The sequence below is a fragment of the Tenrec ecaudatus genome, chromosome 8, assembly GCF_050624435.1.
Source record: "Tenrec ecaudatus isolate mTenEca1 chromosome 8, mTenEca1.hap1, whole genome shotgun sequence".
NCBI lineage: Eukaryota > Metazoa > Chordata > Mammalia > Afrosoricida > Tenrecidae > Tenrec > Tenrec ecaudatus.
Genome location: NC_134537.1, coordinates 143824975 through 143885922, shown reverse-complemented (window position 1 = coordinate 143885922; position 60948 = coordinate 143824975). Strand labels below are relative to the sequence as shown.

Genomic DNA, 60948 nt, shown 5'->3' with positions numbered 1-60948 from the left:
GCTGTACTTTGAACACCCCATGTGCTCCCATTTTCTCCCCACCTCCCCTAGTTTGAAGAAGGGACGCACATGGCTGAGCACAAGGACACCTAGGACCTCCTGGAGTGGCTTTGAGGTGCTCTGCCTCCACTGTCCTTGAGTGCAAGCCTGCATTTACACAGGCAAGCGACCCACTGCTGGTGACGGCTGTTGGAAGGTCTGGGCTCACAGATGAAGTGACTGAAGCACAATTGGCTGGAACTGAGAGCCTCATAGCTGAGTTCATTGGAATCACCCAGGGGAGGGAGGATGCGGGGCGGTGGTGAGAGGTGGTAGTGGGGGTGCTTGTTCAAAATTCAAATTCTTGATAAATCTGACTCCCCCTGGTTTTTAAGCCATAGGGGTTTATTTATTCCACCTTCTGTGGACAGATCCTCACCTGTCCCTCCTGGCTCTCCTCTCTCTCCACACTGTCCACCTTCACCTCTGTGCTGGCTCTCATCACCTCAAGGTGGCAAAACTACGACTGCTTTTTGAACCAGGGCTTCAAACAACTTCACTGGGCATCTTGTTAAAATGTGGATTCTGATTCAGTATTATGGGGGGGGGGGGCACAAATTCTCTGTTCAAATCAGAAATGAACCAGTTCAAAGCTTTGCCTTGGAGAATTCTGGCACACTCCACCTCCCCGCAGCTGGGCTTTCTCCTCACCCTCGACCCCTCCGCTTCCAGATAGCTGCCTTCTCCACTCCCTGACCTGCTTCAGGGATTCACTCAAACACCGCCCTCTCGCTGGGAACTTTGCAGCCCTCCGCCCCAACACCAAGTCCCTGGAATGCGGGTCTCCTTGCTCTGCTGCTTTTCCTCATCAGCAAGGATCAGCACCTGAGAAGTGCTGTGCTTTTCTTGTTGAGTGCGAGCACCATGAGGTCAGGGGCTCCTGCTGTCCTGTTAAAAGCTATACTCCTGGTAGTGAGACTGGTGCCAGGAATGTTCAAATAACTGGCAGCGGCGCTCGATTTGTTGGAAGTGCATTGGAGTTCCCGACAAGGAGAAGAAAACGAAAGATGAGAAATCACTCCCCCCTCACACCCCCCAAATAAAACCAAACCCCACTCAGGGCCATCGAGTGGAATTTGAACCCATATGGACCCTCTAGGATAGGGTCCATAGACCTGCCCTGGAGGACAGCGGAGGCTGTGAATCTTCACAGAAGCAGTCTCACATTGCTTTTCCACAGATAGGCTGCTGGGCTTGAACCACTGGCCTTTAGGTGAGCAGCTGAGTGCTTCACCGCTGTGCCACCAGAGCTCCTAGTGTCTGTGTCAAGAAGAACCCCCTCACAGACTTACAGCTCCTTAGCCATATTGTGTCACATGGTCACCCATTGCTGCAAGGGAGTCTGGGTATAGGAATGCTTTTTTTTTTTTTTTTTAGTAAGCTGGACACACTGTCCTCTCTGAATAAAGATCACTGTGTAAGAAAGAAGGGGAGAATGGATACTGAAAAGGCAACCTGTCGGGGAGGGAGGGGAAAAAAAAAGAGGACCTGATGCAAAGGGCTTAAGTGGAGAGCAAATGATTCTAGAATGATTGGGGCAGGGAATGTGCGGATGTGCTTTATACAATTGATGTATGTATATGTATGGATTGTGATGAGTTGTATGAGCCCCTAATAAAATGTTTAAAAAAAAAAAAAAAAGGCAACCTGTCGCGTCCACCACACGGACCTGTCTTGGACTTCAGAAGCCCAATCGTTGAGGGTGGTAATTCTGACACAGGTGACCCCTGAACTACATTTTAAGAAAAATGAGACCCATAGACGGAGCCCAGATGCTTATTTCCACAGGCCATCGTGAGGGCGCTATGCTGCTCACAGCCATCCGTGGTGTTGGATCCCCAGAGCACATGCCACCTCCACTCCAACCTCATCATTTTTTTCTGAGATATTCCTGTATTTCTGCTCTTCCCATCTCCCCACCTCTAATACACATGGTGACAGCAGTGAGACTCTTGGCCCCACATCATGGCCCCACCCACCTGCCTCAGATGGCTGACTCAGAGCCTCATTCTCAGGACTTTGACATTGGGGCTGAAACACACTAAAAAACAAACACGCCAGGTTTTCTTCCTTCTGACGGAGAGCAGCTGAGGAGGGAGCACAAACCCCACAGAGGACGTGGGGTGGAATCAATCGTCTTGTGGGGCAGTCTCTGGTCCTTCCCCGGGAGCTCACAGCATGCTTCTGAGCCCTTTGTTATCCAGGCCAGCTTAAGTGAATCTCAGGCTGAAGCCAAGAGCTCTAACTTATATCCTGGCAGGAGAAGAAAAGGCAACTCTGTTGAGATAAGGTGCCCAGTCTCAGAGGAAGTGAAACATGGCAGTTTTTTTAACCAACAAACTGGCCTGACGGAGGTCCCCAGGGAAAGTTCCTATGCGCTGGCTGCTGTCACCAACAAACCAAACCAAACTCACTCCGTGGAGTCCATGCCAACTCAGAACACCCCTGCAGGACAAGCTAGACCTGCCCTTGTGAGCCTCTGAGGCTGTAGCGCTTTACATGACAAGCTCTCTTACATACCCCACTGAATCCCACTGGAAGAATGAGTGTCTGTATAATAGAATCTCTAGGCTAAGGGTCTGGAGAGCTGGTTTTGTTCCCAAACACGTACATCAAAGTAAATCACTCTGCCTCTCCAGCTCTCGCTCCCAAACACAAAACTCACTGCCACTGAGTCGTGCTGACTCATAGTGACCCCTTGTGGGGGTTTCCGACACTGTACCTGTTTCTAGGAGTAGAAAGCCCAGTCTTTCTCTGGAGGAGCTGCTGGTGGTTTCGAACAGCCAACCATGCAGATTGCAGCCCACATCCATGTGGGCCACGTTAGACCTCAGTGCTAGGAGTTGGAATAGGCTAGGCGGCTGTGAGTTTGTGAGTCTCTTATTTTCATACCACCCTCAGATGCCAGGTGCCCCTGTCAATTTGCTTGAACGCAGCTGCTTTCCGTTAAGATCCACAGCAACCCACGTGCGTCTGAGCAGATGGGCTCTGAGGGTCTTCAGCGGCTGGGTTTTCACTTCCTTTTCTGGGAGGAGGGGCACGGGTAGGTGAAGGGGGAATGGTTCCCCAGACCTTTCTTTTGAGGCTCCTCTGTGGGCTGGAACTTCCGACCTCTTGATTCCAAGCCAAGTCCTTTAATGGTTTGACCGGCCAGGGACTCCTTCTCTATGTGACCTGCATGTTACTTCCTGCTCGAACCACTTCTGTGTCGATAAATGCAGGGGCCGAGGCGGGTCTGGTATTGGCGGCAAATCTGGATACCATCAAGGCTGTTCTGAGATCTGTTGGCAAAAAACCCTAAACCGCGTGGCCTGATGTTGATCCCATGTCATGTAAGGGGGAGTGTGTGTGTCCCCTGTGTGTGTCCCAAGGTTTTTCGATGGCTAATTTTTCAGAAGTAGATCACCAGGCACCTCGGGAAGGATTCAAACCACCAATCAACCAACTGCCAAACTCGCTAGGCTACCCAGAGACTCCTGAAGTCTGCCAGGATCTCCATATGAAGTGGATGGGCTCACTCGCTTAGGGCCCACACAGCTGCTGCCGCGGCGCTGGCACCGGCTTCAGAAGAGAGCCTGGGACCTGCCCGTCAAGCAGCTGGGTCTTTTCCGAGGCGTGACAACTACCGTGGTAACTCCGAAAACTCTTGAATCCTTTGGGGGAAACTAAGGAAGGGGAAAAAGCGAGATGATGACAAAGGTAAGCAAAACAAACAAAAACCAAATCAGAGAGCAGGCGGGCCACCAAGTCCATAACGATACTCATTCCTTTATTGTCAACTGTGTTAGTCTGAGCATGGCTGAGGCCTGCAGGCTGCCGGCAGCACCGGGTTTCCGGTGTGTTTCCATTCAACAGAGAGGTCTCCATCCTAAGCCAGGGGGACAGAGGGTAATGGGTTTTTTAAATATATATTTATATATTACATATGTCCGGTATAGTCATATGCGTCGAGTGACAAGAAAGGACCACAGCATTGTTAACCATTGTCCTAAAGAGAGACCATAGCAACAGACACGGAAGTTTGGTCCTGGTCAAGGCCCTAATTTGTCCATCAAATGGCTGGAACGTCAAAAGGAAAAGGAGGGGGAGAGACGGAGAGTGAGCCTCAGCCACCCTGGTGGTCCTGTTCCCAGCATAGCTTACACTGAGTGTGGGGTAGTCCCCTGTGGAGGTAAACACACACACACACACAAACACCCACACACGCACACACATACACACGGACACAAAACTGCAGGCAGGAGCTCCTCCTCCTTAGACCACCCCTCGGGCCCAGCCCTCCGACTGGGGACAGAGAAGTTGGGTATCTTGTGCTATAAGACTGGGAGGGACAGTGACCCGACAATTCACAGTCAACGTGTCCGAGGGACGAATGGGTGACACATGCTGCTGCATCACAAACAAGACAGAGGTCAGCGGGAGAGGCTGCACGGCAGGTCACCTGGGGTGTGACACACAACTCCGCGGCCACCATAGCCAAACCTCTCCTCTGACTCCGGGTCTCAAAGAATCCCTTGGGCTTTGATGGAGAAAGTGATGTCCCAGGTTTCCACACCATCCAGGAACGGCAGTCAGAACGTCAGCAGTGTCCGGCAGAACCAAACCAGCGCTGGATGCGCAGAGCAGAAGGGGAGCTGGGTAAGAAGAGCTCATTTCCAGCTGGGAAGAGAATAGCCAGATTACCAGCCCCCACCTACACCTCCCAAACATGGCCTTCCAGATGTATCTGTTGGAGGCATGCCTTTACCCCAAAGGCGGAGTCCCTCAGATCCGGAGGAGAAGAGACTCCTGTTATTTAGGCTTTTGGAAATGCTAAATCACTTGTTTGCTTCCAGGACACTCCCCTCTGGGATAAGATATGCCCTTATCAGATGATGAAAAGGAATCCTTTTCTTCTTCTTTTAACAAGAATTTTACTTCTCACTTGAGATAACTCGGAGACACCTTGGGGTGTGATGATGTGAGGTGAGGAGGCCACCCTAGGGGAACGAATGAATTGCACAACCTGAAAAAAAAGGATTGGCGTTTCAACAAAATAGTGCCCCTGGCAAAAAGTGATGCAGATGCAAAGCTGGAAAAGATGGTGCCTGTGGGGGGTCTCCTGATCGGTGGGTGCCTCGGAGAAGGGAGAGGAGGGCACGCAAACAACCCTGTAGGACCCCTAGTTGAGCCAGGGGTAGACCAACACTGGCCCCGCCCACTGGGCCCTGGATCCAGGCAGCAAAGATCAAAGCCCAAGGATCATCTCCTCAAACCCAGGGGGAGTTGGCTGTCATCTCAGTGGATCAAAGTGACTCTTCAGGGGGGAGAGAAACAGGACTCCCCAAGGAGGGCTTTGTAGGCGGCCATCCAACTGGCTCCCATTCCTGTATCCAATCCCCCTGGCTCCAGTGTAGGCAGCAACCTGTTCAAGGGCTGGGGAGGTGGGAAGGAAGCAGGGTCTGGGAAGCCAGGATGGGAGTTCTTGGCAAAGCTGGAAGCGGGAGCTTTGCCAGGGAGGTCAGTCAAGTCTTTGAGGAAGGGCTGAGGCTGGCGGAGGTTCTGCGGGTCATGGAACATCGAGAGCAGGCCTTTCTTCACCCGGAGCCCCGGCCCCAGGCTGTCAGGGTGCCTTTGGTCCTCCGTGGATACCCAGCATTTTCTAGTCCCAAACAAGGCTTAGGCCCTGCCCGTCACCAGTGTCGGAGGAGATGGGACAGGTAGAAAAGGTACTCCCTTCTCTAGCAAGGGCCCCCTTCCCCTGGGGAAGCAGCTGACGTGGGGGCAGCTTGAGGTCTGACGGAGGGTCCAAAGTTCGAAGAGAAGGCGGCGGTGCAGTGGCCGCTGCAGGCGCAGACGCACGGCCCAGGGCATCTCCCCGCACGCCCCCACCGAGCCCCAGGAATAAATAACGTGGGTTAAATAAAGGAGGGTGAGAAGGCAGGCGGAGGTCCGTCTGCCTGGATCTCGCCCCTTCACGCACACGCACACGCACATGCACACTCACGCACGCACACCAAGCGGCGGAGGAGATGGTCCCAGGGCTCACTGCCCTGTTCCCAGAGTCTGTCCGACGGGCAGCCTGACCACGACGGCTGTCACTCGTGGTCTAGCACTGTCGCAGGGCGCAGAGAAGCGGGGGCCAGCGAGGCATGTGTGGTGGAGGGCGGAGGCCGCTGAGGGCTCTGACACCTGCAGGGGGGTGGGGGGAGGCATGGGAAGGGGAAGTTAGGGAAGCACAGGAAACAGAGCTGGGAGGGCTTTCCTTCCCCTTGCCCCCCCTCCCCGCTGCTGGAACTCCTTCCCCCAAACCCTCTCCAATGCATGGGGTTCCCCGACAGGGATGCTCACCAGGATCTGGACTTCCGGACTTTGGAGGTGGAAGGTCTTTCGAGCAAGCTGTCCAACCGCATGAGCCGCTCCATATGCAGTGCCCGGGGATCTTGCTCTTGGTCCTGGGAGGATTCCATCTCAAAGACAGCTGGAGGGGAGACGTCCAGCTCCAAAAACATGATGTTTTCTGCCTGCGGTGGGCACATGGCATGAGACATGAGCAGAGGCCCAAGGCTGAACCTTCCGGGCACTCAGTAAAGATTGGGATGGGGAGCCCTTGTGGAGTAGTAGTTATGTGTTGGGCTGCCAACTGCAGAGTCGGGAGTTTGAAACCACCAGCCACTCCATGGGGGAAATGGAGGCTTTCTACTCCCATAGAGGACTACAGTCTCAGAAATGCACCAGGACAGTTCGACCTTGCCCTATAATGGTCTCTGTGAGTTGGCATTGGCTTGATTTTAAAGGGATGAAGTCGTTGGAGGAAGCAGAAGTTGGGATCATCCCCTTCCTTGAGCTTGCCCCTCCCACTGTTTCCCAGTTTCTTACCCTGTATCTGGGGTGGGACCCCATTGCCATGGCAACCCGTGCATATTGGCTGATAGGCCTCTTGTAGCCCACTGCAGAAGTTGGCCGTTTCTTCATTTGGCTGTTATTGCTGCAGGAGAGAGACTGCATTAGAAGGGATTTCCTTGGAAAATAGAGACAAATAAGTATAATTCAGAAGGCCAGGAGGCCCTGCAGACCACAGATCCTGCGACGTTCTTCTTGCTCTCCTACAACTTGACAAGGAAAACTGCACTGAGAAGGAGGCACAGGTTTCTGCATGCCTGTTTCTCCCCCCCTTCCCCCGCCCACCAGCACAGAGGGCAGCGGAGGTGCACACAGGAGAGCCATCTCTTTTTGGCTTGCAGATTTGCATATTGACTTCACATACCACACAAAACTGTTGCTGATTGGTGGCTCTGTTCCTTGTTTTACTTCCAGGGAGGCAGCACAAGAACACGGTTAAAAACTCAGGCTTCAAAGGGTCTGAGAACAGGCAAAATAAGCTTGAAAAGGAACACAATTGGAGAACTCACACTTCCCGATTGCAAAATCGACTACAAAGCTAAAGAAATCGCGAGACTGTGGTCCAGGCAGGAACTAAAAAAACAGCAGCAAAACCGAACTCCCTGCCATCGAGTGGATTCCGACTGACAGTGACTGTAAGACAGACTAAGAAATCGATGGATTAGAATCAAGAGAACAGAGTTAAACCATGATTCTATATAAGGTCAAAGTGATTTTTGAGAAGGGCACCAAGCCAATTCCACTGGGAAATAACAGCTTTAATCATCAAATGGTCCTGAGACAACTGGATAAAAAAAACTGAAATCCAAATCCCAAAACTGAATCCACTGCAGTCAAGTTCATCGCCCTTCAGAGCGGCCCTACAGAGGTGCCTGCCCGGTTTCTAAGGCTGTGACTTTACAGAAGCCAGATGGCCCCACCTTTCTCCCATGGTTGATGGGGTCGTAGCACCTAGCATTGTGCAGTCACGAGGGCTCTGGACAATGGGATCCAGAAATCACACCCCTGCCACTGCAGCCACTCCAACTCCCTGCAGGCAGAGGAGAACTACTCTCCAGGGTTTCTGGGGCTATAATCTGTATGGGAGTAAAAGTCTCATTTTTCTTCCACAGAGGGCCTGGTGCATCTGAACCGCTGACCTGGAGGTAACTCATGACCCCACCAGGGCTCCTTGGCAACTGGATAGTCATGTGCATGACAATGACGTTGTATCATCTGTAGACAGGACGCAGAAAGGATCATAAACCTAAATGCAAAAGCTAAATGCAGAAGAAAACATTGGAGCAAAGCCTCCTGACCTTGGACTAGGCCTTGGTTGCTCAGCTCTGAACACAAAGCACAAGCAGAAGGAAACAGTAGGCCGGCTGAGCTCCATCAAAACAGAAGACTTGAAAAAAGGGATCCAGAAATATCCTCTAGGTCAGTGGTTCTCAACCTTCCTCATGCTGCAACCCTTTCATACAGTTCCTCATGTGGTGGTGCCCCCCAAACATCACATTATTTTCATTGCTACTTCATCACTGTCATTTTGCTACTCTTATGAATTGGGTGACCCCAGTGAAAGGGTCCTTCGATCCTCAAAGGGGTCGTGACCCACACGTTGAGAACCACTGCTCTAGAGAATTAGAAAGTACAGTCTCTTAAGAACTTGAAAGAGAATGGTCACCATGGCTCTGTTATACAACTACACTTCTATAACTTGTAAAATAAATTAGTATCTAAGTTAAAAAAAAGAGTTGGTACACCCAAGAACATAACCCAAAGAGAGCAAATCGAATATTTTAATAAGGGACTTCATATGCATAACACATAAAGAACCCTTGCACGTGAACAATAAAAAGGCAAGTAACCCTATTTGAAACTGGACAGAGGCTCTGGAAAAGTCATTTCATCACAGAAGACATAAACATCAATAAATACATGAAAAGGATGCTCCGCCTTATTAGTCACAAAACCAAACTCACTGCCATCGAGTCGATGTGACTCATGGCGACCCCACAGGACAGGGTAGAACTGCCCCTGTGGGTTTCTGAGACTGTAACTATTTGTGGGAGTAGAAAGCCCCACCTTTCTCCCGAGGAGCTAGCTGCTGGTGCTTTCGAACTGCTGACCTTGCATTTAGCAGCCCCATAGGTAACCAACCACGCCACCACCAGAGCGCTCTGACGTAGGTCTAGTCTCTAGGATATCTAAAGAACACCCAGGAGTCCATAAAGAAAAACGCATGGGCAAGTTTCACCAAAGATCCACAGATCGCCCCCAACAAAGCCCACGAACAGCTGCCAAATGGCACTCGCCCCTGGCAATCTCCGCTTCTTACCACATGCAGCACGGCTGCGGCCATTCTGTACAGGTACCCTCGTGTGGGGGCAACCCTTTCCCAGGAGGCTACAGCTCGGAGCAGAACAGTGGGGTTGCAGGGTGTGTGTATTTTCAACCTCGAGAGATCTTGCAAGATTGCTTTCCAAGTGCCGAGAGGGCTTGGCGGGCGTCTGTTACTGGTTGTCCGACCCCACCCATGAGACACCAGATTTCTGTCTTTCTGTCCATTTGATGAGTGTGGCGTATCACTTTCATGATCTCAAACTAACCAAGAAAGAAAGGAAAGAAACCAACCAAGAATGCTGTTTCCATGTTTCAAAACACAGAAGAACACCAGTTCTGGGTTTGAATGCTGGCTCTGCCCCCGACGGCCTGGTTACCTTGGGGAGCGGCTCTTAATGTCTCTGCACCTCAGGCTCGTGGTGAGAGATAGCAAGTTAGCGCTTGGCGCAGCACCCTGTAAAAGGGTCAGCCCGGTGCAGTTGCGATTAGTCCTTTGTGTCGGTTCCAGTGGCTACTTTGAAGTAGGGCTATAAATGAAGATGTGAAGTGCCAAAAGGCAGAGAAGAAGAATTCACGGAGAGGACGCTCTGTCCTTTCGCAGAACAAGCTGGGTAGCAGCCACAGCACAACGCCTGCCTTCTGCAGCGGGAACCAGGAGACCCGGCCTTCTCATGGCCCATCTCACCAGGCCTGGGGCAGGCTGCTCATCTCTCTACCAAGGAGCAGCAGCTGGTGGTTCTGAACTGCTGCCCTTGAGGTTGGCAGGCCACCTCGTAACCATCCCCCACCAGGGCTCCTGTGAAGGACAATAAAGGATACGGCTGGAGAAGCCCAGCTCTCTCCAGTCCAGGCAGCTGGAGAGGTGTCAGGCAGGTTACCACACCATGGGAGGAAAGGCAGGGTCCACCCCAGCCCCATGCCCAGGACCTTCAATGGGGAGTCAAAAATCAGGAAAGAGCTCTCTGGCTTGGAGCTCATTTGCAAGGAGATGGCCAAAGGCATCCACAAGGTCGCCATCATGGGAAACGATGGGGCCTATTACGGTGCCTCCCTCCCGCAGGAAAAGGGTGCAGAAAATCTAAACTGACTCAACCTGCCAAGGTACACTCGCTCCTTCTGCGGCAAAACCAAAATGAAGAGCCAAGCTGTGGGGGGCCTGGCACTGCGCTTCCTGCCTGAGAAGAATAGGAGCTGATGGGGCCTGGCCCTACACCCCCCCACCCCCACCCCACCCCTGCCCCTGAGGTCTCAGTGAAGTCTGCCCACCAGCAGAAGGCCAACGGAACTGAAAGACCAGGAGAAGCCCAGCCATTTGAACCATCCCTGGCCTGCGATAAATGGGCGAATTTATACGTTCAAAAAATGTTTAGACATTAACAGCCTACCTTGTAAAGTACAAGGAACTACTTCTCCATCTCACGTGACCTGTACAACCATCTCCAGGGTGGCTGGAGCAGACAGGGAGGCAGGCCGAGACTGGGAAATGGGCCTTTTGTGCTCAGTTTGGAGGATTTTCTGGATGGGAGCCTTCCCAAGCACTCTTCCAGAATGGTGCACGCTGTCTCTGCCTCTTACCAAGGGACCTGGGCAGCTCAAGCAGTTTGCTGTCGACCTAGCCGCCGGTGGCGGCGGCACCAGGGAAGCAAAGCCTGGTGATGTGCTCTCACTAAGGTTCCAGCCAAAAAACCCTCCGGGGCTCGTCCGACTGTGTTGTTACACAGGGTCACCATGAGTCGGGTTCCACCTGAAGGCAACGGATTCCTGTTTCTTAGGGACCCACAAAGAACCGTCTTGGCCAATGGGCGCCCTGAAGGCTGCAGGGCCCTGGGAACCAGGACAGGGGGACGGGGCTGGGTGAGAAGGCAGCCATCAGCGTGAGTTGGCAGCCTGACTCAGTAAAGCTGCCAGGGCTATTCTGGGTGGCATGTGGGGAAGAAAAGGGAGCTGGGGGAGGGGTCTGTAATTGGGACAGCAAAGCTTCCCATCTACTCCCTCTTTTGCCCCAGGCCTACTTTCCACGACTGCTCCCTACTCTGTAGTGAACAGGTTGTGGCTGAGTGCCCAGAGCTGAGGCCTGTCTGTGCCTTTACCCACCCTTCCCTTAGAGACCAGGACAACAGTTCTCATGTGCTTGGCAGATCCCAAGAGCTCTCCTAGGGCCCTTCCTCCATAGCCCTTGGCTGCCACCACGGTATCGTTCCCCCGCACTATGAGAACATCAGCTCTCAGCTCCCTCGGACGGACCTGCTGCCGTTCTCCTGACCAGCTCTCTCTCTCTCATCCCTGCCCCCCGGCCCCCACGTTCCTGTCCTGTTCTGAAAACAGGTATTCCACACTGCAGGGCATGACGCCTTCTTTCCGGCTCCTATGTGGGCACCCACCCCTGGGCTCTTCTCTGCGCTTCCCCAGCTCCCCAAGGGCTGGCAGCCACCTCGATCCAGTCAGCCTTCCTGCTGCTGCGGCTCCTTCCTGCGGAGCCTGTCAACTCTCACAGGCCCGGGGAGAAATCGAGGGGCTCAACCCAGAACGGAGAGTCTTTGGACGGAAGTCACCTTTGCCACGATCACAGAACTAGCCCCACTGCCTTTCCTGGTTCTAATCACGCTTCCTCTTTACACCTGGGGAGGAAGGCTCTCTGTCAGTCAGCCACCCAAACCACGCAGCCAACTGGTCTGCCAGGGTATTCCCAGTGAGCGGCACCACCCCGTCTCTCTACTCCCTCCCTGCCATCGTGTTGATTCCCACCCCACCCTGCCCCAGGGACAGGGTAGAACTGCCCCCTGGGAGCTTCCAAGACCTTAGCTGTTTATGGGAGTAGAAAGCCTCATCTTTCTCCCTCTGGGGGAGGGATGTTTAGAACTGCTGACTGGAGGTTAGCAGCCCAAGGCATAACGACACCATCAGGGCCCCTCAGAGTGGTTTCTCCATAAGAATAACTGGCTTGTTGGTATGGTTCCAACCACGAATTGATCATTTGCTCTGTGACCTGACCCACGCTCTCTGCTTTCCACCTCAGGAACCCGGCCAGGTCACACTCCTCTTCCCCCCTTCGGAGGGAAGACGCTTGGGTTCCAAGAGGTGAACTGTGAACTAACTTCCTTGGGATCATGAGTGAGTGGCAGGACACACAGTTAGAAGTCATACGGTCCTCATTCGAAAGCTGAGTCTCTCTACTGAACCACGATGCCTTCACAAGGAACCAAGCAAGGGTGCCGTGACTGAAGAGGCCAAAGGACTAAAGAGACAAATAGAATTCTGTGACCTAGAGACCACAGACTGGAGACATCGCCAAATATATGAGACTTAGAAAACAATTCTGCATTACCACATTTAAAAGTTCCTTCATTCTCTTGATCCTCGCCCATGCCTCTGTTATAAGTCTCTTATTTTTATTATTAAAAAAATCATTTTGGGGAGGGAGGGGAAAAAAAAAAGAGGACCTGATGCAAGGGGCTTAAGTGGAGAGCAAATGCCTTGAGAATGATTGGGGCAGGGAATGTATGGATGTGCTTTATACAATTGATGTATGTATATGTATGGATGGTGATAAGAGTTGTATGAGTCCCTAATAAAATGTAAAAAAAGAAAAGAGGAGAAGAAAAAAAGAAAATGATTAGGGCAAAGAATGTACAGATGTGCTTTATACCATTGATGTATGTATATGTATGGACTGTGATAAGAGTTGTATGAGCCCCTAATAAATTGTTAAAATTAAAAAAAAATCATTTTACTGCAGGCTCTTATCACAATCCATCATCCACCCATCGTGTCAAGCACATTTGTACATATGCTGCCATCATCATTTCAAAACATTTTATTTCTACTTGAGCCCTTGGTATCAGCTCATTTCCCCTCTCTCTCACCCTCCCTCCTTCATGAACCTTTGATAATTTATCCTTTTATTCCCATGTCTTACACCAGCCGCTATCTTCCTTCACCCACTTTTCTGTTGTCTGTACCCCTGGCAGGGGGTTATAGATAGATCATTGCCATTGGTTCCTCCTCTCTCCCCCATCTTCCCCTTAACCTCCTGCTATCACTACTCTCATTATTGGTCCTCAGGGGTTTATCTGTCCTGAATTCCCTGTGTTTCAAGCTCTTATCTGTACCCATGTACATGCTCTGGTTTAGTTGGATTTGTAAGATAGAATTGGGGTCATGATAGTGGGGAGAAGAAAGCATTAAAGAACTAGAGGAAAGCTGTATGTTTCATCAGTGCTATACTGCACCCTGACTAGCTCTTCTCTTCCTTGTGACCCTTCTGTGAGGACATGTCCAATTGTCTACAGATGAGCTTTGGGTCTCCACTCTACCCTCATTCACATCGATATGAATTTTTTGTTCTGGGTCTTAGATGCCTGATACCTCATCCCTTCGACACCTCAGAATCACCCAGGCTGATGTGCTTCTTACATATGGGCTTGGTTGCTTCTCAGCTAGATGGCTGCTTGTTTATCTTCAAGCCTTTAAGACCCCAGATGCTATATCTTTTGATAGTCAGGCACCATCAGCTTTCTTCACCACACTTGCTTCTGCACCCATTTTGTCTTCAGAGATCATGTCGGGAAGGGGAGCATCACAGAATGACGGGTTATTAGAACAAAGTGTTCTCTTGTTGATGAGGACTCATGTAGAGGCCCAGTGATAGTCTGCTACCTTAATACTTAACAGATAAATATGTGTACATAGATCTATTTCCCTATGGTTATATAAAAATATATTTACAAAAAAATATATATATTTACATATGTACATGCTTGTATTTAGACCTCTATAAGTGTCCTTTGTTTCCTACTTCTTGCCTCTGTTTCCTTGCATTAACACATTTTAAAATAAACTCTATTCAGAAAAACTAAAAGCAAGTCATGGTATTGTGGAGTGGCTAGTACTGGAGATCATTGTAAAAACATTTCTTTCAGAATAACTATAATAGGAAATTATTTGTAATTATAGAAGGCACCTCACTCATTTGAAATTAAGTAGCTCATGAGTAGAGCTGCTACCCACAGGGTTAGCTGTTCGAAAATGCCAGCCACTCTTCGGGAGAAAGATGGGGCTTTCTACACCCAGTGAAGAGTTACAGTCTCAGAAACCCACAGGGGCAGTTCTGCCCTGTCCTATAGGGGGCCATGAGTTGGCATCCACTGTAAGGCACTGAGTGTTTTAGTTTAGTGGCTGCGTAGTTTGTGGAGGAAAAAAAGTCTTCCCGAAATAAGTGGACATGACTATGACCTTGGTTTAGAGAGCCATGGCAAAAAGAGTGAGCGTCTTAGAGTCAAGAACCTCCCAGCCCTGCCTTCTGATGCGAGATGAAGATGCTTGCAGCCAGCGGTGGCATTAGCTGCTCAAGGGACCCCATCCTCAGCAAATGACACACTGCCCAGTCTTGTGCTGCCCCCAGGATCAGCTGGGAATCAGCACCCTGTGATCCACAGGGCTTTCTGGAGTCGATCGACAGGCCTTCCTGCTGCTCAGCATCAGAGAAACACACAAATCTTGACAGACAGACGGTGGTGTCTACCCTGGAGCGGACCTGGGTCTCCCGCATGGAAGCTGAGAATCCTTCCACCGCCCCGGCTCTGGAGTGTGACTGTTGGCTGCCACCGAGTCAAGTCCAACTCACGGTGACCTGTGTGTGCAAGCACAGCTGCTCTCTAGGCCGGGCGTTTGAGGCTGTGACCCTGCGGCGGCAGAATACTGTCTTCCACGCGCTTCAGGGTGGGCCCGAACCAACCAGCCGCCAGCTAGTTTGCAACACCCAGACTCCTTGAAGCTAGAGGGAAAGGATTTTCTCAAGCCAAAGTTCCCTAAAGGGCTGTGTCCTGAGGTAACTGCTTCCAACCCATTTTATTTTCCCACTTCAAGGGCCTTCCCTGCTCTCCTCCCCAGGAGACCTCGGGCCAAAGTCAAGCAAACCAGTCCCCATCTGAGCGGAGCAAAGGGAACCATGCCCTGATTAGTTCAAGATGCTTCAGAAAGAAAGGGCGTTTCTGTTTGTTTTTGAATGCCCTAATTAAGTCATGTTGCAAGTGGTGGGCTCTACAGTGTAGGAAAAGTATCCTTCCTCCCAGGGAGGCAGCGTGGTCCCCAGCTTGAGCCCCTTCCACAGCCTGACGCCAGGAGAGCTGTACACACACACACGCACACACACACACGCACGCACGCACGCACGCACGCCGCCCCGGCCTGCAGCCTTCTGCCGTCAGGAGTCTTGCACCAGACCATCCTGCATCTGGTCCAGCAGGGCCCTGCCTCCCCTTCCCCATCCCCCACCCCCACCCCGGTGCTGTCCTGTGTGGCCCCCTCTGCTGAGTCAGAATCACAACTAGGTTTCCAAGTATGATAGAATTGTTTTTGCTTTATTCTCACTACCAAATGCTTGGGGGGGGGGAAAAGGGAGCGAGTGTACTTGAAAAAACTTGTCTCCTATAAAAACAACCTAGATCCATTTGTATGCCTCTTTTCTTTTGATGTTTTAAATTCTGAAATAAATACTAATAGTGCAGCACCGGGCAAGGTCGCCTGGACGTTGACTTAAAAAGAAAAGAAGATACACTCATATAGATGGTAGTGATTCAGAATAGCCTGTAGCTGCCTCCTTGATATTTAATAAGTCCTTTTGAAGTCATTGGCTTCTTAGAGCTCTCTCTTAGGGCTCAGAGAACTCGAAATCTGAATCTCCGCCACTGAGTCGGTTCTGACTCAAAGGAACCCTGGTAGCTGGTGGGTTTCGAGTTGGGCTGCTAACCTCAAGCTCAGCAGTTCAAAACCACCAGCAGCTCTGTGGGAGAAAGCTGAGGCTTTCCAATACTCCATCCACAGGGCGCAGTTCTACCCTGTCTCATAGAGTCGCTATATGAGTTTCTTGGAATAGTCTGTAATAATTATTTTCATTATTGGTATTTAAATGCAAGAGAAAACACTCCAAAAAACAGCAAACCTGCTGCTATCAAGTTGATGCCAACTCAGAGCGACCCTACAGGACAGGGCAGAACTGCCCCTGTGGGTGGCCGAGACTGTAACTCTTCATGAGACTAGAAAGCCTCCTCTTTCTTTTGCTGGGCAGCTGATGGTTCTGAACTGCTGACCTTGCCATTAGATGCATAACCACTGGGAAAAAAAACAAACTCTCACGTGCCCATCCCCTGAACAGTTGCTAGAGAGCCTTCTTGAGCTCACTCACGACGGCGCTGGAATGGAAGACTGAAGCCGAGGATAGGGAGACTGTGGGCTGCAAATGATGCCAGTAAGCGGGGAACAGCAGAGCAAAAGAACTCTGGATTTGGGAGACTCCTTTTTCAAAGCCACAACTGGCATCCATGCTAAAAATTATTTTTTAAGTGTACTGGTTTAGGATCAAGCTGCTTTAGCTTTTGAGAATCTTCGAATGGTTTGACAGTCCATGAGGTCATTTAAAAGACTTTATCTACACATAGGAGGGGAAAGAGGGGAGAGGGATAGTTAAAGTTTATTGTGCCAACCTGGCCAGTAAACACATGTGGGATTAACTGAAGGGCGGAGAGATAAAGGTTTGGTGAGCCTCGCCTTTCCAGTTCTTGGGTCTCTTGCTTTCTGATGGTTGGACCAGGGTGCACCTGCCTTAGCCAGTTCCCTGCTTCAGCTGGCAAGGCTCATTTCCTGCAAGACATCCCTGAGGAGAAGCCACATGGACCTACCCTGATGCAGCCCTGGGTGCTGGAGCAGCCGTGTGGAGACCCATGCCAGCGCTGAGATGCTTACCCGCTCACTGATTCAGCTTTCCTCCTGCAGTTGATGTCATTGCATGTGTTTTGTGGGATTGAGGAGGATTGTGGATTGGTGTCGGACATGTGGGTTAATGTTGAACTTATGGGCTTGGCCAGCACTGGGTTGTGATGCTTTCTTAATGTACACTCACCCTTTATATAAAACTCTCTCTTATACATATGAGTTTCTGTGGATTGGTTTTCCTAGTTTACCCAGACTAACACAGGGGGTTATATACAAATGTTAGCAGAGGCTAACCCTACATAGAATTTTCATTCTTCTGTTTACTTACATCTTTATAAAAAAGTATACTGTTTTATCATTTAAAATGTTGCTAGTTTATTTTAAATGTTTTTCTGTAGATAAAATTCAGGATAGGTAAATGTATATAGACAGCAGCTGGATTAATGGTCCCTTAGGGGGATAGCAGGGGAGGTTGGGGGAAATGGGAAGCTAATTGATGAAGACAAGAAGGAAGAAAATGTTCTACAATGGATTGTGGTGACGATTGTACAACTCTCCTTGATGTGACTGAACTATTAAATTGTACGATGTGTGAATTATATGCCGATAAAACAGTTTTTAAGTGTCCTCTAAGAGGAAGAACATACATTTTTTTAAAAGGGCTAAAGAATGGACATTCCTAAGGACCAGGCAGAAAGCTCACCTTCGCTCTCTGCAGGGGAAGCTCACACCATGTCTTGCGCCTGGACTCTTGGCCTGAGACAGTGGGCTCATTGCAAAATTGCGGGCACATGGTTTTGAGAAATGAATCAGCTCCCGTGAGCCATGACCTGGCAAAGGTCAGCTCAAGCTCCCTCGGCAGGTGCAGACTGGGAGGACTGAAGAGGCCTGACTTAAATGCAGGCTGTGCTCACATGTGGGGAGAGGGGTGGAAATTGCCAGAAGGGGCATCAGTCCGATCGTTGTCAAAAAGCCACTGGTGCCTATATGATAGTATTGTAGCGATCTAAAAGTTCCTGAGTCTGACCTCTGCCCCGTAAATGTAATGTCCTCCTCCTTAGGAAATGCAGGCTAAGGGGTCAGGTGTCTGCAGCTTCGTCTCAGGTGGAGGGAGGGGGAGAGAGACGGGGAAAAGCGAATAAAGCAATAGGTGGCAAAACTCGTAACAGCTGGTAGATTTTGATGAAGCGTTCACAAGCACCACTCACTCTGGGTCAACCCCTCCACCTGCAAACTTTCAACTCGGGAACAACAAAGCCAATGCCTCAACACAACCTCAAATTGATGTGAACCACGCCCATCGACGGTTTCGGGGGCTGTCATGTTTATAAGGGCAAACAGCCGCCCCTTTCTCTGGGGACCAAGTAGCAGGTGGGTTTGAACTGCAGAGTTGTGGATTCCTAGTTCACTGCTTATCCAACAGCGCCACCAGGGCTCCCTAACTAACCTCGGAGCAGAAGCTTGAAGAGCAGCTGCCTCCAGCAGGTGGCGCTGCAGCAGTGCTTCTGAAGCCAGGCTTTGTGGCAGAAACACCTGGAAGCTTTGGAAACCACAAAGGGAGGTCTGAGATTCAACTACCAAATTCCAAATCCGACTCATTGCCATCGAGTTGATGCCGACTCAGTGACTCTGTAGCAGCAGTTCTCAACCTGTGGGTCGCGACACCTTTGGAGGTCGAATGACCCTTTCACAGGGTCACCCGATTAATCACAGTAGCAAAATTAGTGATGAAGTAGCAATGAAAATAATGCTATGGTTGGGGGGTCACCACCACATGAAGGTGGTGGCATTAGGAAGTTTGAGAATCACTGCTCTATAGGGAAGGGTAGAACTTCCAGGTGAGTTTCTGAGGCCATTACTCTTTACAGGAGTAGAAAACCCCATCTTTCTCCCAAGCAGCTGGTGGTTTGAAACTGCTGACCTTGTGGATCACAGCCCAACTCATAACCAATGCACCACCTGCGCTCCTCAATGGGACTTTCCAGAGCCTGATTCATGGGAGATTCCATCTGTAGCCAGCAGCGAGAACCTCTGCGTACGACGCTGTAAAGGATTCTACTTATGAAGTTTACATTCAAGGAGCAACATTGAAAGGCGCTTCTACCCACATACTTATCCACCTTGGGTCAGTCTTTCAAAAAGAAGCCAGATTAAGTAGACGTCTAATATTCCAATGAGACAGCAGCTCCCCCACCCCCTGCCTAGCTTTGGAGACTATGCCATATCTTGGCATTAACATTCCTAGATCCGAGTGAGCAAAGACACTCTGGAGAAGCCAGCGTCCAGCCTCTGAAGCACCTCTGGGTACAGAGATGGTGAGAGATGGTGGTCAGACTGGTGAGGCAGGGTCTGTTAGGCAGAAAGAACCAGGCTGGTTCTGCGGCTGCCAGCAGAGGGCGCTGCACACCCAGCCGCCGGCCACAGACCACGAAAGGGCTAGGCTGTAGAAACAGGTGCAAATGCTGAATCACCCATCAGCCAGTGGAGCCCGTATCACACCTGGATCATTTCACCATCGGATGACTTCCTTGTAATTGCCATTGCGCTGTCCGCTCAGGCTGGGTTTTTTTTTCTTCACCCTCTGCTGCAGAATCTAGCACAGGGCCCAGAGACACCGCCGCTGCTGGGCAAATATTAACTGTTGTTATTGCTGTTTGAGGGAATTCCACAAGGGAGAAGTCTGTGGAAAGTACCGAGTATGCCGCCAGGGTAATTGGAGGTCATCAAAGATGACATTAAACACAAAACGATTGATATCCTAGGCCTCAATGAGCTAATGGACTGGTGACGCTGGTCATTTTGAAAGTCTTGGCTTACTGAGTAGGGAATGACAAATTTAAGAAAAGTGAAGTCACCAGAGCTTGTCAAGTGCTACCCTTTCCAGGGTGGCCGAAGGGCTGGGGTTTCCCTCTCCTCTCTCCAGAGGCCGAGGCCGTCAGGATACTCAGCTTCCTGGCCAATGAGACTTTTTATTTGCTTCCTTCCCAGAATACCCTTCAGAGGCCTCTACACAGTAAAAGCCAAGCCAGGTGCTGTGGAGTCCATTCCAACTTGTGCTGACCCCATGGGGGGGGGGGTCAGTGTAGAGCTGGGCTCTGTAGGGTTTCAGTGGCTGATCTTTGTGGAAGCAGATCACCAGACCTTTCTTCCGAGGCACCTCTGGACCAACTCGAACAGTTAGCAGCTGAATGTGTTCATGCTTTGCACTCCTCAGAACTCCAGATTAGGTTCTGAGAAATTCATCTTTCATCTGCCCTGTCCTGACCACCCCTGCCCTGCCCTGCCCTGCCCACCTGGAGTGTCCAACCCAGATCACTGGGTAAACAGACTCACATTCCAGCCGGCACGAGTGGCTGGGATTTCCACTGCTCCTCCTCGCAGTCCAGGAAAAGCCGGTTCATGATCTTGTTCTTCTCCTCTGGGGGGATGAAGTTCTCGATGATTAAGTACCTGGGAGTAGGGATGAGGGGAGAAGTGGGAAATGTGGAGTTAGACACAACATGGTGTCTGTGAAGGGAACAGTTTAGAAGCAACCAGCAGAGGGAGTGGAGGAGGAAGAACAACCCCCCCCCAAAAAAAAGGGTGGGGAGCTCATCCCCTGAGAAATGGGGCGCGAAACGGCTGCTTCTAAAGGAGCTCAGTGGCACGGGGGTTACACACTGGGCTGCTAACCAAAAGGTCTGTGGTCTGAACCCACTAAGTCAGTGGTTCTCAACCTGTGGGTCTCGACCCTTTTGGGGATCTAACTACCCTTTCACAGGGGTCACCCGATTCATCACAGTAGCAAAATGACAGTGATGAAGTAGCAACGAAAATAATGTTACGGTTGGGGGGTGGGGTCACCCCATGAGGAGCTGTATGAAAGGGTCGCGGCCTGAGGAAGGTGGAGAACCGCTGCACTAGGTGCACGTGGAAGAGAAAGATGGTTTATGTTTCTGTAAAGAATGCAGCCTGGGAAGTCTAAGGGGCAATTCTACATTGTTCTATAGGGTCACTATTTATGGCAACAACTTTTTTAATGCAAAGATTGATGCAGCCTTACGGGTTAATCTGGGGTGTGGGGTTTCAGCCAACAGAAAGAGGGGTTCCCAGTGGAAGGGGAAAATAGAAGACACTCCAGAACTAGGCCCTATCCCTCAGCGCGCCTTACCGAAGCCATGGACGCGTGGGCAAGTAGACAGTTGGAAGGAGGCCTTCCGGAAGGAGAGGAGGGCCTGGGGGAGGGAGGGGCGCTGTGAGGGCCGCACTGGGAAGAGCAGGGGGCTTACTTGAGTTTGAGCTCCCGGGTCTGCTCATTCTGTGCCTCCTCCAGGTCCTGCCGCACCCGGATGTATTCATCATGCTGGTCCTGGATCTCCGCCTTCACCGCCTGCAGCTTGGCGTACAGCTGGGGAGACAGGGGAGGCTCAGAGGCTGCACCGTGTGGCCATGAGGCGTGGCCACTCAGCCTTGGACCCCAGGCTGTAGCTCAAGAGCCACCAGGAAGAGGCCGGGGCTGAGTCTGAACCTCCCTCTGGCTGCCCCACCTTGAATCACAAAGAGCTATCCCTCTGACAAGGAGGGTCTTCTCCCTACACTGTCCCTACTCTGTCCCAGCTGGAAGGTGACCCAGGCTACTCCTCTCCAAAGTGGGGTGTGGAGGGCAGCACTGAGTCTCTGTTTCACTCAGGCGTGTCCGTGGTACTGCTGCTGTGGCTGGTCCTCGGTCTGGCCTGCTCCACGCCAACCAAGCTGCAAGCTCCAGGTTCTGCCCAGAAGCCAAACTGGAACCTGCTGATTCTGCCCTAGACCTTCCTCTCATGGACATGTCTTTCCCCTGCCATGGGCTTTGCAGGGTCCTGGTGACCAGATGTCCCCAGCCCAGCCATTGGCAGGTCATCAGGGGTCTTTGTGTTCCCTTCCCAAGCATCCCCAGGCTAGAGTCTCCTTCTCAGGCCTCTTCGGTCCTCCACTTCCCTGTCCTGCACCAGCCAGTCAGCCCAGTTATGACTCACTAGTGCCATGGCGAAGGGGAAGTTTCTCAGGACCACGAGGATGGCCACTGTGGAAACAGGAAGTGAAGAGCATTCCCAGCCTCAAGCCCAGCCCTGCCCAGCAGAGAGGGCTCTGTCCTCAATAGTACTAGGGCCCTACCCTCCCACTCCTCACCCAGCAGCCCAGGTAATGGTGCTCAGGCCTTCAGCAGTTCAGTCAAAGTGGGGAGTCTGACTCTGGGGTGGATGGGTGGGTGGGATTTGCTGAATTATCGGTAGACCTTGACCCCGCCCTGCACACCGCACCTTCTTGAGCTTCTTGGTTTTGACCTCCACCTCCTGCTGCAGGGACGTGTAGGTGCCCCGGAGCTCCATGGTCTCCTCGTCTCTGAGCATCATTTCCTGCTGTATTTCCCGCTCACGGCGTTTCTAGGGGAGGACAGGGCAGAGGGCCTCAGCAGTGCGGCACAGGGGTAGGGGTGGGGGTCAGGGGACCTGAGGGGGTGGGACCACTCTGCCTGTCACAGGATCTGGCTTCGCCGTGGCCACAGAGCCAGGAGAGGGAAAGGGCCGTGCAACAGTTCACGCCTCCTCCTCTCGGCTCGTGAGGCCCTGCCTTTGCCAGGCCCTGTCCCGTGGGGATGCAGGCCCATCGTGTCAGCCACAGCCACCCCCAGATGCCACATGCTCCCTCCAGGCTGCTTTACCCTCTCCTCTGCCGGTGTCACATGAACTGCCCAGGCAGCTGATTCAGTCAACAGTCATATAGTTGTCAGGAATTCCTACCCTTGTGGAAGGTCCAGGCATCAGGCCCAGATACCTCGTGGAAGCTAATGTCATAGAGAGCCACCCCTTCCTCCCCCTATTAGCTTGCAGTGCCCGTCGGGTGCAGGGCCACAGGGGGTTAGGGGGATGGGCCCCTGAAACACTGAGGGGGCAAGAAGGAGGCGTGTTTAAGGTCCGGCTCTGTAGCACCAGGATTCTGAATTCATGAGGGCTTCCTGCCTCTGCCACCAACACATGACCTTGGGCCCATATGTCTCCTGAGGACCCGAAGCCCAGTAGCCCCACCTGCTCAGCAATCTCCTGCCTCTTCAGTTCCAGCATCTTCTGCTGCTCGTTGGTGTGGTCCATGATGTTCCTGCCGCCGATAAGCAGCTTGCTCTCCATGGCCTGGGGACACAGAGGGGAGAAGGCATGGGCTTTCCATAGGGTCACAGAGTCCCCAGCTTGGGACGTGTAGCTCCATGGCTCTGTGGTGCTTCCAGAAGTGGACACGAAATATATTCCAGAGGGTATCCTCATGGCCCTCAGAGAGAATGGACTTTCTTCGCCAGCCTCTCGGGCCCCAGACGAGGCCCCCAGTTTCACCAGGACCACTGGGCACGGTAGAGAGAGGGAGTCCCTCGGGAAGCTTGGAGACAGAGGGAAGGCTAGATCACCATGCTGGGAGGGGCCATCTGATCCTGGCAACATGGACCAGGTGGGGCCCAGGGGGGTGGGGGCGGGAGATAGATTAGATATAGCCACTGGGGAGCACAGCCCTTTAGGTGACTGGCTCTCCACACAGGTGACAAACAAGTTCCCATCTTTGTGTGGCAGGAAAGGCAGACAAATCAAAGAGGGGGTGATATGTGGCCAGGAGCAGCCTGCACTTGGGAGAAAGGCAGAGGGCCGGGAGCTCTGCCCATCGACCATGGGACTCAGCAAGGTTCTCCCTTCCGTTCTCCCACCTGTAACATCTTCTGAGCATTCCACCTGTTTCGGGGTGGCCTGCCAACATTTGCTACGCACCATCTGCCAGATGGTGAGCTAAGCCTTGGACAACTCACTGCTATCGAGTGGATGCCGACTCATAGCGACCCTCCATGAGAGGGTAGAACAGTCTCTCTGAGTTTCTAAGATTGCAATTTGTTACGAGACCAGAAAGCCACGTCTTTGTTCTGCAGAGCGGCTGGTGGTTTCAAACTGCTGACTCTGCGGTTAGTGGCCCAGTGTGTAACCACGACAGCAGCGAGACTCCGGTCTGAGCCCTTAGCAGACATTATCTCCTTTCCCCCTAAAAAGGTACTATTACTCTCCCCCACTGAACACATGAAAAATCAGAGAGCAGCCTAAGGTCTGAAGCTAATAAGGTGTTGAAGAGGTGGGGTTTGTTTGAACCGATCCACTCCCAGAGCCTGAGCCTGGAGCCCCTCAGCTATGTGAGAGCCCCAGTCCAGTTATGACCCAGACATTGGGAAGTGCTTGCTGGATCTGAAGCTTAAATGGGCTGTATCATGTGTGGTTACATACATGACTTTTCCATTCACGCGAATATGAGGGCGTGTAGCAGTGGCCATCCAGTGAACGGATTCTTGACTTCCATGGGAGGGACCCCAGCTTGATTCTTAGCCAATGCTCCTCCTGCACAGCCACTGATCGATCAGTGGGTGCTCGTGTGTTGTATCCAAAACAAGCTTCCAGACTCAAACAGCTTGAAGGAAAGCCTGACTGCTGACATCAGCCAATGAAGCCCCCTGGGCCACGGTTGATCCACCAGATGATGCAGAGCTGGGCAGCTTCTTTCTGCTGTGCAGGGGGTGCCAGGAGTCGGCAGCTGACTCCGCCACAGCTCCGAATGAACACATGGAAATTGCAGCCCCACCCCAGCTGCCCTCTGAGTTCATCACTGGCTTCCCTGAAGGCTGAAATCACCTTGAGCCACTGGGAGAAATTGGCTGACTCCCCAGGGGAATTTTTCTCAGTGCCAGCAGCTGACTTGTCTGAGGGACCTGACAATAGGGAGGTGCTGTCAGCCTGGGGAACCACACCTGCGAAAGGCCTGTTGTCAAGGACACATAGGGCTGGGGTTAGGGGTCACTCTCTGGAAGCTGGACTACGTGGGGGTGCCCAATGGCATTGAGCAAAGTCGAGGCAGTTGGAGACGTGGAACCCTCATGCTGACCCCAGACAGCCTCAGAGGCCAAGACTGTGTCCCTCCATCCCCCTCCCTGCCTGACCCCCTGCCTCAGTCTCCCCTTCTGGCCCTCCAACACATCCCATCATACCCAGGGGGAGCCATCAGAAACCCCCATCTGACCCTGCTGCTCCTCTGCTTCAAACCACTTCAGGGGCCTCCATCCCTGGTAAGACCAAGTCCCAAATCTGCAGCACGACAGGGAAGCCCCTGGGCCGGCCGGGTCTCCCAGCACTCACACCCCTGTGTGCTCGGCAGCCCAAGCCTAGCACCAAACTCGCTGCCATCGAGTCAATGCTGCCTCCCCTGTGGGCTTCTGAGACAGCCCCTGTTTTTCAGTCCAGTTTTTCTCCCTAGGAGCTGCTGGAGGTTTCGAACTGCCGACCAGAACTGCATGTGGCCTGCTTTGGGCCTTCTCAACACCAGGACGAAGTCCGAGTACTTTCACATAAGGTAACCATCACTGGAGACTCCTTCAGGGCAAGAGTCGTTCATGTCTAGTAGCCTCTCAGTGATCCTGGGGCTTCGTGAGCATAGTGTTGGGCACGGAGTCGGTGTTTGATTAACTGAATTGAATCCTTGGTGGGAGACATTGGTCCAGAAGGTGGGGTCCGCTCCGGGTCCTTCCTGTGGGTGCTCTCACCCTGAACAGACACAGCGAGCTCTTTGTCCCGGCTTCCCCTCCTTCAACTGATCACCTCACACTCACTGTCGGGGTTACAGGGACAGTACAGCGAACACTGAGCAGCAGAGGACACCTAGCTAGGGGGGTGGGGGAGGGAGTGGTGGAGAAGAGGGAAGGGGGTGGTGAAAGCGGAGAGAAGGCGAGACTCTCTCCTGTGCCCAGAGGAAGGCCCTCCTGTTGCTGGATATCGGATCCCTGTGTTGCTGGGTCACGGAGCCTTAGAGGGCTTGGGGTCGGCCGGATCCCCCATTCTGGGACATAGGTATCCACAGGAGCCCGGAATCCTTGTAGGTCTGGTTTCCTTTGCTGTCTATTATGCATTGAATTGTGTCTTCCAAAAAGATACGTGGCTATCTTAGCCCCTGGTTCCTGTGAACAAGACTTTGTTTAGTAACAGGGTCTTTGATGATGTTTATTAGACAAGTTAGCATAAAGTCATACTCCAGTGTTTGTCCATTAAATGAGAGAAACTCTCTTTTATAAATGGCAAAATGGGATTTCCGTTGGCAAGAAAACCAAACAGGATCCATACTTCATGCCATACTCAAAACAAACTCAAAATGGATCAAAGACCTAAAATGTAAAACCTCAAACTATAAAATTCAAGGAGAGAAAGCAGAGAGACAAACCTAGGGGCTCTGGTTTATGGAATAAAGACAATATTAAACATAACTGAAAAAAGCAAACAAGAGACCTGCTAAAAATTAAATGCTGATGCTTATCGAAAGACTTTGCCAATAGAGAGCCCATAGGCCGGGGAAAGAGGGGGGACAGTGACATAGCTGACCAGAGTCTAATCTCTCAGATGGACAGAGAAGGCCAATGCCGCCACAGCTAAAGACCAACAATCCAACTGAAAAACGAACAAGACCCGAGCAGACATTTCACCGGACAGGGTTGTCAGCAGTCATAGCCCCCTGTGGTTGTTGCTGCTGGGTCCTAGCACGTCAATTCTGACTCATAACGACCCCGCGGACAAGTGAAACTCAGCCGGGCCGGGCCACCCTCAGCGGTGTTAGGTTTGATCGAATTGCTGCAGCCACTTTGCCGATACGGCTCGTCAGGGGTCTTTCTCTTTCTCTCCGACCCTCTGCTTTACCAAGCATGATGTCCTTCTCCAGGGACTGGTCTCTCCGGACACCATCTCCAAGGTTCGTGAGACGAAGTCTTGTCCTCCTTACCTCTAAGGAGCACTCTGCCTATACTTCTTCCAAGACTGACTTCTTTGTTCTTTTGGCAATCCAGGGTCATTTCAGTATTCTTCACCAGCACCACGCTTCAAATGCACCGATTCTTCTCCAGTTTTCCAGAGGCCATGTCCAATTTTCCCAGGTAAATAGGAGGTGGCTGAAAAGATCCTGGTTTGAGTCAGGCCCAGGTATCAGGTCTCTTGACTGCGGCATCCCTGCGCAATGATTGCGGATACAAGCAAGAGATAATCTTTGACAACTTGAATCTTTTCTCCATTTTTCACAGTGTTACCGATCCAGTGGTGAGGATATGGGTCTTCTTTACATTGAGTTGTAATCCACATTGAAGGGTGTGATCCTTGATCTTCATGAGCAAGTGCTTCATGTCCTCCACACTTTCAGCAAGCAACGTTGTGTCATCTGCAGATCTCAGGTTGGTAAAGAAGCCTTCCTCCTACCTATATGCCAAGTTCGTCTTCATACATCTTACTTCTAGTTCCTCTGATTATCTGGTCAGCATACAGATTGAATAAAGATGGGGAGAAGATAGAACCCTGGCATACACCTTTCCTGATTTTAAACCATTCAGCACTCCCTTGTTCTGTTCCCACAACTGCCTCGTTCCACGTCCAAGTTCCAAACAAACACCATGAAATTCCACAGGAGCACAATCAGGTGGTCTGGACTTCCCATTCTTCTCAAGACTATCCATAATTTGTTATGGTCCATATAGTCACATGCCTTGGCATAATCGATAAAACATATGTAAGCATCTTTCTGGTATCCGTTGCTTTCCGCTAAAGTCCATCTGACATCAGCAGTGATAGCTCTCGTTCCACGTCCTCTTCTGAATCCGGCCAGAACCTCTTGCAGCTCCCTGTCGATGGACTGTTGCAACGACTGTTGGATGAACTTCAGCAAAATTTTCCTTGCATGTGATATGAATGATGTTGTTCTATAGTTAGAGCATTCGGTTGCGTCACCTTTCTTTGGATCTCTTCCAGTCAATGGGCCAAGTATCTGTCTTCCAAATTTCCTGATAAAGCAAATGAGTGCTTCCATGCTTCATCAGCTTGTTAAAACATTTCAATGGCTATTCCATCAATTCCTGGAGCCTGGTTTTGGGCAAATGCAGACCTGTTTCCTTCAGCACCAGCACTGATTCTTGATCTTATATCACCTCTTGAAGTGCCTGACTGTTGGCTAGTTCTTTTCCATCTTCTCTTGATGCTTCCAGCATCACTCACTGTTTGGCCCATAGACTCTTTCCATATTGTAACAATTGTAACACAAGGCTTGAATTTCTCTTTAATCCTCCAGCTTGAGATGCGCTGAGCCTATTTCTCCCGTTTGGTTTTCTGACTCTAGTTTGGTGCACATTTCATTATAATATCTTACTTTGTCGTGTTTACTTTGGCAGCACATACGCTAAAATATTTTACTATGTCTTCTTGAGGTGCCCTTTGACATTTCCAGTTCAACTTTTAGACTTCGTCATTTCTTCCATTTGCCTTAGCTCTATGATTAAGAAGTTTCTGGTCTCTTCTGACATCTACTTTGATCTTTTCTCTTTCCTGTCTTTTTTTTTAATAGTTTAAGTTTTGTTTTTTTTAAACATTTTATTAGGGACTCATACAACTCTTATCACAGTCCATACATATACATACATCAATTGTATAAAGCACATCTGTACATTCTTTGCCCTAATCACTCTCAAAGCATTTGCTCTCCACTTAACACTCCTAAGGGTCAACGAACGATCCTTGAACTGACTACAAGCTTTTCTTTCTTGATGTGTTTTTTTTTTGTTGTTCTTCGTCAGTAGTTTGTTATTGTTATTTTGGTGTATACTGTTGCTTGGTTTTCCCCTCTCTTGTTTTTGTGCATGTTATTATCTCCACAGGTCTGTCTAAATAAGACAGGCTGGATGAACTATCTGGAGGAAAAACAACGGGACCAACAGTTCCGTAGGGACTTGGGATAGGGAGAGGTGGGGGGTAAGGAAGTGGTGTTAACAAACCCAGGGATAAGGGAACAACATGGGATCCGAATTGGTGGTGAGGGGGGAGTGGCAGGCCTGGTAGGGAATGATCAAGGGTAAGGTAATGTAACGAAGAGGTATAGCTGTAACCCAGGTGGGGACAGAGCATGCTAGTGGGGCAAGAGGAAGGTCAGGGAAATAGAAGAAAGAGCTGGGAGGCAAAGGGCATTTATAGAGGTCTAGACAAAGACATGTACATGCAATATATATGAGGATGGGGAAATAGATCTATGTGACTATATTTATAGGTTTAGTATTAAGGTGGCGGAAGGATGTTGGACCTCTACTCAAGCACTCCCTCAATGCATGAATACTTTCTTCTATTAAATTGGCATTCTATGATGCTCACCCTCCCGACACAACCGCTAAAGCCAAAGCGGGTGAACAAGCAAATGTGAAGAAAGCTGATGGTGCCCGGCTATCAAAAGAGACAGCGTCTGGGGTCTTAAAGGCTTGGAGATAAACAAGAGGCCAACTAGCTCAGAACCAACAAAGCCCACATGGAAGCACACACCAGCCTGTGTGATCACGTGGTTTTGAAGGGATCAGTTATCAGGCGTCAAAGAACAAAAAATCATATCATTGGGTGCATACCTCCATGATATGATCGCTGAGGACAAACGAGTGCATAAGCAAATGTGGCGAAGAAAGCTGATGGTGCCCGGCTATCAAAAGATATAATGTCTGGGGTCTTAAAGGCTTGAAGGTGAACAAGCGGCCATCTAGCTCAGAAGCAACAAAGCCCACATGGAAGAAGCACACCAGCCTGTGCGATCACGAGGTGTCGAAGGGATCAGGTATAAGGCATCATCAAAAAAAAAAATCTTACCATAGTGAATGAAGGGGGAAGTACAGAGTGGAGACCCAAAGCCCATTTGTCGGCCAATGGAGATCCCCTCCCAGAGGGGTTTAGAGGAGGAGATGAGTCAGTCAGGGTGCTATGTAGCACTGATGAACAACATAGCTTTCCTCCAGTTCCTAAATGCTTCCTCCCCCCCCACCCCACCCCACTACTATGATCCAAATTCTATCTTGCAAGTCTGGATAAAGCAGAGGTTGTACACTGGTGTAGATAGGAGCTGGAGGCACAGGGAATCCAGGGTGGAAGATACTGGGAGGGTAGAGAGTGAGTGTTTTGGAAAGGGGGAACCGATTACAAGGATCTACATGTGACCTCCTCCCTGGGGGACGGACAACAGAAAAGGGGGAGAAGGGAGATGCCAGATAGGGCAAGATATGACAAAAGAGGACTTGATGCAAAGGGCTATCCTGTCTTTTTAATGACCCTGGGCTTTCTTCACCAATGACGTTCTTGCTGTCACCCCACAGCTCACCTGGGCTTCTGTCATTAGTGTTCAAAGCATCACATCTGTCCTTGAAATTCAGGTGGGATAGACTCAAGGTATTTTGGTTCTTGTGGACTTGTTTGATGGTCTATTCCACAGTCAGCCCCTGGCCTGGTTTTATCTGCTAATATTGAGCTTCTTCATTGTCTCTTCTCAAAGTGTAGTCAATTTAATTTCTTTGTATTCCATCTGGGAAGTCCATGTGTACAGTCATCTTTTGTGTCATTGAGAAAAAGGTATTTGTCAAAATAAACAAATAAATAAAAGGGGAAAAAGAAAAAAGGTATATTTGTTATGAGGAAGTCATTGGTCTTACAAAATTCTATCATGCGATCTCCAGTTTCATTTCTATCATGAAGATTGTATCTTACAACCACAGTTCCTTCCTCTTTGCTTCCAGTTTTTGCATCACAATTGCCAAGGATTATTAATGCAGCTTGCTTGCATATTTGATCAATTTCAGATTTGAGTCATTCACAAAATTCTTCAATTTCTTCATCATTAGCGCTAGTGGCTGGTGCATAAATTTGAATAATAACTATATCAACTGGATTTCCCTGTATGGAGATAGATGTCATCTTATCACAAGCAGCATTGTCATGTTCAGAGAAATCTTAAAATGTCCTTTTTAAAAATTTATTTATTTTTTACTTCCAACTGTACATATTTATTATGTATATATTTATGTTACAGTTCTGTAGGTTAGAAGTCTAACAGATCTCACTGGGCTAAAGTCACGGTGTAGCTAAGACTACGGTGCTCTCCCGAGGCTCTAGGAAAAACCCCTCCTAGTGGTCAGCCACACTCCTTGGCTCATCACGCCTCCCCCCCCCCCCTCGCTCCCCCTCCCACTGCTTCAAAGTCATCAATGTTACGTCTCTAACCAGTATTCCATAGTAAAAGTTGTACCTCTTAAAACTTATTTTTAAATGTCCTTTTTAACGATGAACATGATGCTATTCCTTTGGCTACTATTGTTCTCAGCCTAGTAAATCATGTGATTTTCTAATTCAGAATGGCCACACCAGTCCACTTCAACTCACGGACATCTATGCTTTGGCTCTTTACGCGTTCCGTTTAATTTTTGCAACTTCTGACTTTCTTAGATTCATACTTCAAACATTCCGGGTGCCAATTATTAATAGATGGGCGCTGCCGCGTCTTCTCACGCTGGATGGCGCCCCATCAACAAATGCAGGCTTGACTCCGTCCACAGCAATGGCAGCCTACGCGACTCTGAGAAGGCGGGTCTTCCTCAGCCGTATTCTGAGTGCCTTCCGACCCGAGGGGCTCGTCTTCTGCTGTTAAGCGTGAGGTTTGTTAAGATCGCGCCATGTTTCCCCGCTGTTCTTAGAGTTTTCAGTGGCGCGTTCCTCAGCAGTGGACAGTCCATCCCTTCTCTGTCGTCTGTTCTTCGTCCGGAAGCCCTGCTGAAACTTGTTCACTTTGGGTGAGCCTGCTGGTATTTGGAGTTCACAGTGACATAGCTTCCAGTATCAAAGCAACACAGAGAGCCACCACAGAATGACAAACGGACACACAGCTCGTGGCATAAATCATTAGAGATGCAACTCAACCCCGCAGTGAGCTATCCTCTCACCCCAGCAAGCATGGCAACAATGAAAATCCAGACAGGACAGATGCCGGGGAGGCTGTGGGAGATCAGAAGGCTGGACACAAACACCCGAGGCACCACACAATGACACAAGCATGACAGAAAATCCCTGAACAAGCTAGCAATGGAAAGAAAGGTCATGTGACCCGGCCATCTCACTTGGCGACATGTTTCCAAGAGAAATCGGAGCTGGGACACACAGAGATACCTGTGGAATAGTCAGGGTCATCCAGAGAGCAAAGATGGACACTGCCTCAATGCCCATCAGTGGGTGAATGGACACACTGGTCTGCACATAGAATGGAATCCTACATGCTTTAAAATAATCCCCTGCATGAGGCCCAAGGGGCAGCACTGACTCCAACCCAACGGTGAGACAGTCGGGCGGGGCGGGGAAAGTGGCCCCATGGACACAGGGAGCCTAGGGAGGAAATGGGGCGGGGGTGCCGGCACCCTGTGGGGACTGCCACTGAGGTCATAAACAGCCCGTGTGCGAATCACAGACTGGAAAACTTACACCCAGAGTGCAATAAAATGTTCCCCAAAATGCATTACTTTTTTGAGCTATGAAAATAATAATAATTTACAATGTATCAAGGGGTCATGAGGGTGGGAGGTGGGGAGGGAGGGAAAAAAAGAGGAGCTGATACCAAGGGCTCAAACAGAAAGTAAATATTTAGAAAATGATGATGGCAACATATGTACAAATATGCTTGATCCAATGGATGTATGGGTTGTTATAAGAGCTGTAAGAGCCCCAATAAAATGATCCTTAAAAAATAAATTTAAAATATTTTAAAGGTCACACTCTCATAGGGAGGTCCTAATCCAATATGACTGGACCTTATAAAAGAGTGCACAATGCACAGATACACCATCTAGCAGGGAAGCAACAAAGTCCACATGGAAGAAGCACACCAGCCTCTGTGATCATCAGGTGTCGATGGGTATAGGTATCAGAAGTTCAAAAACAAGCAATCAAATTGATGTGAAGGAGCATGGACAAAGGGGAGACCCAAAACCCACCTGTAAGATAATTGGACAGAACCTCACAGAAGAGCCACACGGAAGGGATGACATATCCAGGGTTCAGTGTAGCACTGATGAAACACTTAACTATCCTCTAGTTCTTCAATGTTCCCTCCCCTTCCTGTTATGGTCTTTGTTTTACCTCATCGATCTTGTTAGACCTGCGTATGCTCATTTGTATAATTAAGAGCATTTGAGGCATGAAAGCCAAGAGAGATAACCCTTCAGAAACAGTAATGGGAGTAATGATTCCCTGAGGGTACAGGAAAAGAGGGGGAGGAATGGGGGGAAAAGGGGGAGCTGATAGCAATGATGACTGTATAATCCCACTCAAGGGGAATGAATAACAGAATTGCAGGTTGTGGCAGTTACATAACCTCCTCTTCACTAGAGTGAAAGGGTGGAGTCTAGCCTGTCAATTAGGTCATAGTCAATAATGCCTCTGGGTGGGCATGATCTCCTCCTGAGGATTCTGGGAACTCCTATCTCCTCCCTGGAGGTGGGACACACACTGTCTCTGTGAGACATTCCTGTTGACAAGCCAGATGGAGCTACGCTGATGGAGCCAGAGCCCTGGAGCTGGAGGAGCCACATAGAGACCCACGCCAGCACTGAGACTTCCATCACCACTGGATCCACAAGACTTCCCACCCATTGGCCTGTGATCTTCCTGCATTCAGCGTCATTGCATGTGTTTTGTAAATCTGAAGAGGACTTTATAGATTGGTAGCAGACTCATAACCTTGATCTGGACTGGGCTGGGATGTTTTCTTAATATACAATTACTGTTTGTATAAAGCTCTTTCTTATACACATGAGTGTCTATGAATGTGTTTCTCTAGTCAACCTGGACTAACACACAGGTGAACGGACACATTGGACGGTATAAGATACTACAAATAATAATGATCATATATTATATAATAATAAGGGTTCCTGGGGAATAGGGTGGGGGAAGGAGGGGATAACAGGGAGCTGATATCAAAGAATTCAAGAAGAAAAGGTTTTGAAGCTGATGGTAGTAGTCATTGTAAAATCATTCTTGATCTAACTGAATTATGGATTGTTATACTATCTGTAAGAAGTCCCAATGAAACGATTAATTAAAAAAAAAACTCAAAAGAAAAAACAAGACATCACAGGTACAAGAAGGAAGAGGGTTACGTGACGCTGGAGGGAGAAATTTGGAGTGATGCTGCCACACGCCTAGAAACCCAGGCCATCACCAGAACCGGGGGGTGGGAGGGGTGAAAAGCAGCAGGGACAGTCTCCCCAGCACCCTCAGCATGGCTGATGCCCTGGTCTCACGCTCCTAGGCTCCAGAACTGGGAGACTTCTGTTTTCAGAAACCACGCAGTTTGGGGTACTTAGTGATGGTAAGCCTGGGAAAGGAGCAAATCACCTAGTAAGAAGACGCTCGTTCTCGGATTCGGCTGCATCGTGCAATCGCTTTGGCCCCGTCCCTCAGGACTCTCCCACCAGACACACCAGGGAGGACCCCAGTAAGGAAGGTGAGGGGCAACAGAATCAAGAACCCATTGGCGTCAAGTAGATTCTGGCTGATCGGCTCCCAGTAGGAAAGAGCAGAACTGTGCACGGGGTTTCCAAGGCCGGGCCTCTTTACTGAAGCAGACAGCCACAGGGGCATGGCCAGTCTCTCCGTTAAGCACTTAACCACTGCCCCACCAGGACTACTTGGGGTAGTAGACGGGCACACGGAAGTCTCTGCCTGGTAGAAGACATGGAGCCCTGGTGGCACAGTGGAGAAGCCCTGGGCTGGGGCTGGCAAGGTCAGCGGCTGGAAACCATCAGCAGCTCTTCAAGAAAGACAGGGCTTCTTATCCAGGAAAGGGTCACAGTCTCAGAAACTCCTGGGGGTCATTCTACCCTGCCCAGGAGGGTCACTGGGAGTCAGCCTTGCCTCGATGGCGGTGAGTGAGTGGATAGATGATGTGTAAGACTGGTGAAAGAAGGGCAGGGACCAAGAATGAGAGGAACTATTTTATTTTCTTAAGGGCCTGCTAGGTGCCAGGTGCTTTCCATTTCATCATCCTAAATCCCCTTTAGCAGCGGGTCTCGAACATCTCTAATGTATAGTATAATCACCTGGGAGTGCTGGCCAGGCCCGGTGCCCAGGCACACCTCGGTGCCAAGAACACTGGAACTAGGAAACAGCTGGGGGTCGGGTGGGGCGGTCTCCACATTGTAGAAATGCTTCTGGGGTGATTCGATGTGAGAACGGAGCCAGAATCTCCAGTGAGTGCAGTCGAGGGGCAACAGGCAGTCCGGTGAACCAGTCTGCGCGGGGTCCAGGTCAAGTGTGGGCGCATGAAAGCCAGAGAGCTGCTTGAAGGGGCGTGTGGGGAATGCCCCCATTTTCAGTTGAAGGCTCACAGAGGTTCAAGAGCCTACGCAAGGTTGCATCGCGGAGGCCGTCTTGCATATAACGGAGGCTCCAGACCCAGGTCGGCCTGGCTCCGAAGCCCATGCCCTTTCCCACCCTAACAGACCAAACATTGTGTTGAATGCCTTAGGAAGCAACTAGGACAAAAGGAAACATGCTTCCTTCCGGCCGGAGGAAACCCTGTCTGACGAATCCCCGAGAGACCTTTTGGGGGACAAAGTCAGTTATTCGGACACATGGGGGAGCTAGTAGCCAGGCTGATTCAAAGGCACCCAGATGGTGAGCAGACAGAGAAAGCGGAAGTCCCCTTTCATGATACGGGAAGAAAGGCATTTCTCAACGTGGAATAGTGTCGGAGGGTGCAACGACAGGGCTGTTTCTGTAAGAAGTTGCGGGAGAATGCCACTCACCAGAGAATTCTTCAACTTCACAGAGGCGCAAAGTACAAGAGAATGACTTGGTCTTTAGGAGCCGACCCAGGCAAAGAAGAAAAACATGTAGCAGTTGAAGCTTAATTACAGTTGTGCATTTGGGGGTGAAAGCAGTCCTACGGTTCTCCTCATTAAATGATAGCTGCGAGCAATCAGAAGTTTAAAACACGGAGGGGGTTGGGGCAGGAAGTACTCCTCTGGTACTCCCAGAAGTTCATCTGCTGCCTCAGCTAAAAACGCCCATAGCATCTGGCCAGGCACTCTCACGAAGGCTTTTGGGAAACAAAGCAGATAACATAATACCCTTGTCTAAAAACCATGATGCAGCTGAATCTGGAGTACAGCGCATAGTTCCCTGCCCCGCGCCTCCAGAGACAGCGAGGGGAGCGAGGAGCCAGAGAAGGGCACTTGAAGCCCTTCCAGGGCTATTCTAAGAGACTTAAACGTAAAAAAGAATCAGGCTCGGGTCTGCAAAGACAAAGAAAGGTGAAGAGCCGAGGCCGGGAACTGCGCATCCACTACAGGCGTGAAGGGGAAGACCCCAGACCAGAAGGTCTGCTCTGTCCTGGTTCGCACAGTAGGCGTGGACACCTTGACTTTGAAAGCAGCAGTTTTCAGAACAAGTGAGAGAAGGGAAAGTCCTGACTTTGGCTATCTCACACCGATCGCATACCAAACAGTTTACGAAGGGCCTCTGGGACACATTTCTAACCTTAGGCTGTCTTTTCCTCCCTTTAGGACAAAACATAAACTCCCCCCCCCCGAGGTATTTTCATATGCACACATCATTTTTCCCATCTATTTTTTGATCGTGAGGCGCCGGCTCCGGGAGGCCCTGCGCACAACAGAACAGAACACTGCCCGGCCCTGCGCCAGCCTCACGACTTGTCCCACGGCTGCAGCCACGGTGCCACCCCCTCTCACCGAGGGCCTTCCTCTCTTTCACTGCCCCTCTGCCTTACCAAGCATGATGTCTTGCATCTGTAGATGTGGCATAAATATAGCCTGTGATGTCTGCTTCCTTCATATCACCAGCATTTTCTAATCCTTTCATAACATTTATTATTATAATTATGATGATTATAATATTTATAGCAGATAAGTTATCGTCTATTTCATTAACCCCATTATAAGTTATTTAGGCTGCTTGTCCTTTTAGATAAGGCTTCAAACCAGTTCAAGCTAGTTCAGTCACCGCAGCAACCTGGGAACAGACGTTGAGTTCTCAAAGTGGGGTTGAACTGACACATTAGTCAGAACAGGGCAAATTACAGTTCAAAGCCCTGCTGGAAACTTCGCCATCATCTTAATCGACGCAGGCAGTGTGCACCCTGCACAGCAAGCGAATCTCTCGGTCTGACCCGGTTAAAAACAGTGGCGCCTGGTTCTAGATGGCGACCACCAGTGTCGCTTTGAACGTGTTGCTCCCACGGTCCTGGCAATCATCCAATGCCAGGCATCAGGGACGCAAGGGCTCACTGTGCTTCTTCAGAGTGTCCCTTTCCAGGGTCCGACACGTAATTTTTCCTGTCCCAGTTAGCCTTCTCATTCTCCAAAATAAGAATTTAGTGTGATGAGCCAGTCAGGGTGCGGTATAGCAAGGATGAAATGCACAACTTTCCTCTTGTTCTTTGGGCCTTCCTTCCCCCCACTATCATGACCTCAATTCTGCCTTACAAATCGGATTAGACCAGAACATGCACACTGCTACAGATAAGAGCCCTCAACACAGGGAATCCAGGACAGATAAACCCCTCAGGACCAACAAGGAGAGTAGAGATACCAGGATTAGGGGGTGGAGAAAAGAGGACCCAATCACAAGGATCAACTTAGAACTCCCTCCCAGAGGGGCAAATTACAGAAAAGGGGGCAAGGGATGACAGAGGACGATGTAATATATGGAAAAAATAATCTATAACTTATCAAGGGCGTGTGAGGGAGGGAGAGCGGGGGAAGGAGGGGGAAGAAATGGGGAACAGCTATCAGGGGTCAAGTGGGAAGAGAATGCTTTGAAAATGATGATGGCGGCATACGTACAATGTGCTTGACACACTGGATGAATGTATGGATTGTGGTAAGAGACATAAGAGCCCCCAATAAAAGTATTTTTTTTAAAAAAAGGAAAGAATTTAGTGTGTTCCAGTTTCCCTTTGCCAACCATGACTGAACAAGGTAAGAACTAGTTCAAGGCCTCCTTTTAGATGGGGATTTCGGGAGTGGATAAAACGTTTAAGACCTCGTGCGCATCTTGGAACATATTGTCCTGTTACCTCCCTAATCGATGCCACCAATAGACCAAGAACAACTCTTTTGGGGGTGGAAACACTTTCATTACACTTCATAGGCAGGAAGTACTGCCATTATTTTGCAAGATAGGTTATCACAAAAGACAGACATTTGAGCCTCTGCATTGATTTTCTATTTCCCTGAGGCGGTTGGTGGAGGCCTAACCTCCCCTTTTGTGCCCCTGTGAGCAGACGGCCTGATTCTAAACATAACTCTTGCTTATTCAACCTCCACCTTGCCCAGCTATGACCCCTCGGCTCAGACTCTCCTCACTCAAAGGCCCCCCTTACCCACATCTTAACCCCATCTAAGCCCTGTCAGGCAGAACTTGAGGTCCCCATCAGGCAAGAACCAAGGGCAGCCTTAGGGAACTAAGGACATTTGTCAAGATGACTGGGTCCTGTGTAGTTCCCCAGGTCGCAGCCCCATTATCATTCCCAGGATTGGTTTCTGTGTTGGTTCTGGCTACTCGGCCTCTGAATTCCATGCCCTCCTTGGACAACAGTCCTGCCTTTGAGTTGAATTCCTGGATGATGGCTGCGGGCCCATCATTACCCCCTCCCATTTGTCCAGCCCCCATGCAGTTCCCAGCCAACACCCCCACCCTCCCCAGGACACAGATGTGGTCTGCATCACAATGGAATCCGACTGCCTGTTCGCCCAGTGAGTCCTGCCCGCCCACTTGCCCAAGCCCACAAGGCCCAGCCCAGCCCAGCCTGCCTTACAGAAGCAGTCTTGTGCTACAAGAGGGAACTGGCTCACGCATGAACTCTGTGGATGAGCCTCAGCCCAGGAGCATGGTCTCAGGCCCTGCTTCCCCAGTCTCCACCCAGGCCACGTCTTCGCTCTGTGCTCTGAAGCACATCCTACACCAGCTGCAGTTCTCTGCTGGGAACTTTTCCCTTTAGCTTTCCCATTTCTCTGGGGACACCAGTGGCCATAGTCTACTTTCCCTGAGGTCTCTATCCTGAACCATCAGGGAGGGTTGACCTGAAATCCCTAGTCCCAACGCAGGCAGGGGTGTACAGAGCAGAGGAGCCTGGAAGATGGTGATCTCCATCCTCAAGCCAACTCAATGCTTCCTTTGTGATCTCTCGGTGGGCGCCCCGCCCCCCGCCCCCCCCCCCCCCCCGAAGGAGACAAGGGGGTGGGGCCTGTCACAAGACCAGCTTGAGTTTGCTGGTTCTAAGGAAGTCCAGCGTGGCTCAAAGGTCAGAAGGTTCCAGGGCCTTCTGATCTGACACTAAGACACCAATTAGAGGGTACCAGAGCCTAGGGGGGCCTCGGGGACCACCGACTCTTATCTCCCCTTGCTTTGTTGTTGTGCTGTGGGGTTGGTTCCAAATCATGGTGGCCCCATAGGACCTAGGACTTCCGAGCTATAATCTTTAGGGGCAGAGATCAACCGATGGGCTTGAACAGCCCTGCCAACCTTGCTGTTAAAGCAGTCAAGCATGTCACCACTGGGCCACATCAATGAGGTAACGGAGGCTAGAGAGGGAGGACCGCATGTGGAGCCTCACAGCTCAGGAAACTTTACCTATATCCCTGCCCCTATATTTCCCAGGCACGTTCTAAATAACACGCAAACAATTTCCCAGTTTGACCTGGGCCTCAAGGGGAGCCGCTGTCCCAGTTAACTGGCCAGATCACCATGGGGGACACGTCAGCTTGTGGACACAGCTTGGGACACTGGGAGAGGCACACGTTCGTCTCTTCCAGGAGCAATGGGAGTCAAGCCGGAGGAAGAGGGTCGAGGCCCCGTGCTCATTAAGTGCTGGTCTGGAGAGCTGGGACGGAGACGGCCAGGCCTGGCCAGCCACTCTTCTGGGAAGATAGCATCAAGTCTGACTTTACAAGGGCAGAGCAGCCAAATGGGCCTGGCCCTGCCACTGCCAGCAAAGCTCTGATATTCCGGAGGAGACAGGCGTCTCAGAGGCAAGGGACCGTGTGCCTGTGGCCGGGCTAGGTGCGTCTCACATTCATCACCCTGTTTAATTGCCATGAGACCCTGAGAGATCGTGATGAGAACTCCATTCCATGTCGAACCAAATGAAGGGTCAGGGAGGTCGTACCTTGGATGACAGCCAGAACGGCCGAAGCAACATCTGAATGCCAGCCTCCGAACTCAACCAGAACCAAAACCAAACCTGTTGCTAGTGAGTCCATCTGATTCATGGCCACCCTGTGTGATCAGGGGGAAGGGCCCTCCAGAGGGAGGGAGAAGATGGCCAGACTTTTCTTCCAAGCTGCCTTTGCGTGAGTTCGACTCAAATGCAAGCCCGCCGAGGGATGCTCATGGTGCAGGTGAGCAGGCAGGTGCGAACCCCCAGGACTTCCCTTCTAAGTCTAAGTCCCGTGGTGTCCTGGTCCCTGCTGACAGCTCTACTCCTAGGCTGAGGCAGGGAGGAGCCTTACAGACGCAGTGCTTGGCCCAACTCAGACACCATCAGGGAAGCAAGCAGAGAGCACCGGGTCTTTCCCTTCCGGTGGAGGAATTCTCTCGTGGAGAAGACAGAGCTGTGGAAAGATCAGGAAAACTGCTGGCCAGGGAGCGAAGTGAGCTGAACTCTAGAGAGCTGAGTACACAGAGGGACCTCATCCACCCTGGAATCCACCTCAACTCCTCGTGACCTGTAGGTCAGGGCTGAGCTACCCCACGGGTTTCCGAGGCTCTCCGACCTGTACAGAAGCAGACGGCCACCTCTTTCTCCCATGGAGCAGCTGGGGGGCTGGAACCCTGACCTCTGGTTAGCAGTTGAGCACTTCACCACTGCGCCACCAGCAGGAAGGAAAAAAATCACCAAGAAACAGACCTTCCACTAAAGAGAAAAACATCCTGACCTACATTTCTGTCCTTTATGCGTGGCTTTCTAAAAAGGTCTCTAAAGCACACGGCCTAAAATGAGATGACATCCAGCCAGATCCTCGGATGCAATGATGTCAGAACCAGACTCGATGGTACCTCTCGGGAATTTCACAGAGCCCCTGGGCAGTGCTAAAGTGCTCGAGGATGAACTGAAAGCTTGGTGGGATGAAACTATCCCGAGGCATCTCCGAAGAAAGGCCTGGCATTCTGCTTCTGAGAGGTCCCAGCCTCATGTCTCTGTGGGACAGTTCTCTACTCTGAGCGCCCGTGGCAGCCTGGTGGTAGAATGGATCAATGGCAACCGGCTTTGGGGCATTTTGGGGATGAGGTGTGGGGTGCTGTGGGGTTCAGCACTCCTGAACTCCAGGCTCCAAGGCAAGCCTTAACCATCTCTCTTTTTCGGGTCACTACCCCTATTTAGCCTGGTCTCTAACCCTGGGCTCCTGGTCTGCTGTTCCGAGATGAACCAGCAAATTGGTACCAAGGATGACATCATTGAATGATCATCTCTCACAACCCTGTGAAGGAGAAGTGACTTGTTCAAGGTCACAGAGGACTAATAGTTGGATATAATGGAAGATTATCACCAACCTGGGTTGATCCCCCAATGATTCATTACTTTTAAGCAAATCTTCCAAAGAGGTGTTAACACATTTCTTTTATATTTTCCTCATTTTTTTAACAACAGCTGGGATCACAGACTCCTGACAAAGGGTTATTTTTGTTTTAATTGTGCTGAAAAGATATATAACAAAGCATTTGCCTTTTCCTCCATTCACCACTGTTCCCAATGTTTTTCATCAGACCTCAGCTGAAGCTCAGTTACAAAGGTTTTACTTTCCCCTGGAAAAAGTTGAGTCATTTTTGTCTAATTATGAAAGTGATATATGCTTGTCATAAAAAAACAGCAGCAACAACAACTAAAGACACAAAGAGAAAAGACTCCTTCCCTATCTCAGTCCCTAGAGAGAACCACTCAAGAGAGTTCTTATGATTCTAACCAGACACCGGAAAAGTCTAAACGACTGAACTAATCATTATATCTACTGATTTATATGCTTGGCCATGGGAGCTTCCAAACAATGTGTGGGGTAGAGGAATGAATGGATGGGGCTGGGCGGAGGCCGGAGGCTGGGGGCTTGCATCACATACGGACAGGCAGAGATGAGTTAATCCCCTCCGGAGACAAGAGCTCCCCATGGACCCATTAGCCAGGAATCTGGCTTCAATTCCTCCCTCCCTCCCTGGCAGGTAGTTCAGTGTGGTGGGGAAGACCATGGTTTCTGCAGTCAGGCCGCCTGAGCACAAGCTCTGAACCCAGGGATGTGGCCTGGGGCTGTCCATTTGTTGCAAGGAGCCGAAAAGAGGGCTACGTCCTGGTTCGGTGGGGAGATAGAGAAGAATGCACATCAGAGTGCTGAGCATCAGGCACGCAGAGAAATCTAGGAGCTACCATTACTACTACTGTTGTGAGATGAAGATGAAGATGATGAAGAAGAAGATGATGATGATGATTCTGCTGAGCCACCTAAAGAAAGGGGACATTGTGCAGGTCCATAGCCTAGTGCTCTAGAAACATCTCAACCCAAGGCTTGGTACTCTTCCAAGCACAACTTCCGAGGAATGACAGCAACTGTAAAGCAACTCTTTAGCCTGATGAGGCGTTAAAGCTCGGGAATGGCTGGGATAGTAAACACCTAGATATACCAAACCTCAAGTACAGGAATCCCACATGAACAGTTCAAGATAGGCCTGAAGAGCAGACCTCCCGTGAGATGTGAGCACAAGGGCCTGCCTGCACAGGCCCCACAGTCAAAAGGCTGGATACACTCAGACCTCTGGCTCAGCCGGTTCACACCTGGTCGCAGGCTCTGGAAGGTCCCTGAGAGGTCCCCAGATTGCCCTGGCCCAGCAGGCAGTGGCAGGGCACTTGCCAAGAGGACACCCCACTTTCACTGAATGGCAGGTCCATCCTCCTAGTCCTCACGGCAGTGAGGACAGCCTCACAGCCCCTCCATCCATTCCTTTGCTCTCTGGGGACTGGAAATGACGCAGGGCAATTTGATCAGACACTCTGCCAGCCCACACCTATTATGAGAAACCCAATATTCTACCAGAAGGTCTGTCTGCTGAGCCCCCAAATAACTTGAAGCCCAGTGTATCCACGGGAGATAGTGTATCCTTCCTGTTGGCCCAATCGCTATGGCTCTGACTCATCACAGTTCTACAGACCGCACCTGCTAGTGGTAGGAAGGAAGCAAGCCATTGAGCTCACTAATCCCAGGCCACACACACTGACCTAGATGACCAACCAGAACCCAGGTCTCTCTGTTTACTCTACTGCAGTGGTTCTCAACCTTCCTCATGCTGCAACCCTTTCACACAGCTCCTCATGTGTGGTGACCCCCAAACCATCAAATTAGTTTCATTGCTACTTCATCACTGCCATTTGCTACTGTGATGAATCGGGCGACCCCTGTGAAAGGGTCGTTCGACCCCCAAAAAGGTCGCAACCCACAGGTTGAGAAGCGCTGCTCTATTGTGAAGATAAACCCAATGCCAATGGAATGAAGCAGCACCATATTTTTACATGCATAATTAATTGAATGGCAGGGATCCTCTTCTTCAAATGGTGTAATCGTTCTCACTACCCTTTTCCAAATTCTTCCGCCACAACTGACATAAACTCATTGCCCCCTCAGCAAAAACTCACGCTGCAGGTCACTCATCCTAAGGCTTTTCTCAAAAATCTGATCCTGGAGGACTGGGCGGGAGTTGGGTGAGACAGGCGGAAAGGAGGCACACCCTCCCCGAGCACCCAGGCCTGTGAATCAATCCCACAGGAGCCTGCACGGACGGGGCTGGCATCCCTGGGGACATGCACGCCATGGAGCCAGAGCAGCTTTGGGAAAGTGGGTGATCCCGAGGCTATGGGGGAGTCTCTGGAGACTGGATACAGCCCTACTTCAAGAAAAGCATCATGGCCAGGGAAGCAAAAATGGTCCCGAGTTTTCCACACCAGCGTATTTTCTCTCTCAAGATGGGTTTCTTCTCCCCAAAAGCCCTACCGTCCACTCACGTCTCCTTCCTCCTTCCTGCCCGCCTCTCTCTCCTCTCCCCATGGCCCCTCTGCTGCTCTCCTGCCCTTCGGGTTTCTGTCTCTTCATGCCTCTGTCTCGTGATCTTTGGCTCTGTTCTAACTGGCCATGTGGAGAGTGGAAATAGCTTTCATTATTGGTTGAATTTGTACGGCCTTAAATTTGAAACTCTCCAAATCTAACGTTCAAAGATGAACTGAACATTTCCTGTGGGACTCCAAAACCAAATGGTGATTTTAAAAATTCAAGACCTTGCTCTCCCTGGCTCACTCCCCTATTCCCTTTCCCCTTGTCCTCCTTCCCCTCCCCCTCTTTCCTGCCCTCTAGTCTCCCATCTCCACATGGATCACCAAGCGGGTCTGAGATGTGTCTTCTGCCCGAGACTCCTTGCACCTCTTCAGCTCAAAGCGAGGGCCAACCTGACTGAAGCTCTCCCAAGAGGACCAAGCAGCTTGACTGTGACCTGGAGACCTTTGAGAACAAAGTAGAATCCACTCTCGCCAACTTTACCAAGTACCTCTCAGCCCTGCAAGGTTTTGGGCAGGCCCTGCACCTGGCCATGCAGGTGGAAATCAAGCCAGCAAACAAATCAGCAAGCAATAGCCCCATTGATGACTGTAAATAAATGTTTAAATAATGGAACTTTCCCACAAACTTTTTGAAGCCCCTTTGTACATCGATCACACACTTTTGCCTGTTCAGTTTTTTTCAGGTTTAAGCCTTATTGACAGCAATTACAAGAATCTGTTTGCAAGCGTACCATTCCATGATCCATGTAGTTTTTCCATCACCCCTATCCTCCACCCCCAACTTTCTGTACACTGACCCTAGTAACTACCAATAAACTTTGCTATCTATTAAAAAAATCAAGGCCTTTACAATAGTGGTTGTATAACGCTAAGTGTCATCAATGGTATTGAATTGTCCATGTCCAAGACGTTGAACCGGTGAAAGTTTTGTTGTGTATGTTTTTGTCAAGTGGGGGCAGGGGGAAATGACATGGTGAAGACTGTGCAGCTATTCTTTATATAGTTGAAGTACTGAATGCGTGATGTGTAAATGAAGCGCCAATAAAACTGTTTAAAAAAAATCAAGGACTTTAAAGATCATCGAATGCCATGGCTTTCCAGAGAGATGACTCCCTTTGGACCATCTCTGCTATTCCGTCTCTCCCGAACACTTCCAGGCAGGACTGTGAGCCCATTACTTCTTACAGCAGTTCAATTCAACTTAAAAGAAAAAAAAAAGCTTATTCTTTATAGGAAGCTTCATCTGCTACTATCACTCCCACTCCCAGGTTGCCAGGGACCATCCAGGATGTGAAAATGGTATCACCAGCAATAAGAACCGATGAGGAAGGACCATGGCTGTGAGGTTCTCCTCCAGGAGGAGCTGACTTAGGCAGGCCACCTGGAAAGGGTAGGTACTGCAGTCAGATGCTTGTAGGCCTTGAATGCCAGGCTAAAAGAGAATGAGTTTGATGTATCAAGTAGGCATTCAGGCGAGCAGGAATCTACTTGCCTGTATCCGTAGGGGGATGGGTAATAACCGTAAGACCACGTATTGTGTGCCAGGAACTGTGGCATAGGGCCTACATCTGTTATCTCACTTCATCTTCTCAAGACTGTGACAGGGTCCTGTTACGGATGAGGAAATGCTGGGCCTCAGAGGTCCCAGGACTAGTAAGTAACCAAGGCCAGCCTGCACGATACCAAGGCCTGTGTTCGGAACACAGATCTCCACATGAGGCCCACCCAGACGCCAGGACGGGAGACCTGGGTGTGGGAGTCACTGACACAGAGGGTGTCTCAAGAACAGAGGACCCCGGCTTTAATCTGGGGTTTCTTCTAAGCATGAACCCCATCATAGCCATTTCCAGCCCTGTGCCTCCTTCTAAATTCCCCTGGGCTCTGCCACCTCAAACTCCATGCTGATCGCCACCTTCCCGGTAACCAGCTCCAGACCCAATTCGCCCAACTCAGATCAGCATGAAAGCTGATCAAATTTCATGGCAAAGTGACCTGGGTTCTAATCAGTCTGCCACATGCAACCCACATGACCTTGGATGAGTGTGCCTCCCCTGGCCTCAGGTCTGCCCAGCATCGAAAAGAGGGCAGAAATGACACGGTGATGGGAGAGTCTCACCAGAGGGGGTGGTTTGTATAGTGTGTGGCCTAGGGCTTGGCACAGAGCATGAGTTCAGTGCATGTCATGATTGATGCTGTGATGTTGGCTTCTCGGGCTTGTCACTCTGTCCCTTGTACCCTCACGCTCAGAAGTAGAAGGAAGGAGGGGAGGGGAAGCCACAAAGGTGAGAGTACACATTTGATTCCTAAGGTGACCTTAGTCCTCTGATTTCAGGGGCTGCTTCTGCAGCAGGGTTTCTCCACACCCTATGGAGAGTCCAGCTCTCCCCCCCTCCCAGACCCACTTCCTCAGGGAAGGCAGGCTGGGCCACTGTCCCACTTCTCGGGCGCCTTGTTTCCACTCAAGCGTGTGTCTGTACCACTGCCGTCCCTGCCTGCCCCTCCAAGGTCCCAGAGGCAAAGTTGTACAGATCACCTGGCCCAACTCCTCAAAGGGTTTCCTTTCAAAATGAAAGCAGTCCTTAAACAACAACAACAAACCCTGTGTACAATTATTTGGGTAAAGTGGGCCTAGCCCACGTCTACCAGTGGTCCCTGCAGTCAATGTGCGGGTGTGCACAGCGGGAGGACCTGTGAGCACTCGCTGAGCAGTGCAGGGCCCTCAGGGAAGGGTCTGTGCCTTCTTCCCGCATCTTCCCCCCTGATGGGCCTGCTCCTCTCTGGAGCCCCCCTGGAGGTACTCCGCAGGTCTGGACTGCAGATGACTAGGGACAGACACCAGTGAGGACGGAGAGCTGCTCTCCATGGTGGGTGGAGGAGGGCCAAGACACATTGCAAGGAGACCCGCTGGGCTGGGGTGGGTTCACAGCCCAGGGAGAACAAAGGGAACAAACAGGGCCAGAGGTGGCAGGCAGGGGAGACAGACCATGCGATGCTTCAGAGAGTGAATGAGGGCACTGGGTTGCAACCACTGCCGCTTAGCTGCCCCCACAGGGGCCCATGAACTGGGAGAAGAGGGTGAGGGAAGGGGAGGAGACACCATAGAAAATGGGGGAAGAGCAGGTTGCAGATGGGAAGCAAAAATACCCCGGCTTATTTCCAGAAGGGCCCTGAGAGCAGCCTTTCCTGGCAGTCTTCTCCAAGCCGCTGCGGAGTTCAGCCAGGCAGTGGAGCAGGGTGGAGGGGTCAGGAAGGAGATAAGACTGGGGCTAACAACAAAGATGTCAATCCTGGTGATCTCCGGACCCCTGCTTGGTCAAATAGAAGCCACTCTGTGGCTGCTAATACCCTCCACTTATTTGATGCTTTCAATTTATTTCAAATACTCTCACACTAATGATCTCATTTGATCTTCTGGCAACACTGTGAAACAGACAGGGCTGGGATTATGATCTCAAAGGTGCGCCTGCCCCCCTTTCCCCAGGGGACGGCTGGCTCAGAGTCCTCAAATTGTCTCCACCATCCGGGAAACATCCCATGCTGAGCCAGGCCCTGCCTGAGGGCCTCTGGGAGGTTCGGGCTTCTGTCTAGACTAGTGGTTCTCAACCTTCCTAATGCGGCGACCCTTTCATACAGTTCCTCATTTGGTGGTGACCACCCCCTCCAACCATACAATTATTTTCGTTGCTACTTCATCACTGTCATTTTGCTACTGTGATGAATCAGGCGACCCCTGTGTAAGGGTCGTTTGACCCCCAAAGGGGTCACAACCCACAGGTTGAGAACTGGTGGTCTATCCCAGGGGGCCTCAGACTTTTTAAACTGGGGGCCAGTTCACTGTCCCTCAGACCCGTTGGAGGGCCGGACTATAGTTTAAAAAAAATAACTATGAACAAATTCCTATGCATACTGCACATATCTTATTTTGAAATAAAAAAAAAAAACGGGGCAAAAACACCTGGCGGGCCGGGTAAATGTCCTCAACGGGCCGCATGTGGCCCCGGGGGCCGTAGTTTCAGGACGCCTGACTCCAGACAGATTGTCCTGGGCTGGTGTGTGTGACAAGAAGTCACAAGACATGGACTCATTCCCCTTCAGGAATTTCCCTTCCACCTTGCTTGTATCTGAAAGGTGGGCCTTTAACAACCAATGCACCATTCCTCAGGGAGCTGCTTCTTATTTCTCCTGATGAGGCCAGTGGAAATCCGAGGCTGACAGAGGGGAAGGCCATCGGTCCCAGTGACGCCTTGAGTGGACCTGGACGGAGCTGTGTGGAAGCAGGAAGGACCAGGTTTGGAGCCTGCAAAGGCCTGTGCCCTAGTCCTGGGCTCTGCCACTTATCAATCAGGGTCACCAAGACACTCATCCAATGTCCCAAGTCTTGGTGTCCATGAACTGTCAAGTGGAAATAATCGTGCCCATCTCTTTGGGTTGCTGGAGGTGCGAAGGAGATGAAGATGCTGAAGTACTCCTTAAATATAAAGTACCACATCTAAATGAATTCCTTGGATTATCAGGTAGCATGGGTGACAGGGCTTGTTCTGCCAGAACAGGCATGGTGGGCAGACTGGGTAGGACTGCGGGAGTGCACAGGGTGACCGAGGAACAACAGGGTGAACATAAATTAAACCACTGAGGGTGCATGGCAGGACGCTGAGATGGTAGGTGTCTGGTTGGGTACACCTTGACCACAATTTAAAAACAAAACAAGCTCCCAGCAACCCTCCTCACATCACGGGCCCCTGTCTGCCGTGAAGTTGTGGGGGGCCATGGGCTCCATTCCTTGGCTGCCCAGCTCTCTGAGTTATCCTGTTATCTGCACACCCCCCCCCAATTGTCTTAGAGTCAAGGGTCTTGTTGAGTCCAGCCAATCTGTTCTCAACGATGAGAGCCATTACTCCCTCCCCTCTACCCATTTCCTCAAGAGTATGCTTTTAAAGTATGCCCACCGCCACCACTAAAGAGCCAGCAGTCTCTGTGTGGTGGTGGGGTAGGGTGAGGGGCTCTTAAAATCAACGACAGATTGCCCAATGCCAGGCTGGTCAGCGGAAAGCGTAGGACTGCCTGGGTTCCCCGCTCCCAGAGAAAGGTGAAGTCTAACCGCCCTGGCTTTGATGTGCTGCTTCTCCCTAGATAACCCCTTTGAGAAGCAGCTCGGCATTACCCTTGCTGAGCGCAGGAAGGTGAATTAAATATTAAACACGTCAGGCTGGAGCCCGGGTGCAGGAGCACATCCCTACAACACAGACAATGGCCAACCACTCATTCCCAGGGGCTGCCGCTCTCCCTCTGCAGCGGGGCGGGGGGGGGGGGGTTTCCCTGGCCCCAGCCCCGACACCTGAGGCAGAATTCAAAATGGCCATGCTCAGCTTTCCCCAGCAAGCAAGCCCCTCATGGTAACTTGCATTCCTTCCCGCAAATAGCCAATGGCCATCAAGTTGATTCAGACGCACAGAGGCCCTAGTGGACAGGGCAGAACTGCTCCAGAATGTTGCTATAAAGCTTTATGGCAGCTCAGTGCCACGTCTTTCTTCCGTGGAGCAGCTGATTTGTCAGAACCACTGACCTTCTGGCTCAAAGCCAAGTCCTTTAACCTTTATACCACCAGGGCTCCTGTGGAGAGCTCCAGGGACCTATAAAATGCCTTGGAGTGTTGGGTTGTGGGATCTGCAGCACGGCTGTGGAACAGGTCTGTGGCTAGCCATGAAGCAGCCTCCCTCGCCAAGCCCCTCCTAAAGACTGGAGGCTCCCCCGAGGAAGAGACAGCTCCAGAAGGATGTTGAGAGCATCTTTCAGAGCAATGGAGAGTGGGAATGGATGGGGCGTGGGGTCTGGGTGTGGAGCCAGTTGGTATGCTTCTGAGATCAATACAGGTGATAAAATGATCAGATTGGAAGAGCCTCAGAGATGAGGCCAACCATGTATTTGGTACAAAAGGAAACTAAAGTGCCAAGAGATGGAGGAAGTAACTTGTGCAAGGTCACCTCAAGAGCTGTAGAACAGACTCCGTGCCTGGACTCCAGCATCCAGTCTGCGGTCCTTTCTATGCCACCTCTGGGGCATTCCCTCAGACTCTCTTCCCGAGGACACAAAGCCACAGAGCCTACCGCAGAGACCCAAGAGACTTATTTTTTCATCAGCTGCAGAAACCACTGTTGGTGCCATTCTGCCACCCAAGACTTGAAGGAGCACTAGGTCTGAGGGTTCTGGCTCAGCTCTGCCACCCAGTAGGATGGAACCTCGGTCATGCCAGTCTGCTGCAGCATCTCAGTCTTCTGCTGTAAAAGGAGGCTAGATGACTAGGCTAAGGAATAGGTAAAATCAGATGAGGGGGGTGGGGGTAAGAGGGTGGGGGCTGCCTTGTGAACTGTGAGGTGCCTGCTAAGGGTCAGCTAGGATGAGAAGGATGTGCTTCCCCAAGGTGCTGCAGGAGGAGGAAGTTGCAAGGGAGGAAGCCACACTCCTGAGAAGCTGAGCTCTTGCTTGGCCATCTTACTGACCTGCTGATAACTGGGCCACCAGGAGAGACTGACAGGCAGCAGCTGAGACCACCCAAGCTCATTGTGCCACCTGCTGAGACCACCCAAGCTCATTGTGCCACCTGCTGAGACCACCCAAGCTCATTGTGCCACCTGCCTGCTTTGGGGTGGGTCTCTCTCTTTTCTCTCTCTCTCTCTTTCTCTCTCTTCCAAGCCCTCCCTTGGAGGCTCTGCTGGTGGTCTGGGGTCACAGGAAATTCCCTGCCTGGCCCAGGGGCACAGCTGGCAGGAGACCACAGACCCTGCAAGACCCACAGACCTCCAAGGGGACTCCTCCAGCTGCCCCCTTTGGGGCCTTACCTTGTACTTGGCAGCGAGCAGCTCGGTGGCCTGCTGCTCCCGCCACAGATCCGCCAGCATCTTCTCCTTTTCCTCCAGCAGTTTCTGCTTCTCCTCGCTCACCAGGCTGCGGTCCTCTCGGATGGCCGCCTTCTCCTCCTCCAGTCTCTCCTTCTGCTCCTGCAGATAATTCTCCATGTTCTTCTCCAAAGCCGACTCCACCATGGGCTGGGGCGGGCGGTGGTTGTTGTTGTGGTCATCTTCCTCCTCGGCCACCCAGGCCTCGATCACCGACCCTTCGGGGTACCCGGGCGGGGCAGACACGGCCTTTTTCTTGCGGCTGCTCTTCCTCCGGGGCCGCTTCCCCAGCATGCCTTTCTTCTCCAGCTGGGCCTTCAGGCGGGCGATCTCCTCCTGGAACTCCCGCAGCAGCGTGTCCTTGGGGTCCTCGTTCACCCGAGGCTTGTTCTTGATGTTCTTGGCTCGGTTGGCAAAGCGCAGGGTGGACAGGCTCTCGTCGTAGCTGTGAGACGCCGGCCCCAGCGTGGCCACCATGATGGTCTTGGCATTCCCCCCAAGAGAGTCCTGGAGCAGCCGGGTGAGCTTGGAGTCCCTGTAGGGGATGTGCGTGCTCCGGTGGCCCGCCAGAGCCGCGATCACGTTGCCCAGGGCGGACAGCGAGAGGTTGATCTTGGAGGCTTCTTTAGGCCTCTCTCCGCCACCAACACTGCCTCCCGCGCCGCCGCCGCCGCCGCCGCCAGAGGCCTGCGTGGCTGCCCCGGCGGCCGTGTTGGGGCCCACCTTGTTCTGCCTCTCGCTGCCGGCCAGGTCCACGAGGTTGAGCTTGCCCACGCGGATGTGGTCCTGGCCATCGGAACCACGCTCGCTGCACTCCACGGTGATGACGAAGATGGCATGGGAGCGGGAGCTGACCTCGTTCATGTGTGTGCTGCCCACGGCGCGGGTCTGGTTCCCCAGGTTCATCACGTGCTCGATCTCCTTGACGTTCTTGGTGACAAAGGAGGAGAGGTCCTTGATGTAGACGCCCGTTTCAGGGTTCTCCTTCAGCTCCAGCCTCTTGCCCGGCTCCTTGGAGAGCAGGTCTCGAATCTCCTCCTGGTAGATCTCCAGGTACGAGGCCCGGACCAGGTACTGCTGGTTCTGGGAGCGGGAGATGTTGGTGAAGATGTGGTCAAAGGCGTTGGGTATGACCCCGCGGAGCTCGGGCTCCACCCAGGTGCCCTGCATGGTGTAGGTCTTGCCGGTGCCCGTCTGGCCATAGGCAAACACCGTGCCATTGAAACCCTGAAGCACCGAGTCGACCAGGGGTCTCACGGTCTCATCGTAGAGGTCCGCCTGCTTGGAGCTGGGGTCATACACAGCGTCGAACGTGAAGGTCTTGGGCAGCTCCCCGGGGGTGGCGCGCGGATTGCGCAGGGTCACCTGGCCCAGCTTCACGTCCATCGTCAGGATCTGCTCGTGACCAGCGGCCTCCTCCTTCCGGCTGAGGGGGCGGCACCGGGCCACCACCTTGAGGGCCTCACTGGCCTTGCTTTTACTGGCCATCTTGGCTGCCCTGCCCTTCCAGCCCCAGCCCCACCGCGCAGCAGCCCGGGGCGGTCTGTCAGTCCTCTTCTCTAAGTCCGGATGCGCGGGGCCAGCCCAGCCCCCAGGCGCCGCTCTTCAATCCGCATGCAGTCTCCTAGGGCGCGGATGCTGGGAGGTGGCCCCGCCGTCGCCGTCGCTGCAGTCCCGGCTCCCACTGCCTTTTCGGTGCTGGGGAGGTGGGATTAGGCAGACCCCCTGGGCAGCGGCAGGGACAGCGGGGGCCCGGCCGGCCGAGTGGCAGCGCCCGGAGCCCGCCCCATGCCGGAGCAGAGGGAGCGCTGCAGTAAACAGCGACGGCAACAATGAGATAAAGGAAGGGGGAAATGGGATGGGGATGGGCAGCCGAGCTGTCTTCTCCTCCTCCAGCCTCTAGAGATCCATAGCGGAGACGGCGCGGCCGGGGGCGGCGGGGGGTTCCGGGCCCTCCGAGGACAGAGGCTCACCTGGAGTCCTCCCCCCGAACCGGGGGATCATGCATTGCAGCCGCCGCGGCTGCCTCCGCTGCTGCCGCCGCCCGAGCCTCCGCCTTCCCCGCCGCCACCCGAGAGCGAGAGAAAAACAGAAGGGGATGGGGCGGAGCAGCGGTGGCGAGAGTGATGCTGCGCCCGGGCTAAGCCTCTCGGCTGGGGTGGGGCAGGAGGCGGGGCCGCGGGGCCGGAGAAGCGAGCCGGGCGCGGCCGCTGCGCTGGGGAGAGCGGCGCATCGCCGGCCCCCGCCCCCCCGCAGAGCCCCCTCTGCAACCACCGGCTCCGGTGCCGACCCAGCTCCCGCGCCCACCAGTCCAGTGCAGCGCGGCGCAGCGCAGCCACCGCCCGCCGTCACCCCACCGGGCCGAGCATGCTGGGAGTTGTAGTCCCCCCTTTGTTAACCGGGAGCTGGCAGGTTGCTAACGCCTTCTCCGGTCGGGGTGGCCCCTCCCTGTTCGGCCTGCCTCCCCCGGAGTGACGGCTGAGGTTGCAGATTCCCCGCGGTGGCATCCACCACCCCGCACTTGTTCCTTTCCTAGCCACTCTTGGCAGGCTCTCCGTTGCTCCCCTTTTTTGCTGCCAGCGAACGGGGACCTGTCACTCCTTCCCTTCAGCGTACTGCCAGGCCTTGTGGAGCCTCCCTCCTGTCTCCTGACCCTGCCCTTTCTGCTCCCCGCCCTGGCTTACTTCACCCTCTCTCCGCTCTCCTGCAGCCACCTTCTGGTTGGGGGCCCTCTGCTGCCTGTGCACCTGGCTCCCTCCCCGCCCTCTCCAGCCTCTCACCTCTAGATAAGGTTCTACATCTTCCGACTCCTGCCTCACTTCCCAGCCTGGTCACTAACCTGTGTGTCCGGTACTCAATTTGTCTGACCAACCGTTAAGTTATTCGGAGCCTGCTAAGCCCCAGGCCTTCCTGGAAGCAGGACCTTCCCGTCTTTGTTAGGTGCCATCAAGTCGGTTCTGACCCATAGCCACCCTATGCGCAGAAGGACGAGAGGCAGCACGGTCCTGTGCCAGCTTCCCAATTGTTCTTACAACCAGAGCCCATCGTGACAGCCACTGAGTGCATTTGGTTGAGGGCCTGCCTCTTTTTCGCTGCCCCTCCGCTCTACCAAGCATGATGTCCTTCTTCAGGGACTGGTCTCTTCTGACAACATTGCCCAATGTAAGGAACTCACATTCTGGGATCTGTGCTTTGTTTCTTTAAACGGCTGCTGCTGTCTTGCACGTCTGTACCTTTGCCCAGAGGCCCCTGTCACCTTCTTGTGCTTAGTCCCCTGCCACTTGAGCAGTTCAAGCATCACCTCCTCTCTGAATCCTTCCCTGGCCTTGGCTTTTCTGTAGCAAGGAAGAGACACCGAATTTGCATAACACAAAACCAGAATGCATTTTCCAGTTCTGACTTCCCTTCAACAGTGAGGCTTGGAGCAGCCTCACTCCTTAATTCCCTCACCGACTTAAAAAAACACAAACCAACAGCACAATTGGGGAGGTGGGTGGATGATGCACGATTCCCAGAGGCTCAAATGAAACCATGAATCATGAAATACGGTAGGGATGAGATTTCCTACATTGACTCCTGCTTCGGCTTCCTTGAGCATTTAGGTCTGCATGGTATGGAGTCTCCCCCACCCCACCCCCCAACACTTTAGGATGTAAATTAAGTGTAATTCCACTAGTCTGTCCTATTCCCTTACCACTCAGCAAAAAATTTAACCACACCTGTGGATTCTGCCTCGCAGTGACTCTACAGGATAGACTGTTGACCCACCAGGTTTCCAAAGCTCTAAATATTTAATGGAGCTGCCTGCCACCTCATCTTTGACCATCTGGTTGGCAGCCAAACGCCTTAATCACTGTGACACCAGGCCCCTCGCCACTCTTCTGAAAGGGAGCTTAATCTATGGGCAAAGGCCTAACTGTCTCAGTCCCATTGGAGATCAGATCAAAGGGGCACTACTGTAGGGTAGGAGATAAAAGGATATTTTAATCGATCTGGTGGTGGCCTTCTGGCCACTGCTCATGGGATAAGCACTTGGAGCTGTGAGCAGGAACCCTTCGCAGACGCGGGAGCTACTCTTAACATCAGATCAAGGAGCAGATGGTGTGGAGCGTGGCCGGGAGTTTTTGTTCAGGATCATTTGTAACTAAGCGGTGGCTGGTTTCCGCGGGCCCCATTTCTGCTCCAACACCACCCCTGCCTCTTTGCCCAGTCGTCGACTGCTCTTCGCCCACAATCTTGTGGTGAATCAACAAAGCCATGGTAGCGGAAGGAGTTGCAAGCCTTCAGGTGACTGGGCTCGGTGCTGTCAGTGGACCTGTTCCTCTTCATCAGGATGCTGGAGCGGGTTACAGAGCAGCAGCTGTCGCAGACGCATGCCCACAGGGAGACCCCTCATGTGGCAGCTCTCAGGGGCAGTTCCAGGAGGCACTGTTATCTGAAACCTCAAGGCCTTTCAGGACAGAAGCACTACAGCAGCCATCACCCCCCCTCCAACACACACCGTCCCCTCCCCAAGACACTTCCCAGGCTCTAATTCCCTCCAGGCCTACTGAGTCCCTCCCTTCTCCCCCATCTTGGGGAACTCCAGCTAGGCTGGAGCCGGAGGTTAAGTTAGCTGGTTGCTTGCCCACTTCTTAAAGTTTTCTGGCCTTGCTCCCTCTTGGACCAAGATCTGCTACTTAAGATGAACTTGGCACTTGAACCAATGACTGGGTGGGGTTTTCGACTTTGTAGACTAAACCCTTTTGGATCTGGCAACATACAGCCATTTGGCTCCTGGTCTGTTTCCTTGTTGCACTTGGCTTTGGATTTTTTGACTACCCTTTTTCTGTTTTGGCTAGCCTCCAGACAACTATTAAAAATAAAATGTTTTTTAAAGAACAAAAATCTCATTGCCATCAAGTTGAATCCGACTCATAGCAGCCCTCCAGAAAGGCTAGAACTGCCTTGGTGGGTTTCTAAGATTGTAGTTGCTTATGGGAGTAGAAAGCCCCATCTTTCTTCTGAGAAGAAGGTGGTAGTTTTGAACTGTTGACCTTGTAATTCGCAGTCACAGGGCTCCTTCTAGACACTCTAACCAATAAACAAATAACCCAAACTCACCGCTATGCCGTTGATGGCAACTCATAACGACCCTACAGGGCAGGGTAGAACTGCCCCTGGCACTCTTTAAGGAAGAAGAAACCCCCATCTGTCCACTGTGGAGAGGCTGGTGGTTTCAAACTGCTGACCTTGAGGATCTTGGCCCAACAGGAACCAATACAGCAGCAGGGCTCCTTTCCAGACACTCTAATGAATGATCAAAGAGCCCCGCCTTCTTTGCCCCACCCACTCTCACCACCCAGTGGGCCCCTCGTGCAACCCTGCTCTACCTGGGAGAGGTCTTAGAATCCTATTCTGAACCTGAGTAGAAAGCCACCATTGAAGTGCTCCGATACTAGCCAGCTCCCTGTGAACAAGAGTCGCCATCTGTTTGCAGTAAGATCATACCTTTGGAAACCCTGTGGGAGAGTCTACTCTGTCCTGCAAGGTCGCTATGAGTTGGAATCCACTTGATGGCAACAAATTTGAATTTGATTTTGACCCTGAGTCAGTCTCTTAACTCCCCTGAACAGCTATTGTCTCACTGTGGGGAGAAAAGAGAGAGAGACTAGAACCCTTACCTTATTATAGGGCTTTAGTGACGGTGAAGTGAGATTATTCATGTGAGAACTCCTAGACATAAGAGGTACTCAAGAAATAGTAGTTTTCCGTCTTTTTAGGGCTTCCCACTCAAGAATATTCACATCCTGCCTTTGCAGCGCTGTGCTCAGCCATTCCGCAAGGCTCAGCCACTCAGGTCTGTTTGAAGTTCCTCAAATCCCTCACAGATTTCTGTGTCTCTGGATACCTGCAATGTCCTAGACTTGTTTGTCTTCTCTAAGAAGCTGGACTAGATGAAGAAGAACACGGCACCAGGGCTGGCGGAAGGCTTGTGAACAGCCTGGGACATGCAGACGACACAACCAGTGGGGTTACTTGAAGCACTTACTGATGAAGACTCTGCCTTCACGCATGCCTTCCAACTCAGTGTAAACAAAACTGAAATCCTCACAACTGGCCAGTAAGCAACTGCATGGTAAACGGAGTAAAAATTGACCTTTCTGAAGGATTTCTTTGAACTTGGACCCACAATCAAGGCTCACTGAAGCAGCAGTCAAGAAAGCAAATAGCCTATAGCAGCGTGCAAATCTGCTCTATGGAGAGACAGACTCATTTCAAGCGTTAAAGAGCAAAGGTACCACTTTGAGGATGAGGGTGTCCCTGACCCACGCCATGGTATTTTCAATGGCCTCATTTGCATGTGAAAGCTAAACCAAAAAAGGGATACTGGGGAAGAAGCATTGACGCAAGCATTATGGTGTTAGCAAGGAATATTGAAAGCAAGCCAGAGAAGAAACAAATGGATCTTGGAAAGAGTACAGCCAGAATGATCCTCAGAAGCAACAATGCAGATTTTGTTTCACACCCCTTTCCTTGGCAGAGGGTCAGCAAAAACGAAGACCTTCGATGAGCTGCATGGACATGGGATAAAACATAACGCTTGTGAGAAAAGCCCAGGACCAGGCAGTATTACGTTCAAACAGCAGTTGCCTTGCCTTCTATTCTTTCCGCGACTCGGTACCATATAAATTCCACCCCCACCGCCCAACAGACTTCCCTTGCCAAGGACAGCCTGAATTCTGTGGTGCCAAACCTGCTGGATTCTTTTCTATAGGGGCACAACTGGCTTTGCCCTTCTTTATGAAGCTCTTGTTTCCCAGATTCTACATTTTTCTAGTTTTCTGTTTATGTCTTCAATCATTGTCCAAACGAGTCCTAGATTTGTATAACCCACGTGGACTTGGCTTTGGGGCTTCAATCCTATCTATCAAATTATTTCGTTGACATAGTCACCTGATGGCTCTTAGGCCCTCAGAACCCGATTTTTCATCATATGCCCTCTAATCTCTCCTCCAAGTATGACAGACTCTGTCAGCAGCACATCCCCTGCCCCTGATAGAGCCATTCAAACACCAACTCTTGTTAAACGAATTTCCTAAAAATATCTTGGATCTGGGAGCAGGGAAGGAGGGGAAAATGAGGAGCTGATACCAAGGGCTCAAGTGGAAAGCAAATGTTTTGAGAATGATGATGGCAGCAAATGCACAAATGTGCTCGACACGATGAATGGATTGTGATAAGAGTTGTATGAGCCCCCAATAAGTGATTAAAAAACAATCCTGGATCTGTCAGCTTTGTCTCCATTTCCATCTGTCAACTCTTCTCTATTTGCATGGTCACGACTCTAGTCCAAGCCATTGTTTTCTCTGGCCTGATCTCCTACAATAACCTTCAACAGAGTCTCCCTCGGTCAGCATGGGCCCCAACTAATATATTCTCTACAGAGCAATCTTTTAAAAACACATGTCTAATCATGTCATCTCGTGCTTAAAACTTTTCAATACTTCTCACTGGTCTTAGGGTAAAACGCAAATCATTAATGCAGCCCCCAAGGCCCTACATCATCTGGTCACTGTCCATGTTTCCAGTCACATCCCACATCCCATGCCACTCTTCACGGGGCTTCCTGTGCAATAACTACAAACAGCCTTCTCCAGCTTACTCCCAACTTCCCACCTCCAAGCTTTTGCATATTCTGTTTTCACTGCACAGAACAGTGGTTCTCAGCCTTCCTCATTCGGTGACCCTTTCATACAGTTCCTCATGTGGTGGTGATCCCCAACCATAACATTATTTTTGTTGCTACTTCCTAACTGTCATTTTGCTATTGTTATGAATCTTCATGTAAATAGCTGACATTTTCATTGTTACAAATTGAACATAATTAAGGCATAGTGATTTTGATGAACCACAAAACAATATGTAATTATATTGTGAAAGATTTATTTCGAATAACAAATAAATGCAATTTTATCTTGAAGCATGGTGTAGCATGGGTAACAGTCTTCATGCCTGTTACTCATATGTGGGCGGACCCACCTGGAGACGGATAGAGGAGCGGTGTCTTGGTTCCTAAGACCATTGAAAATATGTGTTTTCCGGTGGTCTTAGGTGACCCCTGTGAAAGGGTTGTTCGACCTCCAAAGGGGTCTTGACCCACAGGTTGAGAACCACTGATATAGAACGTCCATCCTCCCTGTCTTGGCTGATACAACTCCTCTTCAGCCTTCAACAGTCAGGTTGAATGTCATTTCCTGAAAGGGACTTTCCTTGAGGTCCCTCACCTTAGCTTCGTTTTCATCATTCCTTGGACTTCCTTCCATTTGCTGTTGTTGTTCGGTGCTGTTCCGTCCGTTCTGACTCTTAGCAACCCGAGGTACCAAAGAACGAAACATTGCCTGGTCTTGCACCATCCTCACGATTATTGTTACGCCTGTGTCTCATTGTTGCAGCCACTGTGTCAATTCATCTCATCGAGGTCTTCCTCGTTTGCAAGGCCCCTATTCGTTACCAAACAGGATGGCCTTCTCCACGCACTGGTGTCTCCTACCAACATACCCAGAATATGTGTGAGAGCGAGTCTTGCCAACCTTGCCTCTAAAGAACACTCTGGTCGTACTTCCTCCAAGACAGACTTGCTGCTGCTTTTGGCAGTCCATGGTACTTTCCAGATTCTTCATCAACACCGTCGTTCAAATGCATCAACCCTTCCTTGGTTTTCCTTAGTCGCGTGCATAGGAGGCGATTGGAAACACCATGGCTTGGGGCAGGCACACCTCAGTCTGCAAAGTAGCATCCTTGCACTCAACACTTTTTTTTGTAGATCCAAGCAAGACCAAATCCTCAACGTCAATCTTTTCTCCATTTACTTACCATGATGTTACCTATTGGTCCAGTTGTGAGGTATCTGGTTTTCTTTACATTTACATTTCATTTACATCCACACTGAAGACTGCAATCCTTGCTTTTCATCAGCAAGTGTTTCAAGTCATCCTCAAGGTCGTGTCAGCTGCATATCGCAGGTGATTAATAAGTCTTCCCCAAATCCTGATGCCACATCTTCTTCATATGATCCAGCTTCTCTTACTGTCTGCTCGGTGTACAGAGTGAATAAATGTGGTGAGAGGCTACAAGCCTGAAGCACATTTTCCCTGATTTTAACCATGCACGATTCCCTAGTTCTGTGTGCACAACCACCTCTTGACTAGTGGACAGGTTTTCCATGAATTGGAGTTCCAATTCTTCTAAGACCATCTATAGTTTTTTATAATCCACATAGTCACAGGCCTTTGCAAAGTCAGTAAGACACAAGTAAGCATCTTTCTGGTATTCTCTGATTACAGCCAAGGTCTATCTGATGTCAGTAAGGGTCTCCTTTGTTCTACATTCTCTTCTGAATCTGGCCTGAACTTCTGACAGTTTCCTGGCAATACGCGGCTGCAACCATTGTTGGATGATCTTCAGCAAAATTCTACTTGCATATGATATCAATGATATTGTTCTATATTCTGCACATTTTGTTGGGTCACCTTTCTTTGGAATGGGTACAGATATGGATCTGTTGCAGTCAGTTGACTAAGCAGTTGTCTTCCAAATATACTGGCCTTGACCAGTGAGTGCATCCGGTGCTTCATCAGCTGGTGGAACGATTTCAATGAGCGTTCCATCAATTCCTGGAGCCTCGTTTCTTGGCTAGCACAGTCAGGACAGGTTGACCTTCTTCCTTCAGCATCATTGGTTCTTGCTCATATGCTGCCTCCTAAAGTGGTGGAATGGCAAATAATCTTCGTTGGTACAGTATCACTGTATTTTCTTTCCATCTTCTTTGGCTGCTTCCTCACACTCCAAAGAATTCCCCATAGTTTCTTTGCCCATTGAATCTTGCACTGTTGCCACTCGAAGCTGGAATTGTCCTTCAGTTCTTTCAGTTTTAGGGATGCGGAGCATGTTGGTTTTCCGACTCTAGGTCTTTGCACATCTCATTATAATACTGTACTTTGTCTTCTCAAACTGCCCTTTGACATTTTCTGTTCAGCTCTTTGATTTTATAATTTCTTCCACAAGCCTCAGTTACTCTGTGATGGACAGCAAGTTTCAGAGTCTCGCCTGGCATTGATTTTGGGCTTTCTTTCCTGTCTTTCCAGAGACCTTTGGCTTTCTC

The 60948-nt window shown here is 51.0% G+C and overlaps 1 protein-coding gene across 1 annotated transcript; it reads right to left on the bottom strand.

The window, feature by feature from the left end:
- Positions 1-3791: 3791 nt before the first annotated feature.
- Positions 3792-53089, bottom strand: KIF3C (kinesin family member 3C). The gene is made up of 8 exons (XM_075557005.1): positions 50748-53089; positions 23001-23102; positions 22236-22358; positions 21225-21343; positions 20290-20406; positions 6898-7006; positions 6370-6542; positions 3792-6210 (listed from the first exon to the last, which is right to left on the bottom strand). The coding sequence occupies exons 1-8, from the start codon at positions 52290-52292 to the stop codon at positions 6117-6119; spliced, it is 2382 nt and encodes a 793-aa protein (XP_075413120.1). The 5' UTR covers positions 52293-53089; the 3' UTR covers positions 3792-6116.
- Between the last annotated feature and the right edge of the window lie 7859 nt (positions 53090-60948).

Bases quoted from the DNA above. Each gene is read 5' to 3' on its own strand.
- KIF3C (XM_075557005.1), bottom strand. From the start codon at position 52,292: ATGGCCAGTAAAAGCAAGGCCAGTGAGGCCCTCAAGGTGGTGGCCCGG. The intron at 21,344-22,235 runs GTGCGGTGTGCA...CTGTCTCCCCAG, and splicing joins AAACCAAGAAGCTCAAGAAG to CTGTACGCCAAGCTGCAGGC. The intron at 20,407-21,224 runs GTAAGCCCCCTG...CCCTACTCCCAG, and splicing joins ACCCGGGAGCTCAAACTCAA to GTACTTAATCATCGAGAACT.